This window comes from Prosopis cineraria, unplaced genomic scaffold (genome assembly GCF_029017545.1).
Source record: "Prosopis cineraria cultivar Desert tree isolate PC_DT_omini unplaced genomic scaffold, ASM2901754v1 PC1, whole genome shotgun sequence".
NCBI classification, from domain to species: domain Eukaryota; kingdom Viridiplantae; phylum Streptophyta; class Magnoliopsida; order Fabales; family Fabaceae; genus Prosopis; species Prosopis cineraria.
The window spans coordinates 55,518,205-55,584,079 of NW_026555332.1; the positions used below are offsets into that span (position 1 = coordinate 55,518,205).

At 34.7% G+C, this 65,875-nt stretch overlaps 8 protein-coding genes across 13 annotated transcripts; 3 read left to right on the forward strand and 5 right to left on the reverse strand.

Moving 5' to 3' along the window:
• The first annotated feature begins 1,949 nt into the window (after positions 1 to 1,949).
• On the forward strand, positions 1,950 to 15,219 carry LOC129316897 (uncharacterized). The gene is made up of 27 exons (XM_054961301.1): positions 1,950 to 2,411; positions 2,562 to 2,778; positions 2,892 to 3,028; positions 4,255 to 4,407; positions 4,688 to 4,834; positions 5,064 to 5,740; positions 5,842 to 5,963; positions 6,046 to 6,137; positions 6,337 to 6,556; positions 6,679 to 6,745; positions 7,014 to 7,162; positions 7,271 to 7,344; positions 7,438 to 7,602; positions 7,708 to 7,779; positions 9,643 to 9,744; positions 9,838 to 9,927; positions 10,337 to 10,412; positions 10,504 to 10,600; positions 10,714 to 10,783; positions 11,059 to 11,238; positions 11,330 to 11,452; positions 11,544 to 11,627; positions 11,752 to 11,936; positions 12,021 to 12,159; positions 12,247 to 12,306; positions 13,992 to 14,096; positions 14,722 to 15,219. Exons 1-27 carry the CDS (start codon positions 2,331 to 2,333, stop codon positions 14,833 to 14,835), a joined length of 3,798 nt encoding a protein of 1,265 aa, XP_054817276.1. The 5' UTR covers positions 1,950 to 2,330; the 3' UTR covers positions 14,836 to 15,219.
• A 911-nt stretch (positions 15,220 to 16,130) lies between these two features.
• LOC129316947 (uncharacterized protein OsI_027940) lies at positions 16,131 to 19,466 on the reverse strand. The gene is made up of 6 exons (XM_054961306.1): positions 19,308 to 19,466; positions 18,159 to 18,345; positions 17,695 to 17,848; positions 17,541 to 17,581; positions 17,402 to 17,459; positions 16,131 to 16,475 (listed from the first exon to the last, which is right to left on the reverse strand). The coding sequence occupies exons 1-6, from the start codon at positions 19,310 to 19,312 to the stop codon at positions 16,360 to 16,362; spliced, it is 561 nt and encodes a 186-aa protein (XP_054817281.1). The 5' UTR covers positions 19,313 to 19,466; the 3' UTR covers positions 16,131 to 16,359.
• Positions 19,467 to 20,659: 1,193 nt separating this feature from the next.
• On the reverse strand, positions 20,660 to 23,441 carry LOC129316910 (probable E3 ubiquitin-protein ligase BAH1-like 1). Of its 3 annotated transcripts, none has more exons than XM_054961305.1 (6): positions 23,015 to 23,441; positions 22,229 to 22,473; positions 21,847 to 22,101; positions 21,564 to 21,634; positions 21,182 to 21,240; positions 20,660 to 21,074 (listed from the first exon to the last, which is right to left on the reverse strand). In XM_054961305.1, exons 1-5 carry the CDS (start codon positions 23,199 to 23,201, stop codon positions 21,201 to 21,203), a joined length of 798 nt encoding a protein of 265 aa, XP_054817280.1. In that variant the 5' UTR covers positions 23,202 to 23,441; the 3' UTR covers positions 20,660 to 21,074; positions 21,182 to 21,200. The 3 variants fall into 3 exon arrangements, with proteins under 3 accessions (XP_054817280.1, XP_054817279.1, XP_054817278.1); XM_054961304.1 differs by having other exon boundaries at positions 21,903 to 22,101; positions 23,015 to 23,439; XM_054961303.1 differs by having other exon boundaries at positions 21,564 to 21,701; positions 23,015 to 23,436.
• Positions 23,442 to 26,531: 3,090 nt separating this feature from the next.
• LOC129306625 (universal stress protein PHOS34-like) lies at positions 26,532 to 28,235 on the forward strand. 2 transcript variants are annotated; one of them, XM_054947317.1, is made up of 4 exons: positions 26,532 to 26,759; positions 26,831 to 26,932; positions 27,479 to 27,600; positions 27,873 to 28,235. In XM_054947317.1, the coding sequence occupies exons 1-4, from the start codon at positions 26,622 to 26,624 to the stop codon at positions 27,958 to 27,960; spliced, it is 450 nt and encodes a 149-aa protein (XP_054803292.1). In that variant the 5' UTR covers positions 26,532 to 26,621; the 3' UTR covers positions 27,961 to 28,235. The 2 variants fall into 2 exon arrangements, with proteins under 2 accessions (XP_054803292.1, XP_054803283.1); XM_054947308.1 differs by having other exon boundaries at positions 26,535 to 26,759; positions 26,838 to 26,932.
• Positions 28,236 to 33,033: 4,798 nt separating this feature from the next.
• LOC129312731 (universal stress protein PHOS32-like) lies at positions 33,034 to 35,200 on the forward strand. The gene is made up of 4 exons (XM_054955416.1): positions 33,034 to 33,322; positions 33,410 to 33,504; positions 34,332 to 34,453; positions 34,892 to 35,200. Exons 1-4 carry the CDS (start codon positions 33,049 to 33,051, stop codon positions 34,977 to 34,979), a joined length of 579 nt encoding a protein of 192 aa, XP_054811391.1. The 5' UTR covers positions 33,034 to 33,048; the 3' UTR covers positions 34,980 to 35,200.
• Positions 35,201 to 35,235: 35 nt separating this feature from the next.
• On the reverse strand, positions 35,236 to 39,467 carry LOC129312721 (hydroxyisourate hydrolase). The gene is given in 14 exon segments (XM_054955406.1): positions 35,236 to 35,443; positions 35,445 to 35,637; positions 35,712 to 35,802; positions 35,879 to 35,966; positions 36,069 to 36,097; positions 36,561 to 36,781; positions 36,967 to 37,082; positions 37,268 to 37,526; positions 37,638 to 37,725; positions 37,819 to 37,890; positions 37,989 to 38,064; positions 38,284 to 38,339; positions 39,004 to 39,067; positions 39,190 to 39,467. Coding segments are annotated over 14 exon segments (1,641 nt in total). The 5' UTR covers positions 39,403 to 39,467; the 3' UTR covers positions 35,236 to 35,368.
• A 5,585-nt stretch (positions 39,468 to 45,052) lies between these two features.
• On the reverse strand, positions 45,053 to 46,618 carry LOC129322334 (phytochrome A-associated F-box protein-like). Its single transcript, XM_054968626.1, has one exon. It carries the CDS (start codon positions 46,397 to 46,399, stop codon positions 45,419 to 45,421), a length of 981 nt encoding a protein of 326 aa, XP_054824601.1. The 5' UTR covers positions 46,400 to 46,618; the 3' UTR covers positions 45,053 to 45,418.
• Positions 46,619 to 49,309: 2,691 nt separating this feature from the next.
• Positions 49,310 to 54,837, reverse strand: LOC129320461 (serine/arginine-rich-splicing factor SR34). Of its 3 annotated transcripts, none has more exons than XM_054965938.1 (15): positions 54,681 to 54,837; positions 54,286 to 54,377; positions 52,992 to 53,057; positions 52,843 to 52,917; positions 52,651 to 52,759; positions 52,515 to 52,561; positions 52,371 to 52,428; positions 52,058 to 52,107; positions 51,892 to 51,948; positions 51,702 to 51,823; positions 51,505 to 51,612; positions 50,675 to 50,762; positions 50,077 to 50,110; positions 49,706 to 49,770; positions 49,310 to 49,586 (listed from the first exon to the last, which is right to left on the reverse strand). In XM_054965938.1, exons 2-14 carry the CDS (start codon positions 54,370 to 54,372, stop codon positions 49,766 to 49,768), a joined length of 906 nt encoding a protein of 301 aa, XP_054821913.1. In that variant the 5' UTR covers positions 54,373 to 54,377; positions 54,681 to 54,837; the 3' UTR covers positions 49,310 to 49,586; positions 49,706 to 49,765. The 3 variants fall into 3 exon arrangements, with proteins under 3 accessions (XP_054821913.1, XP_054821905.1, XP_054821922.1); XM_054965930.1 differs by having other exon boundaries at positions 50,077 to 50,602; XM_054965947.1 differs by lacking the exon at positions 50,675 to 50,762.
• Between the last annotated feature and the right edge of the window lie 11,038 nt (positions 54,838 to 65,875).

Sequence of the window (65,875 nt, forward strand, 5' to 3'; positions counted from 1 at the left end):
ATGCAACACAAATTGTGGCCAAAACATGTAATACGAATTTTAAAACAAATTATGAATTATGAATATGAATACGAACCTGGAGGTGAAAACGGGTCCTCACTGAACAAGTGGTTAAAAGCTTATATTTCTCTGGCATGTAATTATTAATTATTAACTAATTAATTTACTGCAATAAGACAAGTTTGAATTAAATAATGAAAACTAACCACTCACCCTATAGTTTTGACTCTATTATCTCAATTTTTAAACTTTCACCTGATGCATCTTAATTTTTAGAGTTTGACTCAGTTGTAATTTAATTTATAAATTTTAATTTGTTATAATTTAATTTATATAGTTTTGATTATTTTAAACATTAGTCGTCAAGCTTCAATAAATAATTTTAATCTTGTAATTTTATTTTTTAAAATACAAGTACGAATATTTTAAATAGTTAAAATTATAGAAATTGAATTATATTGAACCAAAGTTTAAAGTTTAAATTATAATTGAGTTAAAATTACAAGAATAATTGCACCAAATTAGAGTTTAGATACTTCCTTACAAATGGATGAAAACTATATAAATTAAATGATTAATTTGTTTAACTAAAAAACACACGACTATATGCATCACATTTACTGGAACTGCATTTTAGATTGGGAAAATGACAATTGTGAATCCCATAAAATCATTGATTGGAATTAGAAACCTCGAATTATTAAAATTTTAATAATTGACCATGATATTTATTTAGAATTAAAAACATGTATGAGTTTACAAGATTACCCTCACCTAGAAAAAAAATACTACTAAAATTATTAAGATGGGTTGGGACTATTGTTAGTTTTAGTTGAAAAAACCAAGATAACTTGGGAATGGGTTATTTTTCAATATAAAATTAAAGTTTGCTTGTGAAATTTTCAAAAAATACTTATGAATACGCAATAGTTACTTAAGAATTTACCAAGATCACCATTAAATATGAAGCAAATTACTTCCTCAGGTCCCATTTATAAATCACATTTTAGAAGGTTCATTTAGTTTCATTTATAAGTCATAGTGTAACACTTTAGGTAATAATTGAAAAGTATTTTTAAAATTACCTTTCATGAAAGGTAATAAATAACATGAAATCACTTTTTGAATTTGTTATATCCAAGGCATATTTGAAATTCTACCCACCTTTGTTTTTTATACTTTTTTTGTATTGATATTCATGAGATTGATAGAAATGACTTATAACGAAAATTGAATGAGTATTTGTGAATTTTTATAAAAGCAATAAAGAACACCGCCAAAATTACTATCATAGGCTAAGATTATTGTTCATCTTAATTGAAAAAACCTCAATTCTAAATGTTATAAGTTAGGATTATTGTTAATTTCATTTTCAAGTATGGATTTGATTTTTCCAACTGAAATTAGTAATAGTCCCAAACTATAATAGTAATTTTAATTCTCAAGGCAATTCTGCAAACTCACACATGTTTTTAATTATAAATAAAAACTATAATTCATTATTGAGATTTTAATAATTTAAAATTCTTAATTATAATTAATGATTTTATGAAATCCTTAATTGTCATTTCTCTTTTAGATTTTGTATAAATCTTACAAAGACTTATCAGTTTGAATTAAAATGCTAGTCATATAATCAATAAAAGTTGGTTTAGTTAATAAAAATTTCGCCCATAATTCACACAGTTGTGTGATTAAATTTTATTATTAATATGATAATTTTATTAATAAATAATTTATAAATACTTCAATAAGCATTTTGAATTTAGAATCGTGCCATCTTGGTGAGTTTAAAAGTCAATTCACCTAAATTTTTGTTCACAAAAAAAAAAAAAAAACCGGTCGAATTAGCAAACCACAATCTTTGTTTAATGAAACGAAACGAGTTGACCGAACCTGGTAAAGACCATCTCTCAGGAAGGCTGGCTGGCTGGGTGCTCTCTCACTCACTCACGCTCGCTGGCTCGCTCGCTCTGCTTCGCGTGGTGTCTTACAGCTCGCGAAACAAATTGTGTCCGGCATTTCCCTATCTAATCGCAGGAGGCGTTAGCTGAAAATTCTTTCATTTTCTCACTCACCACCGCTTCACACCACACCCCCTCTGTCCTCACCTCCTTCCTTTTCTGCATCCTTTTTGTAAAAATATTTCCTTTCTCTATTTTGTATTCCTTCCCATATAAAAACCACCTACGCAAGAACCTTGACAACGGATCTTCCGCAACCATTCATCCTCGACTCTCTCCGCGGCTGTTTGATTCTCTGCCTCCGGCTTAGTCTTGTCGGATCAGATACCAGGTGGGACTGACAAAGACGAGAACTGGGCCGACATCATGGTTGAAACCAGGCGCAGCTCCTCTTCTGCCAAGCGCTCTCTCTCTTCAACCCCTCCTTCCAACGCCAAACGATCTAAGGTATTTTTGGGTTTTGTCTTTTGTGGTTCCTGTCTTCTGTGTTGATGTGGATTTCCTCATGGGTCGTCTGGGTTTGTGGTTCTCGTCCCAATTCGAGCTTTCCTTCATCGATTTCTGTTGGGTCTTGATTGATGGCTATTCAAAACCTAGGTGTCCGAGGATGCATCGTCAACCAGTCTCCCATCGGCTGAAATTTTTGGTCAGGTCAACGAATCTGGAAATGAATCTCGAGAACCGGAGCTGCGGCCATCCGATCTGCCAGATGCCGATTCGTTGAAGGCTGTGGACCTGAGTGATGCGAGGTTACCTGAGAAATCCCCTGCAGTGGCTGTCGAAGGCGAGGCTCTGGTGTCGCCGAGGTCTTCAGGTGCGAAAGTGGTTTCTTTTTTTTATGTTTTTTTCGTGATTTATAGTATTGATCTTTGTTTGGGTGCATGCATGCTGTTTTTGCTGATTAGTCCTATAATATGGCAAGCTCAGATGAAACTGCGGTGGAAGCGGAGAAATCAAAGTCTGTTGGTGTGGCGGCGCATGGGCGGTCAAAGAAACGCCCAGCAAAGTCCACAAAATCGAGCGCCAAGGCTGCATGGGGAAAGCTTCTTTCTCAGTGCTCTCAGGTGTGTTTTCCACTCCGTTCAAGATTTTTATGCCCTCCTTTGATTTTAGTCTTCCCCCGGGCCTTGAATCCCAGAGAAGGAGTACTTCCTTCTCACATATGCAAGAGCAATGCATGCTCAAGAGACATTCTCTTAATTTTAAGATTTCAAGGCTAATGAATTTGAGTTGGTCTCGACTCTTAAATGTCCAATGCTGTATGCTTCAGCGTAATCCTTTTTAGCTGTTATGAAGTTTGCCTATGAATATCCTGGGCATAAGTTGATGGTGATTTTGCAATGCCCAAAATTACTTGGTAGGTTTCAATCCGTCCTGGAGGAGTGAATCAGTGGTAAACAGAAACTAATGACTTAAAGACGCAGTTTTGGCAACATTGACACATTTGAAACTCTTATTGTGCTTCTCAAAACTGAAGTTTTTTTTTTTAGTTATATCTGATAATTAGCATTTCAGACATTAGGATACACTCAACTTCGTGTAATATTTTCATTTACTTGGTCTCAGTGTAAACAATTCGATCCCCAATGGGTCTTCTTTTAAATCATGAATTTAATTTGAGGACGAGAGTTTGTTTCTTGGGACTTGAATCTCTATCGACTCTGTTGCAGTCTTAGTTTGGATAAATTCTTCAACACTTTATGCAAGGGTTTAGATTTTGTGTAGTTTATATCAAATTGTCAGTTGTTATCTAGCGGTCATTGGGAAATCAAGTGTGAACGAGGATGGAAGGCAAAAAGGGCACAGAGACACTCATTTACACCTTATCATCCATTGGTCGGCCGTTCTGTCAAATTGAAAGCTCTTTTTGGTCAATGTGATCAGCGCGCACACACACACACACACACACAACACCCTTTGCATTCAATGTTCCTCTGTGCAAAAATCTTTTTTACTATGGTCTTTCTTATCAAGAGAATTGAAAATTTAATAGTTTATGCTTTTACCCTGTTAATGCTAGTTTTACTGTTATCTAAGTTGGAACTATATAAAAGATGCTCAATTAACAACTTTTGGTGTATAGATGCTTATTTCTTTTATTCCAATACTTCTATCATTTCTTGTGTTTGGTCATAAAATATATTGGAAGTAAAAGGTTAGGCATTTCAATTCCCCTTCTTGCACTAACTTTTAAGCGATGCACAAGAGAAATTCTTCTGGTTATATCACTTGCTTCTTGTGTCGGTTTGGGATTAATCTTTTGTATATTTTTCCTCTCATGCCTCTCCAGAATCCTCACTTGTCCATGTGCGGGCTCTTCAATGTTGGTGGACGTCATTGTGATTTATGTCTTAAAGATCCTGCTGCTGGTAGACGTCAATGTGATTTATGTCTTAAAGATCCTGCTGCTAGTAATATTTTGTGCAAATTGAGGCACATAGAGGTAGGGCTTCCTCCTTTATCTCTTGGAATGTGAGTTAGGCAGCTCAATGACTTAGGGTCTATCTACTGTCATGTTTATCATAAAAAAGTGATAAAAACAATTATATTTTTGATGTTTGCTGGAAGATCAAATGCTAATTTTTAAAAGTTACGAATAATCAATACTTGTTCAGCTTCAATGACTGGGTCCTAGCTTTGCGCCAACTAATGGATATTACTTTATATTATAATCATGTCTTTAATTTACTCCTGACCATGATTGTTATTTTAACTCTGCGTAGCGTGGAGGTGCATCTGTTGCATTACTGGAAGTTATAGGAGGTAAAGGTGTTGTCCAAGTCAATGGAAGGAACTACCATAAAAATTCCCGTGTGATCTTAAGTGGTGGTGATGAGGTGGTCTTTAGTTCTTCTGGCAAGCATGCTTATGTATCCTTTTACAGATGTTTCATGTGCCACCTGTATGAGAACTTGTCTGCTTCCATTTTGAAGTATTTATTTACTTCTTTGTTCATTCTTCTTTGCAAGCTTCTTTTTGTGCCTGAGGAGGAAAGGCACTAGTAATGCATTCTTTCTAGTTCTGTTTTTCATTTTAGTGCCTATATTGTTCTTATCTTTCTATTATTGAAAAATTTGGGGCTCCTTAACTTGGAAATAGATTTTTCAACAGCTCAGCAATAATAATATAACTGCAACAGGGGTATCCCCTTCTGTAAGTATATTAGAAGCCCGAAGTGCACAAATTAAGGGAATGCGAATTGAAGGATCTGGGGACTCTTCGGCTGTTGCAGGAGCATCAATATTAGCATCTTTGTCTAACCTTCATAAAGATTTATCTCTCCTTCCACCTCCTGCTAAAATTGGGGAGAATGCCACTCAGAATGCTGAGGTTTTGTCTGTGACTTCTGGCCATAGGGATGATAGCGTGGACAATGAAATGAAGGATGCCACCAAAAATGATGATTCAACTGGAGGTATTTTATCTGAGAAAACTGTTCTTGCATCCTCTGCTGCTGCCAAAGAAAATCCTCATCTTGATGGCATGGAAGTAGATGCTGGTGTGGATGCAGATGTCGGGAAGGTAAATGGGGCTGCCTATGAACTAAGGCCATTGTTGCGTATGCTTGCTAGTTCTAGTACTGAATTTGATTTGGGTGGAAGCATTTCCAAAATATTGGAAGAGCGGAAGGATTTAAGAGAACTCCTCAAGGATGTTGACCCCCCTACAATCTTGGCATCAACAAGGCGGCAAGCATTTAAGAAGAGTTTACAACAAGGAATTCTAAATCCTGATGATATTGATGTCTCATTTGAAAGTTTCCCATACTTTCTAAGGTGCGAACATATTTTCCATGCGGAAGTGCTGATAGTTAATGCTTATCAGATGTTTAATTATAATTATGACATTTGTAGCTTGGTGTCTTGTTTTGTTACAGTGATACAACAAAGAATGTTTTGATTGCTTCTACATACATTCATTTGAAGTGCAATGGTTTTACAAAGTATGCTTCAGACCTCCCTTCAGTGTGCCCAAGGATATTGTTATCTGGTCCTGCAGGTGGCGATGTCATTTTTGTTCATATTCTGTTTCTTTCTTTTTCAGTGGAGTCGCAATTTAATTCTATATTAATCTTTTGTAGGTTCGGAGATATATCAGGAAACTTTGTCTAAAGCCCTCGCAAAACATTTTGGTGCCAGGCTACTGATTGTGGATTCGCTTTCATTGCCTGGTGTATGTTTTCTCAGACATTAATTTGTTGATTTGCTGGAGATTTTGTAGATAGCTATATTACTGGATTAAAAATTTTATGCTCTAGTCCGCTTATTCTATGAGATTGCTTTCTTGCTTTTGTTGAGACGTGGCTTCATCTCAGTCTCTGCATTGAGATAATAGTTTAATGATTGTTTTTACTGTGCAACTAACTTTGCAGGGTACGCAGCCAAAGGAGTCTGATTCTGCTAAAGAAAGCTCTAGGCCTGAGAGAGCATCTATGTTTACAAAGCGTAGCGCACAGGCTGCCACATTACAGCATAAGAAGCCAACTTCCAGTGTGGATGCTGAGATTGTAGGAGGATCAACATTAAGCTCTCAGGCCATGCTGAAGCAAGAGGTATCTACTGCGTCATCTAAGGGCTCTCCCATAAAAACAGGTATGCTTTTTTGTCAGCATACTTATCTATAATCTTCATGTTAACCACCTATTATCATTTACAATTATGCTTTGGTGGCAGTTTGAACACATTAATGAGATTATACTTGACACAAATTGCAGGTGACAGGGTTAAATTTGTTGGTAATGTTCCTTCAACCAGTATGTCGTTAACAAATTATCCTTCTAGGTAATGTGTTATGGAAGAACCATAAGTATCAATGTTTTTCAGTCTGAGCCTTATCGGTTGATCAGATATTGTATAGGTGTGACATTTCTCTTTAGTCATTTTTAAGCTGGATATGTTTGGAAGCAATTTTAAATTCTAATATTGCATAACCTTGTTATTTGCTATGCTATCAATTGTTCGTGTCAGATGCTTGAGATCTTTGCTTTTTCGTATTTGTTCTTATGGGAAGTTAAATTTTATTGTCTTTATGCTTTTAATGATTGGGCAGGGGACCGAGTTATGGCTCCCGTGGAAAAGTTCTTCTTGCTTTTGAAGACAATGGGTCATCAAAAATTGGAGTCAGGTTTGATAAGTCAATTCAAGATGGCAATGATCTTGGAGGCCTTTGTGAAGAAGATCGGGGTTTCTTTTGTTCTGGTGATTCACTTTATATTTATTTTAGCACTCCTGTGTCTGCATCCACTCCCTCTGCAATTTGCTATTTTATGTCAAGAAGTTGAAACTGATTTATGCTCTACACTGTAGCTAATCATTTACTACGAGTTGATGGCTCTGGAGTGGATGACAATGACAAGCTTGCAATAAATGAAATTTTTGAGGTGGCTTACAATTTTTATATTTGTTATGAAGATCTGTCTTCATTCTTGCTGAAGTGTATTTATCATGCTCTTATGCTGTGTTAATGTACATAGGTTGCCTCGAATCAAAGCAGAATTGGTTCGCTAGTGTTGTTCATGAAAGATATAGAGAAAGCTATGGCTGGAAACACTGATATTTTGAAGAGTAAATTGGAAAGTTTGCACCAGAATGTTGTTGTAATTGGCTCGCATACCCAGCCAGACAATCGCAAAGAGAAGGTGGTGTTTCATTATTGTATTCTGTCAGCTTTTGATTGGTGGGACTTTACAATTTAAGAAAAGTTAGTGCTGCTAATTTAAATGGCTCCATCTTTATGCTTGCAGACCCACCCAGGTGGCCTTCTGTTTACCAAGTTTGGGAGCAATCAGACTGCACTGCTTGACCTTGCATTTCCGGTACAATCAACTACCTTTCTGGAAAACATGATATATTTCTCTGTCTATTTGTTTGCTGAACTATGTTACTAATTAGTCATTCTATTTTTCTTTGACATGACAAATACTCTGCATCTTTTGATATTTAATATTTTTCTTCGCCATTATTTTCTTATAATAAGTTGCATTACAGTGTGTTTGGATTGAAGGAATGATCAATTTTTTAAGTAAAATAATTGATTATTGAGAAAATTATCCAAACAGCCTTGTTTGTACTTAATTGATTATTTGGGCTGGAATCGATTTTTCATAAAGCTCCTCCTGGCTGCTTTTTGTTCATCAATTTTACCGGTACAGTGTATTAATTATTTGGGTGGCAGTTAAGTTTTTGTTTGTGTCAGCAGCAATGGATATTCCATTTCAATGACCCGCTATTCCTCTTTTTCCAACCATCTATAAAATACTGGCGGGAAAAAAAAAAAGCACACTTGGAGATTTTTTCGAGGATTTAAAATTATTCTGTATTTCATCAGAAAACACATATCTTTTAGCCAATAAAAAAATTAATATATGATAAAATGATACCTTTCAAACTTTTTTATTATATATAATCATATTTCTATTAGACAATTCTGTTTGAGATATCCTGGGACAATTTGTTCGAGACATGATAAGTATTAAATTTTGACACATCTCACACTGAAAATTTAAACATTGATTAGCGATTGCTTCCTTTCATTACTTTCAAAATCTTATAAAAATGGATGAGATTTTTTTAGTCTAAGTATATAAAACAACTATCTAAGGTTGTTAAACTCACAAGTTTAAATAAATTCGTGAGAAAAATGTAAACTTAGATTGCAAACTCGTGTAAACTCGTAAGAGTTTATTTTTATTAATAAATATCCATTAAAAGATAAAACTAATGTGTAGTATTTGAGAATTATATCTCTTTTATTAAAGTTATTTGAACATAGATATGTTGAGTTATTTATTTACATAAATTAAATTGTTAATATTAATATAATTTAATTTTCTATAATTAATCAGATATATAAGTTAAATGATATATTTTACTTCTTAAATAAAGTTTAACAAATTTAATAATATTATATACAACTTTATCAATAATTTAATTTTAAAAAGTAATGTCCTTCAAGGTAATTTGCGCAGCTAAAGTGATTCTGATTATATCATCCAAATATCTTCAATTCTGTTAAAATTAATTTTTAAAAAATAATATCTAAATAGATTGCGTTTTGACATGATCGATTATAGTCAAAATCAATCATGTTAATTAATTATTTTTGTAATCAATTATACCCAACTAAAATTTAAATGGGCTCTTAGTTTGTTTAGTGATGATTATGCGTTTTTCAAGTTGCCAAGTCGTTTGATTGTGGGAGATGCATCTGCTTACATTAGCTGGGTGTATTATTTTCATCTTTGGGTTCGGGCAGTGATAGTAATAGTCGGACAAGGAGAAAGGCAACCTATTTTTCAATTGCCTAATTACTTGCATGTGAAAACTCCAGGTGATTGGATGACTGCAGTGGTTGTGATGCTCATAGGTTTTTATTAATTTCCTAGAATGAATTTACTATGGTTCATCCATATGATGGACTAATGTAATCTGATTCGGAGATTGTTGGAAAGCTGAGATAGAACCTTAAAGGTCACAGACTAATGCTTACATTTTTGTGCTTTGCTTGATTCTTGCACCTTATCCTGCCCACAAGTACATTTCGCACATGGACTTGTCATTTTGAATGCAATATGGCTGATTTATTTCTGGAACATCAACAACTTTGTTCTAACACAATATTATAGTCTGTAGATTTTGTCCTGCGAGGAGTTAAGTAACAGCAAGTTTCCTTTACTCAGGATAATTTTAGTAGGCTTCATGATAGGAGCAAAGAAACCCCCAAAACAATGAAACAACTTAGCCGCCTTTTCCCCAACAAAGTGACAATACAGTTGCCTCAGGTATTGCGTTAGATGAAGTTTATTGTACATTCATTCTTTGGGTATCTGCATATCATGTACACAATATCAATTGCAACTTGTGCCATTGTGTAGGATGAGGCTTTGCTTTCTGATTGGAAACAACAGTTGGAACGTGATGTTGAAACCATGAAAGCTCAGTCAAATGTTGCCAGCATTCGTACAGTAAGTATAGCAATTTCTCCTGCTGATTTTCTCATTCCTCTACTTTACTTTGTTTCCTTCTGTTGCATTTTGTGCACGATGTGCTTGGTTTTGGATGAAACCAGTTATAGTGTGAGTTGGTTTGGATGAACAATTCTTCTGAGTATTTATAATGGAGATGCTCCTTGATACTCTTCCCCTTGCAAGTCCACCTGTTTTTATGTTGTTTTGGCTTTTGTTGTTTGGTGTGTATTGCCTTCATGCTAGGGCTGGGTTTTTCTTTGAAAATTGGGAAAGCTTACGTTTAAGTAATAAAATGACCTTGTCAAGTGGTGTTTCTGTAATTTTGTAGACTTCACTTGGATTTATAATTTATTAGATATTGAATATTACTTGTAAAGCATCTTATTAGATCATTCAATGATTTCAGGTTCTCAACAGGTTTGGATTGGATTGCCCTGACCTTGAGACTCTTTGCATTAAAGATCAAGCCCTAACAACTGAAAGTCAGTATCTCTAAATGTTGCACCTCCATTATATGTACAGTATCGAGATTAGCTGCAGTGCTTTTGTTGACATGTTATATTCTTTCACTAGGCGTGGAAAAAGTCATTGGCTGGGCTCTAAGTCATCATTTTATGCATCAATGTGAAGATTCAATCAAAGACTCTAAGCTTGTGATATCTACTGATAGGTTGTACTCATCATTTGTGGTCATCTTCATATTGTATATAAAAAATTGAGCAAAATATATGTTTTGGCCTTGAACATATTTTTAATACAGTGTTTTGTCTTTCATTGCTACAGCATTAAGTATGGGTTAAACATTCTACAGGGCATTCTAAGTGAAAGCAAGAACTTAAAGAAATCACTGAAGGTAATTTTATCTTTTACTGCTATATACTTGTGTAATTCTTACAATTGTATTAATTGCATAAAATTCTTAACTCAGGCCTTTTCCATCTAGTCTGTTTACACTGCACAGATCGAATCATATAATTAATTCCTTTCAATTTTGATAGTCAAATTTACCATTGATGATAGTATAATGAAATTCCGAGTCATTTACCTGGCAGGGTATTCATTTTCTCTTTCGTTCAAGTCTATGGGTACTTTATCGGGATCCATTTTGTTTATTTATTTTTGTTACAGGACGTGGTTACTGAGAATGAATTTGAGAAAAAACTTCTTGCCGATGTTATCCCACCCAGTGATATTGGGGTCACTTTTGATGATATTGGAGCCTTGGAAAATGTAAAGGATACCTTGAAGGAATTGGTCATGCTTCCTCTTCAGAGGCCTGAATTGTTCTGCAAGGGACAGTTGACTAAGGTGGGGACTTCTTCTTTTTGGCTATCTGAACCTGTTCTGAAGTTGTTCATGCTATATGTTTAGCTTCTCACTGCAATTTTAATGATTGCAGCCTTGCAAGGGAATATTGCTCTTTGGGCCCCCTGGTACTGGGAAAACAATGCTTGCAAAAGCTGTAGCAACTGAGGCTGGAGCAAATTTCATCAACATTTCAATGTCGAGTATCACTTCAAAGGTATTAATCTTACTAATGAATCATTCTTATGTTGTTGTCTTATTTTCTTTTACAATCTTAAGACACAGAGATCACCATGAGTTCATTGCAGTGGTTTGGTGAAGGAGAGAAGTATGTCAAAGCAGTCTTTTCTCTAGCAAGCAAAATCGCTCCAAGTGTTATTTTTGTTGATGAGGTCAGTGTTGTGCATCATATACATCTTGTGAAATCTTATGTTGCTTGCTTCTTGTGTGATTGGAGTTGTCATGCTTGTTCTAAGTTCTTGCTGATCATGTTTGGTTTGTTTTGAGGTCTGGAAGGTTGATAGCATGTTAGGAAGGCGTGAGAATCCTGGTGAGCATGAGGCTATGCGTAAGATGAAGAATGAGTTTATGGTGAACTGGGATGGTTTGCGCACAAAAGATAAAGAGCGTATACTTGTTCTCGCTGCAACAAATAGGCCTTTTGACCTTGACGAGGCTGTTATTAGGAGGCTTCCCCGACGGTAAAGATATATTTTATTTGATTCTTGATATATTTGTTATACAGATTGTAGACCCTTAACTTATGATCTTCATTCAATGTACAGATTGATGGTTAATTTGCCAGATGCACTGAACAGAGAGAAAATTCTCAGAGTCATCTTAGCGAAAGAAGACTTGGCACCTGATGTTCAGTTGGAAGCAATCGCAAATATGACTGATGGATATTCAGGAAGTGACTTAAAGGTTGTCTTTCTGTTCTTTGTTCTCTAATTCTTGGATCTTGAGTCTTTCTGCTTATATGTCCTCATTATGTTATGCTTTTGGCTGCAGAATCTGTGTGTTACAGCAGCTCACTGTCCAATTAGAGAAATCTTGGAGAAGGAAAAGAAGGTTAGTTCGTGATGGTTTTCTCTTTTTTGTTTAATTTGTAAGTTTCTTGCCTGAGGGTCTCATTGCTGTTTATCTTCTTGGTTATATGTTCATTGTTTTCATCAATTGCATCAAGTTTCATGAATCAGCAATTTTAAGACGAATGCCTCATAACTTTTGATCAAGCTCACGTGTTGCATTTCTGTGTTCTCTTACCTATATTCCCTGAGTATCAGAATATTTTGCATGGAATTCTAGTATTATAATTTTGTGCTGGCTTGACTCTTGTGATTTTTTGTTTATTAACGTATCTTCTGTTAAACTGGCAAACAACTGGTGTGATGCACATTAGGCTTTATTGAAATGACTTAAAATGATTAAAGCTTCTCCAGTGGATTAAAAATATCAGTTCAGGCACTTTACTCAGCAGTAAATAATAAGAATGACACAAGTTCAAAGCAAAGAATGAGATTTGATAAAAAAAGTGTATTTTGAATAATCTATTCTTGATTACATGAAAAATATGCCAAGAATAAAAATTTAAGTAATGAGTGAACAAAAGTTAAGGGTCAGTAATCAATAAATTTCATGTGGAGGCCTTTAAACTAATTACTATGAAATGAACATGCATTAGAAAAAAGTGGAGTGACATCTATTGAGAAGAAAATGGTAGAAAATTGTTTGAGATGACTTAGATATATATAGAGAATGTTGTGGGAGGCATCGGTGAGGAGGGTGGAATGGATAACCTTGAACACTGTTGATAGAGTACTGAGTAGCATGAGATAATGGGTGATGTGGGGGAATTAGAGAGATATTAGAAACAATTATTATTTTCAAGTTATTTTAGATGTTATCTGTTTAATGATATTTTTAGATCATTTATCTGTTTTATTGAGTGGTCCTTTAGTTTAGGAGTAGTGGATTATGGTACTTGGAGATTAAGTTAAAATTCTTATTTATTTATTTATTCTTCAGGTAGTTATTCCCCATTATCTTAATTATGAATTAATGGGAGTATTTTTATGAATTATTAGTTATTGTTCTGTCTATAATATTGTGGCACGTATCATGTAGAAAGATCTGGAAATACGATCATTATTTTGTTATATTTGTGGAAATTCTCCTTGAGCTTTATTAGTTGTACGAGTTTAAGATTTTTGCTCATCTTCTATTAAATATTTTCCTTCATCTTTATCAATTTATGAAGTTAGATTCTGTTTGCTCCAAAAAAAAAAAGAAGTTGGATTCTGATCTCATATTTTAATAAAGATTTATCTTTCTTATTTCTTTCTAGCTGTCTTGGATCCTATCACCTGTAAGGAAAATCAATGAGATTACTTATTGAAGTTGTTGAATGAGAACTCTTGGTTTATAATATTCTTAGAGGTTTGGTTGATGATAGAACACAATGGTGTCGTATAATCTATATAGTGGACTCCATCTAGTAAGATAAGGCTTGTTGTTTTCAATTAACATTTGTTTTGCATGCTTTTTTGCTGGAATTCAGCCTGTCTTTGTAGAATTGAAGAAAATGAGATCTTTTTGTTGCCTTTACGATGGAAATCAAGATTTTTTTCCCTTGATTTTTTGATTCTTCTGCATGAATTTTATAATTGGATGTTTGCGTTTCTTCATCTGGTGCATGCATTATAGTTCAGAGCCTTTTCATCTCTTCCTCACTTGGGCCGCAATTAATCTTTCAGGAGAGAAGTTTGGCGTTGTCTGAGAGCAGACCTTTGCCTGCATTACGCAGCAGTGCTGACATTCGATCCTTAAAGATGGAAGATTTCAAGTTTGCACATGAGCAAGTATATTCATTTTGTTGTCCAAGTTGTCTACATTTTCTCTTGTTTTTTATTGTGATGGAAATGTTTGGTTCCATTGGTCAAATGTTATTTCAAATAACAGACCTGAAAGGGAGGAAAAATTAGAGTTAAAGATCAATACCTGAGATAGTATTTGTTTCTTGTGTCCCTGCTTTTTAAGCTGTATAATCACAGACATGGCGATGTTGAACCAACACCAAGCATAAAAAAGGGGGGGGGGGGATTTGGGATTTGAAGTAGAGGGGACTACTGGCATGTCAACTAGTAGGAAAATCCTAAGAAAAGATCATAATCCCGCCAAAAGTAATAAAAAGTTATAAAATCCTAACAAAATAGTAAAAAAATAAGACATAATTTAAAGAAAATAAAGATATTGAGATATTAAATTGTAACCTTAGTTCTTAATTAAAAATTAAAATAATGATGATTGGTAATTATCAGCATATTTTGGAACTTTCATTTGTGGTAGACTGGTTATGATTGAGTTGCCCAATCTGCCAGGAAACTAGTCCTTGGTCACACGAATGTCATTTATGGTGGTGGTCATGTATTGCAGTAAATTGATTTTTATTATAGCCTGCAAGAGTGACGTGTATCTTTTGTGCAGGTGTGTGCAAGTGTGTCATCGGAGTCAACAAATATGAATGAGCTACTCCAATGGAATGACCTTTATGGAGAAGGCGGATCCAGAAAAATGAGATCTCTGAGCTATTTCATGTAAACCTCTGTATAGCATACCTTGCTTAGATTATTCTTTTCTTTCCTGTCACCCAAAATGCTGCAACGAGGTGAGCGACCAATAAATATGGTTAAGTTGCTGGGTTGGTCCTGCCTCCATTGTATCATATCTATAGTTTTTTCCCTTTTTCTCAGTTCTCCCTCTCATCCCCTGTAATTCTATGCCGTGCCCAAAAGTTTTCAACCTTCGCTGAGTAGATTATCGCAGTTCCTTCCCATAAAATATCTTATTTTTAGGTCTCTTCCTTTCCTTTGCCCTTCAACCCCTTCCCTTGAATGAGTGCTGATTGTGGGGTTGCTTTGTTCTGTGCTCTCTGTATGTATATCCCATATATTTAAAAGCAATTACAAATCGTATTTTTACAAATTTATCAGATGTGCTTTCTGTGGATTCCCTGTGGCATCGTTTGCTCGAGTCTGACTATTGTTGATACAGTTCAAGCAAACAGATTATGTATAACTAGTGTGATGATGTGATCCGTAGGGTGGATCGCTAATTAATGGACTGGCGAGAGCTTGTTAGAACACATTTCCAAGGAAGAATATGAATGTTACACTATGTGGTGTTTGTTTTTTTTAAAAGAAAAGAAATAGAAGTGCATTGCCTTACAACACAGAAGATAGTAACTTTTTTAAAGAAATGCTTTTCCGTGTCAACGTTGCTCCAGTTCAGTTGTTCATTATTTGATACCATACATATTTAAAATTATAATTCTTGCCTCAAGGTTCATTGCACGAATAAAACTTAAGAATAGTGCATGAGGCAAGTACTAATCTACGATTTCAGCCAATGAACGCATCATGCATTTGTCGTGTCACTTGAAGACTTTCACCATAACATACATGTATTCTATAATATTTATTAACATTTGTTGAAAATTTTAAATATAACAATATTTTTTGCTCTGTGGTCGGGGCTGACAGTAAGCACAGCTCTAAGGCAAATAATAATACACACCATGGGGTATGGACAGAAAATGACTGTTCAAACATGCCGCTAAAAAGCGAATGAAAATCATAAAATTACTAGGATCTGAAAATCTGAATCATTTAATAGTCATCAAAATGCTTAGAACACAGACATGTGTTATCACACATGGAAAAATATATTTAAAATTAAATTTCTTCTTTATCTCCTACCAAAAACTGACAAAATTTTCGTTAAGAGCAGGTGGTTTGTAAAATAGCAATCGGAGTTTAATCCAAACATAAGAGTTGGGAATGTGGCCCAACTTTTCTTGAACATGCTCAGAAACAAACAGAATGTACTGCCGAACATAGAAAGCCAGATACCGCCATTCATTCATCAAATTAAAATCCTCAAATGGACATCATCCTAATTCAACTAGAAGCTTTAGCTGGTGAACATGAGTCAATTTTTTGTTAACACGAGGAGAGACATGTATATGTCTCTTTAAATAAAAACCAACCAATAGTAATTAGCAGCTGAAACTCCCACTCCACATACTTTAAAAAGAGTTATCTGCATCTGCAGCAGCGAAAGTACTTATGTGCTTGAAGCAGCTTCATGTTTCTCCCCGGGGCCTCCTTCCTTACCCTTGGAGGCTTCCTCTCCCGCCTTGTCAGTCTCGTGTTCGCCAGCAGGCTTTGACACTTCTTGATCTATCATAACACGCAAAATAATTTATTTTGGTTAGCCTGGTAAAAGAACCCTGAATTTTGATTATAGCGGTACACAACACTACATTCGACCACCTAAAAATGCTTCACAATACAGATGAACCACCCACAAGTAATCATCAAAGAAAAGACAAAATATAGGCAAATCTATGGGGGTAAATGCACGTTGCAACTTAATTATGCAGACAAAGTCCCGTATACACAGTTTATCAACGAAAAAAAGTCCCATCCACACACGCCGCGCCCAACACCCACCCACAACACCGTCTGAAAGTAGAAATTTTCTTAAAGCAATGAGCGCTTAGAATTCTTTGAACTGCAAGTTTTAAGGGGTTTAAATGGAATTGCATCAGCCACCGCCACCACTGTGCCATCAACTGAGGGACAAGTGCCGATGCATAAAGAGAAAAGATCTCTTGTAGTATAGCGGTTGATTCAATAGTTAATAAGAAAATATGCTAATGTATAGCGGTTGAGTTACCATTCATGACTCCAAAACTGTACAGTTTTCTGAGATTTTACATTATATAGATATTTTCTTTTAATAAGAGAAAGGATGCCATCATCTCAAATGCATTTAGCTTTCCATGAAATCCTATTTTCTAAATAAAAACAAAGATACATTGTCCTACCAAGAATTATTTTAATACTCAACCACTCTTAGAACCACTGAACTATCTTTACCAAAAGCATTACTGCAGTGTTGACATGTTGCAACAGTAAACAAAGGATTAGCACAGACAGATTGATTTACAAACTGAAGTCAGAAATATCATTGACCAGGCTTAAAAGAAGCACAAGGAAAAAATTTCAACTAATGTCAATTTCCAATTTCCAAAAGTATCCTTTGTAGTCAATAACCTAGCAGCAGATGCAATGTCAGCCAGAAAATCATCAAAGACAGTTACCTTCATCATCACTGTCTTCAAAATCTTCACCCATAGCATCATCCATCCCGCCAAATTTCTGCAGCACACAAACAAAAGCAGCACAAGTAATATCAGTGAGAGTGGTTGAACCTATGAATCACAAAGGAACATTGCATACCGAGAAGTCCATCCCTCCCAAGTCCAAGTCACCAAGTGCTCCTGACCACAAAGTGACGACAAGTCATTAGATTGGTGCTTACAAATAAAGTATCTTTTCATGACTTATATTTCAGGAATTCAAGTGAAATAACAAGATATACAGTTGTGTATACCATTATCATCATCCTCATCTACCCATTTGTCCCAATCTACTTTGACGTAATGTGGAACCTTGCCTTCTCCACGCAGTAACTTTTTCCACCATCCATTCTCTGCCTTTTGCACAACACAGAATATGTTTCTGACTCCTATATTGATTTTGCTCTCCTAAAATAAAATCATAAATTAATCAAGAAAATGTACTAAATATAAATTAGAGTGCACCATTAAAGAGCAAGTGAATCATATTTAAAAATCATATCATGCAAAATGGTTTATTTTTTCTTTCCTAAAAAAATTGAAGCAGAAAGCACATTGTAATTGCATTGATAAGAAAATTCAATGCAAGGACATGTATCGAAGCTGGGAAAACAGAAGGCACACATCTTTACTTAGCTCGTCAGGGAAGAAAACAATAATTAATTAAAGACCATGACGAAGCTAGTGCTAACCAAACATTAGCCATAATTCTTCTCACCTCTACATCCACCTTGTCAAAAAGCTCTAATTTTGACTCATACAGTTGGTCTTTGGCGCCAGCACTAGCAGAGAAAGTAAAAATGCCATCAGGAGTTAGATCTACTTTTGCATTCTTGGAATCTGGCAATTGAACTGTTATATAGACTTTGTCAACCCTCTGAGCCCACTTAACCTCAGGATGACGACTGCATCACAGAGAGCAAAGATATGATCAAAGGGCTAGTAAAAGAAATTCGAGTACAATAAAAAAGCAGGAAAAAACACTCAACATAAAAACTATCAAGACATAAAAAATTCAAAATTCACTTTCACTTCCTCTGTTTTTTCCTTTTCATTAGTCTACATCACACGAGTCAAGAAATTATGGTAATGTCCACCTTCAAAAATTCCATCCTCTCATAAAGGGAGGAAGAAGCAACACAAAGGAAAATTGAACTAAATTTGTTTCACATGTCAAATTGGTCAACGGTCATTCACTAATGCAGCCTGCTTCCTGTCAGCCATCAGATATACCTAACTCAAAATCATTTCAGTGCCCAACATTTACCAGCACCAAAACCTTGAAAGTTAACTCCAACCACTGAAGTTATAATATTATCCACAGATTAACTCCATATGATGCATCTGTGGTAAAAAAAGAATAACGATTTCTTCATTGCTCGTAATCTAAAAAAAGATTAAGAATTATAGCAAGCCCAGCATGAATACACGCGTTCCCTGAGTTTTGACCATCCACACTGGCAGAGTCTGGAACAATCATGCCATGACACAATACAGAGAGTAGATACTATATAAGGAAAACAATAAGTTCGGTCGCCTATAGAGCATGAACAGAAATGAAGCTAAATTTCGAACACAGAAAAGCCATTATTAAAAATATCGTTTGGATTAGCTCAGAAAAATCAATACGTATCTAAAATCAGAACCTGTCTTTCCAGCCGTACAAAGGTAATAATAAGTAGAATCGTTTGTCTGACTCTTTAAAAATTTTCCTCATGGGTAAAATTGAAGTTTACCGTCTAGACTATACAGATGCAGAATCACAAATAATGCTTAAAGAAAGACAAACATTCGAATAGATTGTGACGAAAACAATAAATAAAGAATGAGTGATTCAAAAAAACAGAGCAAAAAATGCAGGTCTGACCTCATACTGGATACAGAGCGAAGGATTCTGCAAAGCTAAAACCCTAGTTAAGTTTGCACGGATTACACTTTCTCTTTTAGGATTTAGAAATAAAAAATGCCGGCCGACAATTAAATAGCACCCTCCACGAGCTCGAAGATCCAACTCTCAAGCGCGTCTGAAATCGTACGGCCCAAATGTTAGGGATGCAACTCTAAACCGGGTAGAAGCTCGAATCATTTAGGGCTCGGCTTCAGGGACTTTGTCTCTCGTCGATAATTGGACCCCATGGCTTCAATGTGTCTTGGTGTTCTGAGGCCCATAATCAATAGGCCTGACTAAAGAAGAGGCCCACCAATGATTCAATTGGCCCATTTCTATCAACATGGTGAGGCAAGATTGATCTTTGAACCTTGAAGAATGGAAATGAATGATAAATAAGGCCTCTTCATGATAGAATGCTCGTCTATTTGTTCCACGATGCACTTCGTTTTGCCTCTTTTTCTTTTCCGCCATCTTCGATTTTAGATAAACATTGTAGACTGTCTAAATATTTTTGTTTGGTTTTGAAATTTAATGTGATAAAAGATTGAATAATAAAAATAAGGTATTTCTAGCAACAAAAAATACAAGTTGTTTTTAAAAGAAATAAGTAATAATTCAGTTCCCCTGGCCCCTCTTTTTTTCTATCGTAAGCCTAATAATGAGTCTAGCAGATCCATTTGGCTGTTAATACAAAGCCTTGAACAATGTTAACTTAAAGTTAAAGATGCAGTTAACTGACTGGATATGGATTTCACTTTCAATGTCTGTTTCATGACTAATGGAAATGCTGTTAAACTCAATAACAGTAGTTGATAGTGGAGAGTATTGGAGTGTGAGGCAAAGGCAATTGGTGTTTTTGTGGAGGGTAATGCTAAAGAGAAGCAAAGTTGCCATTGATGGGTGGGGCAAGTTAATTCCCAAACTGATGGTGTAATTCAAAAATACTTTGTTAACTGATAAGGTTTTATCCATGGATGCTGCTATGGCATGGTATTATCTTCTCTCATAAAATTGATCGTCTTGGACCATGTAACTGTGTTTCCCCACCTTTGTAACAGACTTGGCAAGTACTCCATCTCTCTCCAGCACGTTAGTTCAAGAATATGCCAGTTGTAGCCAGCTCTTCTTACCAATATTTTTTAACTGGCCATGGGAAGGAAATGTCAATTTGTTTATTGGAACCAATTCATCTCTTGACGGTTTTCAAATAAGGCTATGCTAGTCTTTTTTAACTGAACTGTGGAGAAATGAACAGAAGTAAATCTTATTCTATTCATTTCTAATTGAAGTAATTAAGAAAAGATTCACACTTTGCCTAGTATGGAAAGTTAATAGCTAATAGAGGATGTTTTATTAGTTGATTACACGCAAAGTTGCAACGGGAGAGAGAACAGTTCAATATGCCAATAAGCAAGGAGTCAGGCTTTTCCTATTTGTGGGTTCTCCTGCAATGATTTCAACTATCAATGCCAAGGAACCCGCTTGCTCGGTACCTCATGGCCAAGGTAGAGAAGACAACAACAAACAAATTAGAAATCCATATTACATGCCATACACCAATTGATTAAATGGACATTCACAAATTTTTGCCTAAAACTATGATTGAGCTCAGCCAAGCTAGAAATTAGTGCTCTAATTCAGACGCCCAATACAGCCCTGCACTCTGATTCCCAATGCTCCTTTATTTGCTTAAGCCTCTCTGCTCTCTCCGTCTGGAGTCTTTCTTCCCAGTACTCTGGACACCTTTGAAAAAACATGCAAGTCAGAATAGGTTGTGAAGATTAATAAAAAGATGCATTGACAAAGTCACCAAGATGACTGGAAAATGTAATACATTGTTGCTACAATACCTTCGACCTAACAGAATGTTCAATTCTTCCAAGTGGACAGCACCTTCATAAACTCCACTCTGCAATCAACACAAATAAGAGTCCGTATATAAGTGATCAATGTTGCTAATTGGTTCAATGCCTGAGAAACACAAAACCCCTACTGAATTTCTCATGTCACCAACAGGTATGATTACATCAAATTTCTGCAGTTCGATTTAGCATCATCATAGCAATTTAGCCTACTGACTCTAAATCGTGAAATGGCTGAGTTATTAACAAGTCTGTTGTAGGTATGTTTGATGCATTGAAAATCAGAAGAATTGGAAATAACAAGAACAGAAGTCAGCCCTATTTGTGTTACACATACGATATGTGAAGGCATATGATATGGTACCCATACCTCTCGGCAGAGAGGACATTTTGCTTTAGGATTTGCTTCCTTGAGACCATCAACAATAGTGACTGATGCAGCTGAGCAAGCACACATATAGCAGAATAGATGGCCACAAGTAAGAGAAACAGGATCAAATACTGTGTCCTATTGCATAAGAGCCATTTAAGTTCATCAGTGATAAATAAAATTGAAGGACTACAGGGTATTACAGAAGAAAAATATGAAAAAAACATGCATGATGGGATTAATGCAGAGAATATGGGTAAGCAAGTTAAACCCAGTAACTTACCAAGCATATAGAACAAGTCAAGTCAATATCAAGTTTGATGGAATCAAAGAGCTCACAAGTAATTGATGGTTTTCCATCCTTGAATGCGAGAGAACATCCATTAAACAACACGGCTGCATGCCTGGACTTGGACTTGGTTTCCCTTAAATTGATGTGCAAGGCCATCAACTCACAAAACCAAGGACTCTGAAGAATTTCCATATGCATACTCTGGACTTGAGACTTGAACAGTTGCCCTTGCTTTGAATAATGAACCTGCGGTCACATTTGTAGTGTGTGTGAGCGCCGGTGCGTGTGTAAACAACGTTAGTCATTATTTCTTCTGGGTTTTCAAGACTAAGAAACGAGTAGAGATTTATATTGGGAAGCAGGAGTGACATACCTTGTCATATTTCTTGAGTATTTTTCGAATAGCAACAGCATTGATCAGTGCATAGGTAACCAGATCTCTGCCTTCTTGAATGAGAGTAGTGTGGTTTCCTCGCCGTTTTCCTTTGATCCAAAACAAGTACTTTCTAAAGCCAGAAGCGAGATGTAGCTCTAATAATTTCTGCGCTCGCTGATTAAAGCAGCCTACTATTTCCGACATTTCATTGAGAAGTGAAGGGAAGAATGTCCCATCGCACACTGCATAAATATATTGAATTAGCTAGGAGCTAGTTGATTAGACGTAAAACATTGAAGCATAATCCCTCACCGCACCCTTTAAAAATACGACTTCCCGTCGGGTAATACGTTGGGATCGGTTCAAAAAGTCCTCTGGAGTTCATATGCTGGGTATAGGAGAAATTATGCATTCCAGAGCAACGAACAGAGGAAAGGGTATTCATTAATAATAATTCATCTATCGATTTCAGTCACCAAACTGTTAGAGGAAAAAGGAAAGAAGGAATGTTGGAAAGGAGAAAGGCTTGACGAGGACAAATAGAGAGGAGAAAACCATTCGTCATTTTGGTTTATTCTAGAACACCCATTCGGAAAATCCTCGGCTGGTTTCCTTAGCAAGACGCAGTCCTTGACAAGTTAACATCTCCGAATGGTATGAATTCCCTCAGAGGAAATAGTAATGGAAAACAAATAAAAGGAAGAAAGACGCAATAGCAATGGAAACCAGGAGATCAAAGCCATGGTAATTCTAGGGAGAGAGAAGAGACAAGATTTTGATTACCAGGGCAATGATCAGGGCATGTCCGGACGGTGTGGGCGGTGGCTTCGTCAATGAAGGCAACCTGATCCTGGGGTTGATAGTCTACTCTGCATTTCTTCAAGATCTTCTTGAGCTTCTTGAAGCCAACCCCGGGATGTTTCTTCTCCTGCCCTTGCATGTACTCCTGGTACGTCTTGCAGAACTTCATCTTTTCTCAGAAGCATCAATTCCCTGGCACTTTGGGTCCCTTTGAAAACCTAGGATAGAAAACGAGATGCGGAAACACGCAAATCGGTCTGAACGAGAATGTGATTCGATCTTAAGATTTGTACTGAGGGCGGAAGCTCTTGGACACCTTTGTTTTTGAACGGAATCGAGTTTATACAATACAAGGCTTTGACGCGTACTACAAAACTGTAAAGGATAAACATGGGAGTGACGTATTCGGTGTTCCTCGAGCCTCTGTGAAAAGTGAAAACTGAAAAGGTCAAATAATCGTCCGCTTCCCATTAAAATTATTCAAAACAAGCAGCACCGCCGATTCGCAGACGTGAGGATAAAGAAATCTCAATATCAATATTTTACCACCTAATGTTCCCCGAAGATCGCTGTCATGCCAATTCCTGCGTCAATTTAGTTACACTATCCGCAAAAGTTGGTGCAGTGAATAAATCCTAGTAAATTCCAAATTAACCGTGGCAAACAAACATACCATGCTTTCCTTTTCAATCACCTCATTTTTTTATTTTATTTAATAAAAAATGTAATTAGCTATACTATATTCTAAAATGGTCAATAATAAAGAGTAAATGCAGTTTTCAGTTGGAAGTTTTCTTTTAAGGTAAGACCTACATACTTAACTTTATATATTTAATATATTTTTATTTAATTAAATTAAGACATGTGAATTTAAATATATTAATAATATTAATAATAAAAATTTATTATAAGATAAATTTTATAATAGATACATATGTCTTGATTTTATTGAAAACACAAAATTTAAATATACAAGTTTAAGTATATAAGTGTTTTCCTTCTCTTTATTATGCACGACCCTCTATCTCGTTCGAGATGCTACTAAATGTAAGTATGCCAAGCTCTAAATGAAATAGAATAGCGTGAGCAATATACTATGTTAATAGGTGTAAAGCAAAAGGTTGAATGTCCACATTTGATAACAACAAATCTTGGTGGCCCCAAATATTTATGAGAAGACTTCCAAGAACACAAACGCTGTTGCGTTTACGCAAGTACTGAAGAACCCTCCTTTCTTCGGCTTTTTTTTCCTTTCCCCACCTTCCCCGTCTACATGACTGCATAGCCGTATGTTCACATGCAGACATGCATTTTCATCTCTTCACGAGGGCTTCTCTTTAAATAATAATAATAATAATAATAATAATAACACTTTCCCTCCATTATTATTTCTCTGTCAACATCATTTTTCATGATTCGCGTGATGAATCAACTAATTCTCACCCAGAGCCAGAAAGGGAAAACCAAAAAAAAAAAAAGGGAGAGTTTTTTTCTATTGAAATAAGAAAAATGATATAATTTATAAATTTCGTAGTCGCCAAATTATCCATAATCTATCCGTTGAAAGAGTGAATGGTACTCGTTATTTAACTTTATCTCTTGAATTGATGGAGGCGGCTAAACAAATCGCTTCCTGGGACAGGTATTGGACTCGCCGAAGCACAATCACAAATCTTGATTGATGGGTTGAACTAAAATCCCATCACTGCTAGAGAAGATGATGACATAAATTTATATTTTATGATATACTTGCTCTTTTTCTCGGTCCCAAAATGATCATCCTCGAATAAAAAGAATGCTTTCTTACGTTACAAAGTACCCAACACTCCTTTAATTTATTCTTTTACATCGTGGCTAGTGGAAGGTCCACTGAGAATTGTCGACCAATCCTGCACAGACATTGCAAAAGGGACAATAATTTATGTTTTGTGCCGACGAATCTTTCGGTCGATCGAACGTCCCTGCTTTTAACCAGTGTTCGCTATTCTCTGTGCCCATTTCACCACACACACATATCTGGTAGTGCAACAACTCCCCACTTGAGAAGAGGGGCTATTCTTTCCTGTCAAAATGATCGTTCACTGCAACCTACGAAGACTGTCCCGGTTCTTCTTGTCTGTCCACTTAATCAAAACATGTATAGAACATTAGAACGTGTCAATCGTTGTTGAGACCACGGTCATCTTTCAAAAAAGGAGGATGCGCATACATGCCGTTGCGGCTTAACCTGGTTGACAATTTCGGTGTAGTGGGTCAAAATGATTAAGGAATCGGATCCTGTCTGTGTTTTTAAAGATAAGCACGATGAAGCCTGATAATGAAAGTGGGTATTCTGTAAATTCTTTTTTCTTTCCGGGTTATTTTCTGACCTCTAGCTTCATCTTATCTGTTCCTGAAAGGGGGGAAATCTTGCGTCTCGTGAATCTGTGATCATTCCTAGTCCTCGCAATAAATGGATAATTGCTCTCCTTCCGGCTTTTGAATTCAACTTGTAATTGCAATCCACTGGCTTGAAAGCATGATATGAGTGTAACGTGCATTATACACTACGGTCAAAACAATCACTCTTTGCGTTGGGCTCAGTAAATTTTGTCATCTTTTTATTTTAGTTTGCTAATTGTTAATATTTTTGTTTTTCGATTTTTTGAAAATTGGATTAGCCGTGCATTTGGGAGAGGGTTGAAGTAATGTGGTTAAGTATTTGGGCCATCTGTTTCCGAGTAAACGGGCTCAAGCTGGACAACATTTGGGCCACTTTTTTCCGAGTAAATGGGCCTAGCTTGTGCCAGGCGAAGGTGGGCATGGATGTCGAGCATAAAAAGCATGCACAAGGTCATGAAAACTTGTACCTTGTTGGTTAGTGTGCTGCACGCTTAACCTGCAAATTGCAAATTCAAATTGGCAGACCAAAAAAGGGGGGGGGGGGGGAGCATGCACAAAGAAACACCAATTGATCATCTTACTGGACCACAGGCCTTATCCACAAGTTGATCGCTGTATTTGCACCAAAAGGGACAAGACAAAAAAAGGTTCTTTTCTATGGCATTCCGATAAGACTCTTTTAAAAGATGCTCTAAGAAGATATTATAGGTTGGTACACATAATTCTGGTTCCTTTTTGTGCCAATTGCTTGAGGAATCAGCTAACTGTGTTCACTCGGCCATCGCGAATCGGTTCAATGGACACCTTTGCACCTCCACATTAGCCTTCCACCCAGTCATCGATATCAGCATTAAATAAAAAGGAAATCCATTTTTTCGAAGGAGCCTGAAACAAGCAGGGGTTTCGTATTCAAATAGGACACTCCAAAAAACAACAAAGCAATTAAAGAGACGCTGCTTTGTAAGTATATTAATATTGTCCACAACTTTGAGAAAATAAAGAGAAGGTCAGAAAGACGTGAACAAAGTTTTTTCAGCAGGGCCGCACATAATAGAATCCACGTCATCATGGACTGACCTTATGCGACGACATTCTACCTACATGGCATCAGATTTCCTATAAATTCGCAGCATCCAGTCCGTACTTCTTGGCCGAGTCCAATTTCCCATGGCGACGTCAGAGAAGCAAGTGATGGTTGTGGGGATCGATGAGTACGATCACAGCACCTACGCCCTCCAATGGACACTCGATCATCTCTTCGCGAACGGTCCTAATCCTTCCTTCAAACTCGTTCTCGTTCATGCCAAGCCTACAGCTGCTTCTGCTGTTGGCATTGCTGGACCTGGTACGCTCTTTCTCGGCCCCTAGACTCCGAAATGCGTTGCCTTCGTCTGTGGGATTTGACATAGTGCTTAGTTTGCAGGAGCTGCTGATGCTTTGCCCGTTGTCGATTCCGATTTGAGGAAGATTGCTGCCAGAGTTGTCGAAAAAGCTAAAGAAATCTGCACTAATAAATCGGTAATCCATCATCGTTTTCCAATTTATTCGATCTGTTTTTCAATGTCTGTGATTGTTTACGCCGTTTAAAACTGACGATCCTAGTCTCTTAATCCCAATGGCATGTCTTGTATGAACCAAAAAAGAATTTGAATGAACAGACCCGATCACACAGACTGAATTTGTTGCTTTTTTTTTTTTTACCACCGAATTTGTTACTTGACTGTATGTTGAGGATTTAGGTTTGGTTCGAATTCTCTGTTAGATATATACGTCCCTGCCGATTTTTTTGGCTTTTTATTGACTGTATATGGCCTGGTATATCACGGTCATCTGCCACGTGCCTGTTCTTCTTTGACAACCAACTTGTTGAATCTGTTTTACTGTATTTAGGATATGTGATTTTTCCCCATGTTTTTTACCAGAGAAATTAAATTATAATGCCATCAGGTTATATTTGTGCTAATTACATTCTCATGCATGTTGAGAAATCTGCAGTCTCAATGCTTTCTAGATGTATTGGAGCGTGCCATATAATTATCTGATTACCAATATATTTTCGCCCAGGTGAATGATGCTGCAGTGGAAGTAGTGGAAGGTGATCCAAGGAATGTTCTGTGCGATGCTGTAGAAAGACATCACGCCTCAATGTTGGTCGTGGGTAGTCATGGTTATGGAACTATAAAGAGGTAAAGTTATCCAGATTCCTTTGTTTACGTTCCTTCAGAGCTAGCTTAAACTGCAATATTAACGTGCTTTCAGTTCAGCGTTACATTGACAGCTTCAGGTGTTTATCATCACTCATGGCTAAATAATAACGGTTTTCTCCATTTTCATCTGGCTTTTCTTTAATTCATCATGAAATTACAAGTATTTATACATTCATACAGAGGCTAAAGCTAATGCCCACCAAAATTTTTCCCAGAACATTCAATATTTTGACGCCTTTTTTCATATGCAGGGCGGTTTTAGGTAGTGTAAGTGACTATTGTGCTCATCATGCTCACTGCACTGTGATGATAGTGAAGAAACCAAAAATCAAGCACTGATCTGCGTTATAGTAGCAGACAACAATAAAGTGCTTACATTAGCAGCGAACAGCGATGAAGTGTTTTCAGAAATTTCTAGAAAATATATTTGTTGTGGCATGTGTGATGTTTCCTTTCACGCCGTATTATTGTATTCTTAATCTTAATTTTAGTTTTAATTTTAACGATAAAGCTAGTAGTTATTACGTAAGTGCTGGATAGATTCCCTTACCAGATGCATAGCTTATTTGATTTTATCTTCTGATTTCGAATAAAATGAGATTTCAAGCTGTAAATGATGAAATGAAATAGAAGGATGAAATATTTTACTTTAGGCAACAGTAATGGTCGCCAAAAGACAGCGTTCAACAAAATGAATCTGATTGTTTTCCAGAAAAATCAAATAAGATTCAAACCATTGAACACAAAGACGTTTATATAATTGTGCTAATGAATTATTTTCCACTGCATACTTAATCTTTTATTAATCATTGTATTGCCTTGTAACACACATACATATGATTGATAAATAGTATTATAACATAGATTATACTATTTGTTTAATTTATGATTTATAAATAATATTATTACTAAATTGTAAGATGATGCATTATATGACATAACAAGATTTTGAAAAGAATAAGTTAAATTGTCTTTCAAATTGTAGGAGGTCAGAAATTTTGAAAAAATATTGGCATTTTTTTATATGCATAAGGATAACACATTATAAAATAGAGAAGCTGTTTCTTAAATTTTAATTCACAATAGAACAATATATTTTACTTTAAGTATATTAAAATAATTTTTTAATATTTATATTTATTTTTGTCTTTTAAATACTAAAACATTTATGGGCATTGGGTTATAAATCTAGTTGAATTTAAAATGGTTTAGGAATCAGGGAATCTGAACCATTTAACCAAGATCATATCAAATTAGAGTGGGTGTTTTGTAATTTTCTAGATTTTCTTGTTGGGTAAATGTAAATGGACAATTCATTTCTTTCCAAGTTCATTAGTCAATAGACTTAAGAGTAATTAATTGTCATGAATGATACCTTAAAATAATTCTCCTATCATAAAACCAAGAAACAGGTGGTGTAAGGTCACCTTACTTATCCACAATTAACTTCACAAAATCAAAGTAATCACGGAAATAACTCAAATGAATTATCAAGTTTGTAAAAATGAGGTCCTAAATGTTCAAAACTTAAAATGATATAAAATTATTTCATAAACTAAAATCAGAGAAAAACATGTATGCGTATCATATAAGGTAAAATAAGATCAAACTAAAGTCAAAATAGCAAAATATTTAATTCTGGCACAATTACGTGGCAACATAAAATTTTATGCTGCGGCGTAAACAGCAGAATCCATGACAGTAACAAGCTGTCATGGTAGATTTTCTGGTCGAACTTTCGACAAGCACTAAATCTCCGTCTGATATCTGATTGAAGTGATTTATATATCTATAGAAAGTTTTCTCCGAGCTCTAATTAATGATATTGGTTTCACATTCAAATCATTTTTCAATCAAAAGTTGGACAATAAAATGTAAACTCACTCATTTATGCTTTTAAAACACAACTAGGGTGTCCAAAACTCAATCTAAGTGCCAAAAGCCCACACTAATCTTTAAACCACACTCAATAAACTTGAAACAACCTATGTAATATACTACAATAACCAGATATCACATATTTTATAGTTTTAACCCTCAATCTCTTGATTTAAGAAATAACAAGGAGAGACATTTTAACTTTAAAACTCAATATAATCTAATACAATCATACATATAATTAAATTTATACTTGTACTAGTATTTTGACCTTATTCATATATCTCATACCACACACATTAGGCCCAAAATACACCTTTCAGTACTCAATATTCAATAGTCAAGTAATAACAAAATATGATTATTCTAGTTAACAATATCAATTAATTATACATATGCAACTAAAATTACGAGAGGCCTACATTAGGAAACCGAGTTTCCAAGCCTCTAGTGATTTTTCTTTGTTCTACTCGAAACTAGTGTTATTAAAATGTTAAATAAAGGGGTGAGTACAACCACTCAGTGACCAAGTTTCACCTAATCTATACAATTGCATATCAATCAAAAATGAATGCAATTGGCAATAAATACACATATAAAGTATGCATGACAACGTATAATCTCGACCACAACAATAACAACTATATGATCGGGCCTCAAACACATAATTATATATATATATATATATCAATAATGTACAACCTGGGATCATAATAACACCAACCATGCACCCCTAACCGCACCGAACCTCAATATCTAACACCATGTGGCCGGGATTAAATACATGATCATATGCCAATATTATACCCTCCTGATTACCTCTGATATGAAATTGGTGGCTATTCAGTGGTTCAATGGTACTAGGTTCAGCCTCAACTTTGTTATGTAGGAGAGGTTGGAGGATTGAACCTGGGGAGGCTCTCCGCAAGGAGAATAATCCTGCATACTACTGCGGGGAAGCCTTTGTCTCCTGATACTCACCGTAAGGGGTGGGGTCGCCCTGTTATGAGGCCTGGGAGGAGAGTGTCCGGTGCTGGGAAAAGACCTCGGAGAGGCGAGGTGACCCAGAAGGCTGTTACAAAACCAATTCACTTTTAAAATCTAAAAGCTAAAACCAAAGACAATAACCGTCTCTAACTATTTTCAAATTTATTTATATTTAAATTCATAAATTTACCTTTTATTAACTTAATTAATTAAGAGGATAATTTTTGATATGTTACAGGTGGCGAGCTCGAGTGGAAAATATTTGGGCTATTTGATTTGAGAAAATTAGGCCTAACTAGGACCACTCATCTTATGGGAACTCTAGCCCTGCCCACCAATTGATAGCTGCTTTAGCTACATAAGGGATAAAGTACCGAAGGGGAACATCGAACATCCAAAACAAGGTTCTTTGGCGTCTCACTAGTCATTTACAAAGATTATACAAGATGTACATACTTTTTTAAGAAAATCATAGTTAGGTCTTTAAAAAAATTATGGTTAGGTTTTTAATAATTTTTTTTACTGTCATATGACAGTTTGTTAAGGTGAACTTTTGGCATGCACTGTTTTCACATATGATATCCGACCAAAGTAATTCAAGCACCTACATAAAATTTACCTTATAAGCTAGCTAACAAGAAAAGTTTGGATGTGATCTAACGATCTGATCTAAATTTGAATACTCTGGTGTAAAAAATTACTTTTTCTAAAAATTTCATGCACCAAAGTATTCAGATCGCACACTTTATCTCATTAAGCCATTTTGGGCTTAGAATCAAGTCTAAAAAGACCTAACACACTTGATTAAATTATAATCACAATATACATATTCATAAATCAAGATTTGGCCATTCATTCGCCCCTTTTCACAATAAAAATTGTTTTCACAATTGAACACATTATTGTGTTCCTGGCCATTCTATTCACAATTTCAATATAAGTTTACCATTGTCAGCATATTCAAATATACACATAAGGCCATCTCAACTCATAATTACATTTCGCCACTTTTTAACATAATTAAGCTAAGATTCACAAAACTCACATATTTCACCACATAATTTCAATTAAATATTAGCCCATATCACATGATTTACTATATATATCATAGTTTCACTTACATTAGGATCTCAAAATTACTGTAAGTCACAATTCAAAACATGCAAATGTCATCTTATGACAACTTATTCATATACATGGGTATAACATAATAAGTTCATTACACAAACTTTGAGATCTCATGGTGATAACTTTACTATGCCGGTCCAATGTCCTTCCCCTTTTCTGACTCACTACTATAACCTGTAAAAATATAACCACAATATGAGATAATAATCTTAATAACAAAATAACTCACTTAGCTGCTTTTTTTTTATGCCTTTTTATATATACAAGATGAGAAAAGTAGCCTAGCTGCTTAAACTACTAGAGTGTTTATCCAACAAATGTTGAAATTTACTAGGGTCACTAATGTGATTGAATCCAGCTAGCCAAGCATAAAGAGCCTTACGAGCTAAAAAGTCAACTACTTGATTAGCTGAGCAAGCTGTATGAATCACCAAAGCACTCCATTCCCTCCGCATGACTGCTCTAATTTCCTCGATCAAAGAGTGATCTTAGTGTTTGATGATATCACCTCCTGTGATGAGGTTGATAGCCTCAATCAAATTTGACGCAATTATAAGCTGTCAAACTCCTATATCCTAAGTATGTTTTACTCTCATCAAAAAATATTTCAGGTCCATGGCAAAAAAGACATGTCGTTTGTCTTGTTTAACTATCGAGAGCCAGAGTTTATGAGTTTCGAGACAGTCTCAAAGGACATGCATCAGATCTTCATTATTGTTCAAGCACCAAGTGCAGTGCTTATCCGTAATCAATTTTCTTCGGCATCTTTCTGCATTGGTTAGTAGCCTATTATGAGCACAAGGTCAGAGGAAGGATTGGCATCTCTATGAAACTCTGAGCTTCCAATTTTTTCCCCAGTGAAAACATAATTTTATAATTTTGTTTATGACTGCTTTGGTCATTTTGATTGGTTGCTGTAACATATGAGAATAAAATAAATTAAAAAAATAAATGATGAAAATGTGAAAAGAAGACAACTCAACCATATTTATGAGGAGAGAAGAGTAATTTAATCTATAAAGTTGAGAATAGTGATTCATAAAATTTGTGGAGGATATAATAATTTTTACTTTTATAATTTTCAATATATTAAGTTTTATCAAACTTATTTTGAAAAAAGAATAATTTAATTATTTTTATTTTTTTTAATCTATTTCATTTCATTTCAATCTATTCAAGTCCTCTTTATCTACCATATGACCAAGATAACATTCACATTTGACTTCATTGATACAAAGTGCGATTTATGCAAATAAAAATATAATGCAAACGCGATTCCAGGCTTCAAGAAACGTAAATTTATTTATGCCTTTTTTGTGGAAACGTAATTTTATAATTTTGTTTATGGCTCACAATGGATACCTAGTAAAAGAGAGACAAGTAAACAAAGTTCCGTCAATCTAGCAAGAGCGGGTCGCGTCATGAAAATGACTAATGCAACGACGTTGTATATCCCCTGCCCAAGTCCCAACTTTCGGTTCATCTGGCTTTACCGTTGTTTCCAATCAGAGTCAAAGAGCAGAGGTTTCCATGGCCACCTTAGAGAAGCAAGTGATGGTGGTGGGAATCGATGACTACGAACACAGCACCTACGCCCTCCAATGGACTCTCGATCATTTCTTTGCATCCGGTCCTAATCCCCTTTTCAAGCTCCTCCTTGTTCATGCGAAGCCTTCTGCCACTTCCGTCGTTGGCCTTGCTGGCCCTGGTACGCTGTTACTCTACTCCTAGTTAGCTGATTCCAAATCGCCTTGCCTTTGCCTATACGGGATTTGATGCAACGATTAGTTTGCAGGAGCCGCTGATGTTTTGCCCATTGTTGACGCCGATCTGAGACAGATTGCTGCCAGAGTTGTTGGAAAAGCTAAAGAACTCTGCATCAGCAAATCGGTAATTCATCATTATTTTCCAAGTTATTGTGCCAGTTATTCTTCTACAATATATACGTGATTGTTTACGCCACTTAAAAACTAATGACCGTAATCTCTTAATTCTAATGAAATGTCCTGTTGGAAATAGGAAAGAAATCGAAGGAACAGATCCAATCACAGACTGATAACAGGGAGATAGATATTTAATTTATTACTATACTTTATGTTGATGATACCCAGTCAGTTATAAGCAAAAAGATGTTTCACAATATTAAGAGAAATAATTATTCTTTTAATTATGTTTGAAATTAATTTTTTTTTGGCAACTATACTTGTTAGTAATAATGGCCATCTATTGCAACAATTCCAACCACTCCTCTCGTCCAATTCTAAATGAAGGTACGACTGAAAACATTCATTAATTCTCACCTAAGTTTTTGCCTATGATCAAGACTAAAAGTAAAATGGGCAGTGGCCAGGGAGTATAGTTTTGGTTCCACTTCTCTTTGTTAAGCGGGGCAGTGACTTTTTATTGGCCGTATATGGCCTGGTATTTCATAGTCATGCTATGCTGCAGGCTGTTCTTCTTTTACAGCGAAATTACTGAAAACTGTCTTATATATGGTGCTTCTTGCGTTTCCATCTTTCTATTTTTTCTTAAAATAGGCTAGGAGAATGTAGTGTCTGTATGGTTGTGTTTTTCTTTATTCATATTTATGACCGGAGAAATTATACTGTCAGGCTATTGTGCTGGGTTCTGATGTTGAGAAGTCTCTAGTCTTAGTGCTTTCTAGATAGGCGTGCATGAACCGTGCCATGATTATCTGATTACCAATTTTCGTTTAGGGGAATGATGTTATGGTGGAAGTGGTGGAAGGTGATGCAAGAAATGTACTCTGCGATGCAGTTGAAAGGCATCATGCTTCAATGCTGGTCGTGGGGAGTCATGGTTATGGAGCTATAAAAAGGTAAGATACACCCTGCTGGTGATTATCATCCTACGTTCACATTGATGTCGGTATGATTGTGGAGTATACCACGAATATACTGAACTAATCGCAGCATTATGGAATTCTCTAAATCTATGCTTTGCCAAATAAAATTTGATGATAACATAAATAAGATAGATTTGCTGCTTTATTAAGTTCATGAGAAGCATCGGCAAAGCCCAAATCTGCTCCTTTGGTCCCCTCACAAGTTAGTGTTAGACTGCATTATTTAGCGCTTCCTTGTCCATCTTTGACAGTTTCACGTGCTTATTATCACTTTTAAATTATCAACTTTCTCTAGTTTTATTTGGCTTGCTTTGTTCAACGCATCATAGAGCTGCACGTGTTTAAATACAGAAGCCGGCACTTAAAAATCATCCAAAATACTGTATATTTTGACGATTTTTTTATATGCAGGGCGGTATTAGGTAGTGTAAGTGACTATTGTGCACATCATGCTCACTGCACTGTGATGATAGTGAAGAAGCCAAAAATAAAACATTAATCTACAGCTGCAGCGTACAGCAGTAAAGAAGTGTTTTTAGAAGTTTCAAAGCTATATTTGTTGTGGTGTGTCGAATGTATACTTTTGTGTTGTTGTATGTTTAATCTTACTGATAAAACTACCATTGCTAGATATTTCCCCTTACCAGGTACATATTTTTCTTTGATTCTATTGTCTACTGGGAAATTCTTGAATAAAATGTGATTTCAAGTTGCAAACAATTTAAGCGTGAATTCCCCGACCATGGAGGTGTGAATTTGGGTTCGTGAATATGATTTCTTCACTTATTAGTTAATTTTCCTTAAAATACAGTTTAAGCTAGAAAGTTGTACATTTTCTTTAGAAAGTTGTGTGTGTGTCAGTAACACTACTAACGAGAACAACCAAGCCTACTGAAATAAATGCGCGACAGAAAGAACAGATGGATCCACGTCAGGACGAAGATCGACGGGGTGCAACAATGAATGAGGATGAGGCCTTTTTACTTCGACCCATCAAAAACTGAGAGTACCACTTGGCAGAGAGCTTTGGGTATCTTTTCAAGTCTGGGTCATCAAGATCAACATAGTATAGGCCGAAGGTGGATTTGTATCCATCCAGCAACTCCAACAGGTCTAGGAAAGACCATGCAAAGTACCCTCTTATATTTGATCCGTCCCTGGTAACATTTCACAAATCTGAGCACTATAAATATAATCAAAAGTTGAAACGGACACTAGTGTGATAATTTACCTCCAGGCATCAAGCACGCCTCCAATGTGTGCATGCAAGTATTTCACCCTCGAAAGGTCTTGGAGTGATGTATTGCGAGCTGTCCTTTGACCTATCAACACGTGCCATAGATATAAAATACCCCATTTGAACTCACCATGTCCGCAGATTTCTTATATATGACTCACCGTTTTCATAAATGTATATAGGAGGATTCTCGTAGAGGAGCTTGAATGTTTCCAGCACTTGCTGTAGACCCCACGGGGTGATAGGATACTGGGTATAAATTAAGCCAATTACTTGTACATTGAGCTAATCCACATCATCGAATCAATGGGTTTTTTTTTTTTTTAAACTTTTTTATAATTCAACTCTTACCTCATCTGCTGTAAACAGATCCGCTCCCACTGTCAAAACCAAGAACGCAGTGAGTTATTACATTGCCCCGCCATTTCCAAGGCTTGCTGAGAAATCAGTGGGGGATATTGTTATGCACAATAATTTAAAGTACTCAATTGAGCAGTGAGTTGAATTAGATGCAAATCACATAATTTTTTTTTTTTTTTCCGTTGGCACAAATAACAGAATTTTTAGTGAAATTGATACTGAATGTTTTTTTTTTTTTAATATCCTAAATACCCCTTCCACATGGGGAGGGGGGCGCACACACCTAATAATATCTCCCAAGATCACTTGAAGATCGAACTTACAACCTCCCTTTTTAAAGGGGATGTGGGATGCCATTGAACCAAGTGGTTGTTGGTAGATACTGAATGTAATTAATATAGTAAGCTTACAGAGATGTGCTTCAGTGTTTTTTTAAGCAAATTCCACTATCTTTAGATAACTGAAAATAGCGAAAGAACGTACTGATTAGTTTTGCAGCCATATCTGCACCGATGTCTCTAAACTTCTGCTTCAACGAATCGTGATTGTCTGATACATTAGCAATGGTGTAGTAGATGAGGCCAATAAAATCATATGAACCCTTGACTTGCTTGGATTCACGATCTGTGAAGGCTGGAATTCTTGCTCCTGCGCTGGTTTTCATGGAAGCAGGATAATCTCCGGACACCAAGGGCTCTAGAACCCTGCAACAGAGTAGTAGATACATTTCACAGTGGCATCCTTCACGTGATCTCATGGCCCCAACTAGAAACTGGTAAGAAAAATCCTCAAATCTTTGCCCCAAACCAAAGCTCAAGGATGGTGTAAATAAAGATCTTAAGTGGAAGATAGAAGTTAAAAAACGCCAATGATAGGGTCAACAACTTACCAGCCAACAATAAAATCATTGACTCTATGAACTGCTAACATGTCCTTTTCTGTATTAGTTTGAGGAAGAAATGCAAATGTATAAACACTGATACCCACAAATCCTTGCTGCTTGTTCTGCAATGTAATAATATGTTGGCGGTCATGAACGTTATTTCTGCCAATACAGTTTCTCCTTATAACCAGAATACATGTCCAGATCCACAGAAAATGATTGGGAGCTAGAATAAGGGTTCTAAACAATCTATCTAATTCGTTTAGAAAATAAAAAGCATATCATGGAGGAAGACAAGGCGACTCACCCTATATTTTTTCGTATACAATCTGACGGCCGAAGAATGTGCTAGCAAGATATGATGAACTACCAAGTAGGGCTCAGTTGTTGAGTTGCCCCTAGTACAGTTCACAAAACCAAATGGCGGAGAACATCGTTGAGGGGGCAGGGCTCCTTGATCATAACCTCCTAAAGCGAAGACATTGGGTTCGTTTACAGTATTCCAGTACTTTACTCTGTCACCAAACTCTCTAAAGCACGCATCAGCATAGTATTTGAAGTCCTTTCTGCATTCACATTCACGTCGTTAATTCAATCCTAGTATCCTACCACGACAACGTATCAAAACCACAAGATAACACGCACAGAAAGGAAGTTACAAAAGCTCAGGGACGTACATGATGTCACGACTCATCCAACCTCCATATTCATCCTCAAGCGCCTGCGGAAGATCGAAGTTATGTAGTGTTACATGGGGTTGGATTCCTGTTCACGGGAATAAATACTATATCAGTTGAAGAAGCAAAAGACATTTCAACCCATGGTTTCTTTCTTTAAAAAGAAGGGTGAAAACTCAACCATTGCTGAGAAGTTCATCGATGAGACTGTTGTAGTACTGTAACCCCTTCGGGTTGATGGGTCCTCTGCCATCTGAGTAAAAAGTGATTTTGTTGCTATTATGAAGTTTGAACGTAAATATATGAGCAAATCAACCACTCATTGGCAGAAGTTCAGGATGGGAATCGTACTTGGTATCAGTCTCGACCAGGAAATGGAAAATCTATAGGCCTCAAGCCCCGTTTCAACCATGAGTTGTACATCTTCCTGCATTGCACAAGATATTCAAATATCACCAAAACAAAACATATCGTCCACGCCACCCTTTGGATACTTAAACAGGATCGTTCAGCCATAACCAAATTGGAATAGAGGCAAAAAATTCTTGCTTTAAAGGGGAAAAAAAAAAAAACACACACACACACACACACACACACACACAGAGACAGGGGGAGAGAAGGGAGAGCGTGAATATAAATTATGAACCTTGTATTTGTGATACTCGTCACAGGCTACATCTCCAGTGGCCCCATCCGCATGCCCTTATTATAAGAAATGTTATAAAATTATAATAATAAAATGAGAGTTCGTCTTCGCCTCTTTGGGTACATGAATGACTGGTGCATGATAACGACACGTGCAGGGACAGAGCCATGTGTGCATTTTGGGGTGCTTCACTTTGGAGAAAATTACAAGAGGGCGGGCAACCTCAGCCCAAAAACTTATTAGATATGCACTTTTAAGCCTCGTATATATATATATATATATATATTTAACATTATTAAATTTTAGATCAAGTAATCTCACACCGCTCTCCGAGTCCGGACTCAAGGAAATACAATCAGGACAAGGTTAATTTGTAATTCCTCTTTGTTCCGTGCAGTGTGATACCGCAAAATAACGTTTCTTTCTGAATTTAGAAAACGTAGTGCAAACCCAAAACGAAGTTGTGAACATATATACAAGTAGAAATCAACAGTGTCTAACTTCCGAGACCATAGATTAGCAAACCTTAGTCATACTATTGAGAATGCCTTTTGTATGTTAGATCATCCTCCCTCTTGTGTTGAGATGGAGAATGATGAAAGTTTAGTGTCTTTCTTGTACTGTAGATTGTTTTCTTAATGAAGAGCCACTTTTCATCAAAGAAAAGAAATCAACAGTTCATGTATACTACAGAAAAAGCAAGAGCAAGAAGAATTAAACCAGCGTGAGCGAATGTATCCCAGATGCTAGGAGTTCTTCCATCTTCATCAGCAGCTCCTTCCACCTTTTCGTTATCTCATACAGAAATATCAGTAACAAGTAACTTATAATCCATAATCAGAGTCATAAAGAAAGAAAGGAAGAAGAGAACGGAAATATAAAGCGAAGGAAAAGAAAGAAAAGGACCTGATAAGCAGAGGAGCCTGATCCAAAGATGAAGTCAGCTGGGAAGTCGTTTACGGTATAGTGATCAGCACTATGCACGACCACTCCTAAGCTCAGACGACTCAAGGTAAACAAGAAAGCAAGCGTCAGAGATGAGGCGACTGATTGCATCCTCCTCGCTGTTGTTCTCTTTCCTTCTCCAGAGTCAAGAGTCAAGACCTCCCCTCCCATCATTGCTTGATTTTAATTTCTATATTCGAGGTCCAGAAACCGGGGCCATCCAATTTGATTTCGTGGACATTTTTTGCTTCTCCATCCGGCCAAAAGGTGTTGTCATTTTCAACCGGGTTTCGTCGCTTGGATAGACTATAACAAGACGACGTGAATTGTATAACAAAATGACGATTAAAAAATCTTCTTTCAGTCGTTATATTATCTTAATATCTCAAAGTCACTACAATTAAACAGTACTCCCTGCGGGCCATGGCTATTTTAAACTGTGAACTTGTGGCTAAATGGCATAGTCGTTGGGTTTTGGTGTAATTAATGCTCTAATTTGCTTCCTTATCATTTGTATTAGTGTTAATTGCCGGTTTCCAGAGGTAGCCCCCTCAAATCTCTATTGGTTGTTGAATCCTTTTGATCGGTTTTAGAGCTGGAAATACACCCCACATTTGAAAGATACTCTCTCCATTTTTACATATAAAAGAAAAAATTGCATCACATGATTTAAGAAAATCAATTAATTATAATAATTATGTTTGAAAAATAAAAAAGTAAACTAAAATATCCTATATTAATTAATATAAGCATATATTAATTTTTTTATTAATATAAATTATGAAGAGTGATTTAAAAAATGTATAATAAATACTTATTGAAATGGATAATTTTACTTATAAAATATATAAGTAAAAAATGATAGTTTTTTTAATAATGAAAAACGGATGGAGTAGCTTGTTTATGCTCGTTTTTTTAAGAGCTCAGGTTTAAAAAGATGAAGATTTTTAATGTTATTAAACTTCTAAACCCGATAAAAACCAGATCAGGTGACCTACATGTTATTTTTTTTAATTAAATAAAGCGTACAGTCCCTAATGTATCCGCTCTGCACTCGGTTACTGGCCATCAGAGTGCCTTTCTTTGTGTTGTGTTTATTCTGCTCGATTCAGGTTGTGGGCTGGTTCCGCAATTTAATTGTGGGAAGTAATCTCTGGCTAATTATTCTGATTTCCAAGGCCTCTCCGTGGGTATTTACTTAATTGCCAAGATTCTATTGGGGAAAAAAAACCAACTCTGTTCTTGGAAGCATTTGAAATGGGATTAATAAAATAAGTTTCTAGATGATTACGAGAAGATATGCATTGATGAAAATTTTATCTTTGTTTTGTAACAAAAACAAATTATCTTTGTTTTAAACTTACACTTCAAAATCTGTTTTATTTATTTTTTCAAGATGATGATGAGAATTTGAATTTGTTTTATTTATTTTAGATTCAAAAAAATTAATTAATTTGTAATATTAAAAAGTTAAATTTTACTCCTATTTTATAAAAAAATTATCTTTGAAAATAACAGTATCCTAAGCACTTCGAATAAAAATGGAGCTTCAGAAAATGACGAGCTTATAAGTTAGAGTCCATTACCGGGCCTCTAAGAATCATGTCCGCGTGAATGCTTTTTAGACACTTGCTCCTTGTCTGTAGACAAACTGTCGCGGTCAGGTCCAGTTCCCGACCCTGACATAATAATTAATAATATTTACTTTTTCAGTTTTAATTATTAATTTAATCATCAGTCGGGTTTCTAGTATATTATATCCTCTTTTTCGTTTTTTAAATATAAATAAATTTTAACCAACTCAAAAAAAATTAAATATTTTTAATAATTATATTTAAATATGTTTCTGATTAATACTTCTTATCTAATAGATGAAAGGAAATTTTAAAAAATATAATAAATGCTTTTTAAATTTATAATTTTTTTATAAGAAATATTGAAGCATATGATAGTTTTTACTGTTCTAAATTTTTAACCGAATCTCACTCTCAATAAAATAATTATTTACTTTTAAATTAACATTATTCTTTTATATTTATCTCTATTAAACACCTTACAATAAATATAAAGCCATTCATTGATAGGAGTACATTTGAAAAAAAAGCAATAATTATATTTCAAAAGATTAAAAATACCTTACATTTTTTAACACTAAACTCCTCAAAAAATACTTTATATTTTTTAACGAAAGGATTATTTACAAGACACATTTTAAAAGTAATTCATAATCCAAAATGTAGGATAATTTGTAAATTTAAACTACTTTTTTAATTTTACCCTTCATTGATTATCATGAAAGTATTTAATATATTTGTATTATTATTAAAAGTTAAGGATAAAGAAAAAAGAAGTATATTTCATTTTTTATGATATAAACAAAAAAAAAACCAATCTTCCTTTAAAATATGTAAAACAATTAAAAATGTCTTATAACTTATAATAAGAATTGAAGAAGTATTATATTTCCCACTGTCATATTTAAGGTGGTTTTATTTAAATCTTGTATGTTAATGAAAAGAAGCTTTTACAAATATGACTTATATTATAGAACCAAACTAAATAAATATTTAAATATTTATTATATTTTATATTTGATCGGTTTATTATATTTTTTAATGGTATACCCTTATATATTAATAATAAATCTCTTGTAAATTTTTAAATTTTTAATAATAAATTTTTTATATATTAATGTAAATGGCCACACGTCAAAAGTTTAAAAAATTTGGACCATATTTTTTAGATACTATATATATATATATATATATATATATTGTCAGAAGCTAGTTTATTTTAATAAAATTTATTATTTAATTAAAAGCACATGCTATCAAAACACTGTTACTTTTGGATCCATGTGGAATGATTTGGCCTCCACTAACGCGGTAAAGCCTTGTTTGCTTGCCAGCACCATCATCCAACATGAAGTGGCAACCATTGCATCACTGGACCTCCATCTTCCTCGTCTTCATCTCTCCTCTCCTCAACTTTCAATCTTTCATGCGTATTCATCGCCATCATTCCTTGGATTTTTGATCATTTACTCTTCATTTCAAGACAATGGAGGCTAATTTTAATGATCATAAATCAGTCCCTCTACCGTTTTTAATAAATTGCGAGCATAGTTCATCGCCATCCCCTGATTCCTCTGTCTTATTCTTGGTTCTTTGATTTGAAGAGTAGCCTGTCCCAACAAAAGCTCCATTTTTGTTTCGGAAGAGAGTCCATACTAAAATGCAAATGAAAACAACTTTTATATACTAGCCACATAGCTTCCTTAGTAACTGAATTAAACCATTTGAGATCTTAATGAATTCGATTCAATGGAAATGGATAGAGGAGGTTATAAAATTTTAATAAAGGAGATTATATAAATTAAAAGAGTAAAAAATAATAATTTTAATCCAAGGACGGCAAGCACGATATAATTTTTTATATAAATTTTTTCTTTATAAAAAGTGTATATGTAACCCATGTGAAAATTAATTTTGACCTTCACTTTTTTGTAACCTTTCATTTTTGCCCCCATATGCTAATTTCCAGATCCATCCCTGTTTTAACCATTGTTTTTAAAACCGGATCGGACCGGCCGGTCCGACCGGTGAACCGGTGACCCGGTCATGTGTCCGGTCCGGTTTTTTTTTTTGTTTTCAGTTAACCCGGGTGACCCGGGATTAACCCGGATTAACCCGCCCAACCCCTCGGTTCAGGCAGGTTGGGCGGGTTGAAATTTAAAAAAAAATTAATAATAATTAATTAAGATATATATTTATTTTTAACATGATAATGATTAATGATAGGTCAATATGAGTCATAGGGTAAAAAAAATATACTTATGTCAGATAAGGGGATGAAAGAAGTAAAAAGAAATCAAAAAGTATAAATATATATTATATTATATTATTTTTTAATTTGAATTATTTAATTAAATAATTTTTAAAATATATCACTTTCATTTATTATCTTTTATTTTAAAATAAATTTTTATTTCTATTATTTTAACTCATTGAAATTTTTTTATCATTTAGTTAACCTTATTTTAAAAAAATATAGAAATGTTGTTATACTTTATTATTGTTAGAATTATTGTTATATGTTATATGAGATATTAAGACTTGGATATGTATGAACGTATTGAGAATTAATATATTTTTTATTTAAATTATATTATTTTATTATGACCGGTCTGACTCCGGTTTGACCCCTGGTTGAACCCATGACCCTTGATCCCTGAGTTTGGCCGGTTCAATGACCGGTCCGGTTTTCAATACCTTGATTTTAACCACACATTATTTTTTAAAAAATCCAGTCCACGAGGCACCTATGGAATTAGCTAAGGTGATAGAGGCAGAGAGGATGGACGCACGGATTGTAATGCCCACTGTTTAGTGGTGCTGACTTTATTTTATCTCTAAAAAATAAAAAGAAAAAAACAGAAATGTCTCATAGCATACCCTCAAGTGAGGCTGAGGAGAAGTCCTCTAATTCTATTCGATTCAATTTAATTCAAAAAGGCTCAGTGTTATCCAATTCTACTAAAAACCGATCCCTTGAGATTAAAGAAATTAAAAGGATAAAATTATTATTTCAAGTTAGATTGAATAGAAGATTGAGCTTCAGGATCACTTGATCCAATCTAGTTTTATTAAATTTATTTAATATGATTATAATTAATTTATTAATTATTTATAACAACACATTAAGACTATTAATAATTTAAAAAGTCTGTTCCTCACACGGTTGCATGCTCATACTGATAATTTAATAATATGGACCACTTAAATTGTAACTGAAATTTTTTCTTCTTGTTGGATATTATTATAGATATATTATGATTATAAGTGTTTTTATTATCTTAATTGAATTTATTAAGTTGGAATGAATTATTTCCTCTTATAAAGAAAAAAGAAAAAAAAAGCTAAATGAATACTGAATTAATAATATCAATTTTTTAATTTTATGAACTAAATCCGATCCTACTAATTTTTAAGTTATTATTAAACTAGACCAAATTATAGGTTATTTAATTTAGTTATTTTTATGAAAGAGATTAAATTTTGGTTAGTTCAATTTCATTCAATCTTTTGCACAATTAGTTTTAAAGAGGAATGTTTTTTTTTAAAAAAAAAATTAGAGATCTATCATTTATCAAGGACGCCGACCATTTATGGATGTTCAAATACAAGAGCCACAAATCCAAGCAAACGGGCTAGATTAAAGGAAAAAAAAAAAAAAAAAAAAGAGCTCATCCGATTGCACAAAGCAGGATTTGCAATCTTGAAGGGACCCAATTCCCTTCTCTTTTCGTATTACCACAGACCTCTTGAAATTGTCCAAACACTTCTGAACCGACAATAAAGATGGAGAACAAGCAACGGCAGTGGTTCAACCACATCAAGAAAGTGCAAAATAATTTAAGAAAAATCACTATAAATTGTCTCACATGAATTCTAATTACTACAACATCTATTTAAAAACATAAATTACTCCCAAGTTCCAAATATCTTGTTTGTAAATATGTTACATATATAATTACTAAAATACTCTCATTCTTTTTTTTTTAACTAAAAAAAAAAAAACTTAACACACAAGCACTGAGCTCCAGCCGGCCGCCATCGCCCGTGGACTTGTTGGGCACTTATTTCTATCAGTGCCTGTTCCTGGCATTCGGGACACAGAAGCATCAAAATATTTTGACACCAAGATCACTAAGCTGACAAAATATTCCAAGATGCTCGATGGCGGAAGGCAAAGCACACCCTGCAAGCACTACGATCTTCTTACATGCAGATATGCTACGAGACATTCTCACGGCAAACAGTAATTAAGTCGGAGAAAATGTATACTATTGGGTTCAGCGAACATACAATTGGGCTCATGCCACCAAGGAAAAGCAATTGGATTCAACCTTATATTAGGAAGGTCAATACAGTTTCAAGTACGATGTTTTCATGAAGCTAACGGGGTTAAACTCGGGCGTCTTCTCATGAAACTCAACATTTCTAGAATGCTTTGACAAAATATGACAAGCAACGCATCGGAGAGCCTGAGCTTCAAGAGAAGAAATAATGCATGATAAGTGTAAGAGTAGTAATACGCAGCCAAGTAGAACAGATTTTAATAATGGTCCCATATAATGATATAATCTAAGAGAAGTAACGAGTAGGTTGACATGAACCTAAGATTTGGATTAAGTGTACAGAGGTAAATCCGTCCATGCCCCAGAGACATGACCATTTTCACAAACATAAGCTCGAACAACTGGTTCGCCGTCGTCGTGGTACCCAAAAACTCGCCTTAAACAGAAAGCAGAGTGCAAATCCCAAGTTTCCTTACACAGGCAAAACGCGCAATTCAGATCAATCTTCCTCCGATTGCCATCGTTGATTGTTCTCCACACACGGGACCGCTTAAAGTCCTTGAAAATGCCTCTGAAGAGCATGTAGTTCCTCTTCTCCTCCACGTGCACACAGCCAGGCCAATCACAAATGTACAGACAGTCATCACGAAATTGTCTGGCGAGCAGCTTGTTCCCCTCCTCTCTACTCAGATTCCAAATGCGAGAAGCCAAATGCGACCTCGGTGATCCAGAAACCTTCCTCTTTTTGCACGAAGAGAATTCGCCGCCGACCTTGACAACGCCTTTCTCAACCTCTTCGCGGATTTGAGGCTCAGAATTGTGTTGGGACTCAGAAGTATCATAGACAGTATCAAAATACAGATCATCGAAAAGGGACCAATAACAATCAGACCCGGAAGCACCGACATTGGAGTTATCATCCAACCGACTCGAGCAAACCTCAGGGGGTGCTCCCGTCGTTTTTGGGCAAACCAATCTCTGATAATTCTCGTCCGGGCCGAGCTCAAGCTCAAGCCCGAAATCGGAGCTCTCTAAGAGGACCCCGGCGTGAAGGAGGCCAGGACAACACACGGCGAGCTTATGCAAGGAAGCCCAACCGCCGGGCGGAGAAGAGAAGTCGGAGAAGAGATCGGAGACAACGGAAGGGATGTTCTGGGAACACTGGTTTTTCCAGCAGAAATTGCGTATGAGAGATGAGAATTTGGTGCAGACGCAGGCGAGGCGAGCCCAGTGGTGGGGATCGTCGTCGAGCTTAAGAAAAATGCTGAGAATAACATCGTCCGTGAGCATGGAGAAGACGTTGCACGCCATGTTTGATCAAGAGTTTGTGATATGAAGGTGGAAGATGGAGCGGTGGAATTGGAGAAAAAGGAGAATAACCTCAGGAGCCAAATCGAATCTACAACTTGAGAGGCCTGTGGCTCTGTACTATATCATAAACACCACCACCAATTGTGACGAGAAGACTGTTTCCCACCAGACATTGCCAGTTGCAATAAATCACCTCACCCGTCACCACAAATCAATTCAATCTTTCTTCTTTTGTCTGTTAAATAATTTATCGCAATTTGACTGTAATCCACACGCCATGTGCATGCACTATAGACATTTTTTTTTTTTTAAAGAATAGATTTCATTTGACAACAATAAAAATAAGTCATGAAAAATTGTGAAAATAAACATCAGCTAAGTAAGAAGAGATACAATGGCTGTTGAAAATACCCCGGAAAAGGAGGCGCGGTGTGTCAAGTCCCATATTGAAAGGACTTGAAGAAAATCCTAACTGTATAAATAAATATATTATACTTTTTAATAGGTTAATTTTTTGTGAAGGAAATAATAACTTTATAATAAAATAATATTAAAATTAAACTCAAATTTGTTTAACTAATAAGCTACTCACGACGAGAGCGTCATCCTAATAGATAGTTGGGCATTGAAGGCTAAAGCCTAGGAGGGAAGAGGCAAACTTTTAAAATTAATATTTTTTTAAAATTAAGGTACATTTTTCTCTTTTAAACTATTCTATAAGCATCCAATAATCTAAATTGTTTGTCATGGAAATTTTACCAATAAAATAATTAAGATATAACAATTTTTTCTTGACGTTAAACACTCCAACATTAGCTATTAAAAATGCTAATTAAGATTTAAATTTAATTAAAAATGTTACTTATCTTACTGGGTGGGTTTGAATTAGGATGCATTTTTGCCCCTAACTATTCTTTAAAGATTACCTGTATCTTAAATTATTTGTTATAAAATAATTTTACCCTTAAAATAATTAAAATTTAGCATATTTTTAAACTTATTTGATATGATAGGTGGCATTTTTTGTCAAATTTAAATCTCAGTTATAATTTTTAACAGTCAATATTGGGAGTATCCAATGTTAAGAAAAATATGTTATGTTTTAATTACTTTAGGAAAGAAATTGTTATAATAAATAATTTTTATGATACTGTATACTTCTCAAGAAAAAATGTACCTTAACTTTTTTTTTTTTTACTATTTTTAAAAGTTTTTCCATTACCTCTAACTGGCCCAGAAAAAAATAGCTTGAAATGTCACAGCCGAAGATTCGCATCTCTCCGAGTGTGTTATTGAAAATCAGACTATTTACTGAACTATTCTAGATAATTGTTTAAAGAATAAGGGAAAATGATAGTTGGATCTCATAAAAATAAATTAATAATAGTTAAATTTTCGATAAAATTTTTTACAAAATAAATTATAAAAATCAATGCAAACAACTATAAACAAAAATTTTTATTATAACTTAAAAATTATATTTAATATTTAAATATTTATTTACAATTGAAATTTCAGGATTTGTAATAATTTATATGAATATTTTCAATTTATTTTTTTTAAAAAATTATCGAGAACTTAAATATTATTAATTCATTATTTTGAGATGTAACTATCATTTTTCCAAAAATTAATAGTTAAAATTGGGATAAAAAAATTATAAACAAAATATTTCATTAAATTAATTAACAATTCAACTAGTTAAGTTGGCTCTCTTCTTAATACCGTACTTACATGAGAATACCAATTTGAAAAGACTTGACGTTAAGCCCCAAAAGGGGATTCACCTTGACAATGAAATGTACAGGATTAGTGGAGAGAGGGAGGGAGGCTGTTTGGAGTATTGAAGAAGCTGAGTAGAGGTGGTGGAAGCGTCGCCATCGTGGGTGGGTGTAAAGGGAAAAGAACGCACAAGCAGACAGCACAGGAGACGCAAAGCCTGCGAGGCTGTGTGGCTGTTGTCGTTCAGTTGAGCCTTGAGATCACTAATTGGCGTATTGCTTCCTCACTTTGCAAGACACGTGCCAATCACTCGGCCCCTCCACGTTTTGTCTATCCTCATCCATTCGCCTCTTATCCCATCCCCGATGTCCCCTCCTTGACCCATCCACGAATAATTCCCATGTCAATCAATTATTCTCCATTGCAACTTTCCTTGTGCATTCACAATATCATCTAATCACTTTCGCTTATTATCTAACCTATTCCACTTACTTAATATAGCGTTCCCTATATTATATTATTACATTTCATCACTTGCACCTGTGTTCTTCCCTATTCTACTTTCTTAATATAGGGTTCAACGCTGATTGAGTGAGATATGACACATCCACGATGTTTCGGGAGTATAAATTATTTTATAAGTGGACTTGTGCTCTTGGCCCCCAAACAAAAGGCTATAACGCTTCACGGGGGCTCCCAAACTTTTGGATCTACATTTAAAAAAGACTTCAAAATATGATATTTACACTGGCCCCCCCCCCCAAAAAAAAACCTGTAAATTTACTGATAAAATACAATTTTCACCAAGGTATTTATCATGACACGTTTTCCCTAATTCCAAACGTCAGTTACTTGTTGTATTAAAACTTGGTTCCCACGCATCACACTGCTTAAGAAAATTAATCATGACAAACCTCATGCATGACTCGGTAGAATTTTTGTTATATATGGAGACTGAATAAGCATAATTGTACATATAACATGCTGTAAAATTTAAATTACTGAAACCCTTCACGTTCCACCATTCTCCTCGAGCATCCCAAGTCCTAGTCTCTTCTAATCGGAAATTGCAAATGATAGAAAAATACTCTTGGGTCTGACAAATAAAAGCGCAAGACCCAAGTCATAACCAAATTATTCCTAAGAGATAACGTCAAAAGGCATGCTTGAATTTCAGACTGAAAAGACTTCAGGCCAAACGATACTTGAATTGTCCCATTATATGACCGGATAGCATAAAACACTCCATAGTCCCAAAGCTAGAATCCACTAATTCTCATGGACTAAGATGGTAAAGACAAGATACAAGTCGAAGTGTGTTCAATTCAAAAAGTTTAATCAACAACAACTTTAAGCCAGTCAGCTGATTTACTTGGCCAATATCAGTTTACGGCGCTAACTTTATAGAACTCATCATCATTCACAACTTCATAAACTGAGAAGATCGACAACAATCAGAGCTCACCTGCCAGACCAACAGCCAATCAGCCAAGAAAAAAGAAGGTAGATTAGATGACGATATTGACACATTCAATGATGGAATGAAAGGCTATCATCAAGAGAAATGTGAAATATGAGAGAGACCGAGACAAACTCTTGCTCCGGCTCTGGCTCCTGCTGGCGCTGTTCTTCTTTGGGCTTTTATTACGCTGCCAAAGATACACAGCAATTCAGGAGTGGGGAAAAAGGGCCAGATCTACCAGAATTGGAGGTCAAATTGCAAATTTTCCCTCGAAACACACTCGATCATATGATTGACGAACACAAGTGCAAAAATAGTGGTTTAAACATCAAAGTACTCACGGAAATCAATAATGAAATTCTATATATACCTTGAAATCCCCATGGTTTGCCTTAATTCATGGGTTATATATCAAAAGGCCAAGAGCCCATTCAATGTTGCACTTAAAACAACAAACCAAATCCACATTTGATTAGAGTTACATTTCACTCACCATAGGTAATGGAGATCTGGATCTCGATCGTGATCTGCAAAAGTTCCAGAAACAACATAATTTAAAATCCGCAAGTTCCTTCAATCAAATTTGATCCAACTGGCCTTGATGCCTCTCCCAAGTCACTTATCATGATGAAGAGGTACACCCAGACATAATTAAATTATGAAAGCGTTAATTGGAGAAAAAAAGGAAGGAAAGAAAGAAAATTAAGGCAAACTTATAAGACATTCTACTCCATAAAACAGGATACGATGCCAGTAAAAATAGAGCATTATAAGGTAATATCAGGACACCAGGATTGGAGAGAAGAATTCTTCCCTACTGCACCATAACAATCCAGAGAATCCATATAGTGCATCCTATTAGCTTGGCAAATCTTGGAGCTGACAATTGTAATGAAATTCCCTTTATTACTCTCATTGAAGGTGATTTCCAAATCCCACTTGCTTTAGCACACAAGACATCCTTCTCTAAAATAGCAATCCATGATCTCCTTGATTCCCAATCTAGCACCCATGGACATCTACATGCTAAAAGCATTAGAACAAGTGTACTTTGTAGGTATCCAAAGTCGCCCATCTTAAAAATATCATACCTCCACAACAAATTGAGTTGCAGGCAATTGAACCAAATCCCACCAAGTTCCTAATTTCCAATTCCCAGTTTGCTCCAAGTATCCATATCTAAGGAAAAAAACAAAGGAATTTTTTCACAAAACAAAAGGGAAATAGAAACCGAGTACTCTGACAAGATGGCCTCGTTTGCCATAGATCCCATGAACATGTAAAGATAGGGGGAAATGATAGGAGGGGCAGGGAGAAAACAATAGTTGGGTGTCCAAAAATAACGATTATATCTCAATTAATAAAGAAAAGCTTATGGCAATATTGTAGCTTCAAACAATGGCCTTTTTCATCCACAGAAACTTACCACCAACTAAGCAAGAGTTCCTTTATCCATCTTAATTTTGGGAGGAAAGGGTGGTAAATGAAACAATTTACAGTCTTGTGGCCAAAAAAGAAAAAAGGAAAGGAAAGGAAACAGTTAACAGTCCTTAACACCTATCAAGATTACCAATTAAAGGTGCATAATTGACTTCACTTATATAACAAAGCAACCGAAATTTAGAGCTGTTTACATCTAAATAAATTATTGGTACAACATTGATTATTCACTACTTGTAAATTACTTAGATCCCATTCACCATCAACACTCATTCTCTAAATGTTTCTCCAATTCCATCTTTAACGTCCTTTCAGGGAGGGCTCTTTTGACCCCTCAGGGCACCTAAAAAAAGTCTAAATAAGACTGGTAAACCAGCCATTGAAATAGCAAATAACACAAAAACCAATATTTCAAAGAGTAAACTGTGGCAATAAGCAATAATAGACACATGGATAATGCACTGAAACTTAGATTGCATACCCTGACAAAGATCTGGACCTTGACTTTGAGTGAGAACGTGATCGCGAAACAGATCTTGAAGGAGATCTAGCAGGTGAACGCTGCGAAGATTTGCCCTTTGGAGATTTGCTGCATAATAAAATGACAAATACAAACTAAAGTTAACAAAAAAATCTCACTCAACGATCAACATTGATTTCAAGCCAAGGAGACAAGACCTCTGACTATGCCCTCGACTGTAACTGCGGCTACGACTGCGGCTATAACTTCGCCCCCTAGAATAAGATCGGCCACGACTAGGACTTCTAGAGGAGTCCCGCCTTGAATCATATTCCCTCACCTACAATAACAGAGAAAATTGATAAGTACAATCTGTTAAACCAAATACAACACAGATTTGGTTCTTACCCGGACAAAAGCTCTGGAAAATGCATTCCGAAACTCAGAGTCATCAAGCTTCTTGATCTGAAGAGGTATAAAATCTCATATTTCATAGTCACAACACAAGGTTATGCGTAAATGTGTAATGTTACTTAGAAATTAATAAAATTATACAACAATAGAAGCAACTTACAGCATATTTCATGTCATCATAGTTTGTGTAATCAACGATCCCAGTTGTTCCTATAGAATACCATAATGATACATAGAAGTTTGGCAGAAACAATATTAGAATTAGAATCAGAAGTAAATAAAAGTCGGGAAAATAACAGATCACCTCACCCTTTTCACAGGCTCAAACCCCTTCCCACCAAAAAAACAAAAAAAAAACCAAGATAAATGGAGCCAAGAAAGAATTAAAAAAAAAACAATGACAGAAAACTTAGCTGCTGACATCCACACAATTGTTCAAAATTAAAAAAAAAAAAAAGTTGAATGTATCTCACCTCTACCATCATGAAAAACTTGAGAAAAACAAACATCTCCTGCTTTCCGCATGTGATCCTGAAGTTAGAAAATAAATTTTTATGAAATTCATGTAACATCCCAGAAAAATTCTCCAAAATAATTAAATAATTACTGCATCTCACTTTGAGATCCTGCCAGGAAGCAGAAGAGGGCAACCCAGTGACTAGAACTGCACAAGGAAGAGTGAAAATTCAGGAAACAAATTGAAAACAGTTCCTTGCAAAAAGTTCCAAGTGTTTCAATGAAAAAATCACAAACCACGGTACTCAGAGCGCCTAGAAACACCACGTCCACTTCGACCATTACTGTGACTACTGTATCGGTCTCGGGACGATGAATGACCACGTCCACCATGTGCAGGTTCTACCTACAAAGATATAAACTTAACCTATTGGCAATACGCCACACCAATCATATAACCCATAGCAAGTAGGATGAGATATAACCAACCCGTAACCGATGTCCATCAAAATCATAGCCATCACGGCCACGAATAGCATCTTCAGCATCTTGAGCATCCTCAAACTGCAAAAATCAATCAATAATTAGGATAAAGTAAAATAAGAAAAAATAAGACCAACCTATCAAACCAAACTCACCTCTACAAATGCATATCCCGGGGGTCTGGGAGGAACCTTCAAGTCAATGTGAGTTATGTGTCCATACTGCAGAGAAAAAATTTGCAAGAAAAGAGATTTAATCAGTGAAAGCGCATTACCCAAGAAGAGAAATGAATGATTTTACTCTTTCAAATATATCAATAGATTAATTTCCACAATCCCCTGTACTGGTCTAGAACTTGGATGAAATCAAATCCACAAATAAATATCAATTTCTAGGTCATGGTATGTTCTAATGGTTTTAAATATCAAGTTTTTAATGGCTTTGATCCAAATAAGATCCAAAAATCATCGATCTGAAAAAAGGACACATCCAGGCTTGCCTAATTATGAAGGTGTTGCATGATTTGTAATAGGCAGGGTACAATCAGTAGACAAGCCAATCAGATCACAACACCTTGGAAAATAGTATTAGGGGCATGATTCAGAAGTATGATATTTTAACACATAGAAAGATTATCAGTTAAGCTTTTAACACTCAGCAAATATTAGGAGATAGTTCTTTACATATTTGTAATGTTCAAAATAATACTTGCTGAACTTTTGCCTGTATATTAATTATATATAAAGATTAACATAGATGAGAAATTTCAATATAAAACGCATTTCACAGACCCTTTTTATTTTTATGTCACAGTTATATTATTTCACTCATCCATGAAAGCCAGCCCTCTACCTCTTCTAAGCTCTATCTACCTTATATTTTGAAAAGAAAAGAAAAATACCATAGCATACATTAGTAATTATCTCCTACCTACTTCAACTTCCTAATCTATTCCTTTAGCCACTTCCAACCAACAGAATCTAGTCATTCCATCTTCCCCAACTCCCACTATATCCATCTCATTTCAGCAGGGTTGCAGTCTTGCAGACGTCAACGCTGTCTGATGGTGGCCAGCTGCCTCGCGCCCCAACAGACCAGTTATATGTCGGGTTCATATTTGCCAATCCAGTAGTAATCACTTCAATTGCAAGCCACCAAAAATTTGACCAGTCATCGTGAATAGGCTAGATAGTTTTCTAAAACAATATGCATCAAGATTCGCAGACTTGATCACATTTATTATGAAACATTTACGCAAGACAAGCCTCATAGAAGATTGCACAGCTTCCCAGCGACTTTGAAATCCGTACATTCAATCACGATAATTCAGAATAATAGCTCTAAATGATAAAACAATATGACCCAGAGGAAGATACAAAATCGCATAGCAGTAAACAGCAAGAGGATAGATCCAGAAGGCGTTGAAAAACAAGAGAAGTGCCAAACTACCTTGAGAAACAGATCTTCCACTTCTCTTTCACGAATATCGCCCGGCAAATTCCCAACGTAGACAGTTCTGCTTGCACGTCTACTCATTTTTCCTATGAAATGTAAAATAATTACAAAGTAATTAGCCCAAGAAATGAATAATACGCAAGAGAGACTAGAAACAAAAATCCCAATAATCATCTAGGTCGCTCACATGAATGATGGAAAATTAAAAGGGGATAACCCCATGGTGGCCAATACATCGACCGAGTTGAATTTTAAAACTCGCAGTCGAACTAATTCATTGTGTACAAACAAAATCAGTATAATGTAAGAAAAGCAAGAAACTGATTTTTCTCGACCTCGTCAAGAATACAACAAAACTCTAGAGATTCCATAGCCTAGCATCATCTTACCTTTGAAACGAACTGAGATACCTCGTATTGAAGTGAACGGGTGAAATTTAGGGTTTTAGTTTTAGAGGACGAGAGATAGGCTCCTTTCGGCACGAGGCGAAGGGATATGAATTAAAACTTAAGGACGCTTATCTGAAGATAGTAGATGCCGCACATGCACGGTCTAGTCACGTGCGTGTTTTATGCTAGCCAGGTTATTTTCTCTTTTTTTTCCCCTTCCAAATGTGACCATAGATTCCTGGCTCCCAGCTGATTTGGGATTTTTAAAAATGGGAAGAAAAGAGTATTGCAAATCATGCAAGCGATTTTATATAGGGAATCCATTAGATGATAGGTTAGTAGACAATTCCTCTGTTTTTTTTTTTTGGCCAAATCCCTCTTTACTTTTGTTAAATACACAAACTTTAAAAACACGTAAACTGATAATGTTTTATATAAATTTTTCACCACGCTCGAAGAAAATTACAAAAAGATATAATCAGAAAAAAGAAATTAATAATATATTTGTATATAAAATAGTTTATAAAAGAAGCCATTAATTAATTTTAAAATATGATTTATATGGAGCACTGAAAATAGTAAACTATAAACGAGTTTAGTATCTTATGTGGAATTTAAATAAGTAGTGATGTTCTCATGGATAATGCAAGTTTCTATAAATTATGCTACGTATAATAGAGATGAACTATGTTCATGTTCATATTAGTCTATTTTTTATAATTTTTATTATTATATTGGTAAATAATAATTTATTGTATTCACATGAATGAATCAGAAAAAATTGGCACAGTGGCCAAAACATATATAGGTCACAAAAATTCTTGTCAGAGTTTATAAAAATTTGGAGTTTGATCCTTCACAAATTTAGTTGGAATGTGATATTCCTTCTTTGCCTAACAAAAACTCCCCTCAACACATAAAATTTTTGGCACAATATCTCCAAAATAGAGTAAAAAATATCCCGCATAACTTGTCCATGATTCATAATTATGTATTATATCCACCTAACAATGTAAAATAAAATATAAGATTTTGTTAGGTGACAATGATGATTCACAGAAAATTTTTAGAAGTTCACATTGTCAAATATCATTATTTAGTATATGGTTGAAGTTGGCCTGGCTTCTCATTTCTGAAAGTGGAAGACTAGGTTATCTATTATTGAATTTTCACCATCTTCATATCTCTCAATAACATCAAATTTTTTATAGATTGTGTTTAATTTATTTTAGGCAAATGATTAAGTGTTTTTTATGTTACTAATATGCCATATTACATCAATGGTAAACAAGTTGGTAAATTTTCATTGATATAACTTATATATCACTGATATCTGATATGTGATAGTATATTATCAATATACTATCACATATAACATTACCAGACAATCAAACATGATCTTATTTATCATTTATATATAGTAGTACATCAATGATATAGTATCACATATAAGTAACATAAAAACACGTAATTATTTACTCAAAATTGATCAAACAAAGTCCACGAAAAAATTTCAACTCTTGACTTATCACATAGAATCAAATACATAAACTAGTAAAATAAAAAATTATGAATCTGGAGCTCTGTTTCCTATTGGCATGCTCTGCTCCATCAAGTATCGTTGATGTCTCTTATTATTGTGACTATGGCTCACTCACATTACTCTACTTTCTTCCGTCTTTGAGTTGTTTCTTCTATCATGATTGTAACTTGCATTTGTCTCTCTTGTTTGCTTGATTTCTTGCCTTTTTAGTTTCTTCTATTATTTGTAAAGAGCAGAGTGTTATGATTTTAAAATGGCAATTTTGTAAAATTAAAGATCAACTAAATATTGAAAAGGCCATTTTTTAAATTTAAGAAAGGATAGGCTATTTTTTTTATTCAGTATTATAATATGGGCTATATGTGTAAAAGCCCAAATAAATAAATCTTCTTGGGCTAAGTAGATTGGATTGGCCCATCGTGAACTTGTCATAGTCAGTTTTACATGAATGCATATGAATTAATATTCAGAAGACCTTGTTCATCACACATATTCTTTGCAGGTGACCTTGTTCTTTGTGATGAAGCTTTTCATAATCAGATTGAAGCTATCAATGATTGTTTATCTAAATTATATTCTGCCTCTAGTCAAAGGATAAATAAAGAGAAAACTAAGCTCTTTGTCTCCACCACTGTTCATGCCAATAGGCTTTATAGTTGAGTAGAGACCTAGGTGTGTGGTTGACGGGAGATTTAGGGAAATATTTAAGTATCCTTCTTATTCTTAAGAGAGTTACAAATAGATTATTCATGCTTATCCTTAAGAAAGCTAAGAAACGCTTATCAGGTTTGAAAGGGAAATTTGTAACCTCCTTAAGGTTAAAAGCAATTAACTCCAAATCATGGTAATCCTAGGTTTTACCCTCAAGGATTACCAAACTGTAAAACTTAATAAATGAATTTCTCAAAATCTATTTCAAAGAATCCCAATTTTCAGCCTTTCAAATCTCAAACATATTTTAAGGACTCCAAATCAGAGTTTTCAAAACAAAGTAGAAGCTTGGAAACTAATTGGGATCCAAATAATGAGTTTTAAAACTCAAAAATCAATTTTATACAGAAAATGACACATGCACTGTGACGTGTCTCCTCTATGCCATGTACTGCAGCACATTGTACGAAATTTGACAGATTAGTCATGTCATTTGACAACAAAGGGAGTGAATTTTTGACACATCCTAAATCTCCATCTGACATCTGATTGAGGTGGTTTTTGGTGTTTACATGGAGCTTTCTTCTAGCTCTAGCTAATGACACTAGTTTCATACTCAGATTCATTTTTTATCAAAAGTTGGACACCAAACCCCATTTTGACACATTTTCACAAAATTTTTCAAATGAGATGTCCCAACTCAACCACACGTGCCAATAACCTACACCAACCCTCCGACCACACTTAATAAACTATTGCGGACTCGTGCAACACATCACACACAATCAAATACATTTATTTCACAAAATCACCATTTAACACCAATTTTTACAAAACATAGAGGGGGAGAAAAATTTGCACAAATCTAACCATTTCATTCATATTTTTTCAAAAATACATATGTTCCTACTTGCACAAGCATTTTGGCCCTATCTATGGGTTCATAACAAAAAATCACTAACCCGGAGCACAAAATACACTAGTTAAATATAAAATCACGCAAGTAGTGCACCAATTATGACAATTAATCCTAATTAGCAAAGGCATTAACAAATACACATGTAAAGAGTAAAAGAGAGGCATATAGAGGATTTACTCCACCAATCCTAAGCCTTATTATGTTTTTCCCAACTCGGATATGATGAGCTAGGTCCTGAAAATATTGAGAATTGAGGGGTGAGTACAACTACTCAGTAACCAAGTTTTACTTAACCCTTACAGTTGCATATCAATCATAAATAGAAGCAATTTGACACGTAAACACATATATCACATAGCATTAGGCTACGGTTCACAAAACTAACAACCATGTGATTGGGCTTGCCATAAAATACTATATCATGATATTTTTAAAAACATAACTCAGGATCACAAAAACAACAACCATGCACCCTTAACATGTATCGGAGCACAAAACTAACAACCATGTGGCCGGACTTATGTGCATGATTAGATGCCAGCCTTATATCCTCCTATTACCTCTGACAAGAAACTAATGGCTATCACGTGGCTACATCCTTCATGGACTAACCCAGCCTTTTACTTGTAATGAGCTATCGGGACAGGGTTAACTCACTTACTTTATAATCCAGTTTCCCCCAATACTAATAACCATGGGGTGTTGTACCCTTAATTCAGCTTCCTCATAAATCGGTGGAGATTAGTTAGGTTCAAGTCCCTCATAGAACAAGTAAGACAGTCTTGAATTAACCTTGGGATAAGGGCTACCTCTCGATTCTAACAATCAGTGCCAAGGCTAATTCTCGGTTCCAACAGTTACTACTAATACCACATGAATTTCAACCAATCTACTCCTCTCCTTAGGTAAACTCCTACTAATGATCATACTATGCACATTTCACACATATTATGCATTTTCAACAATTATTTCTCAACACATAAACTCACATAACACAATTACTCCATAATTTAACACATAATTCATCACAATTCTTCACCCATAATAATAAATCACAAGTAATTTTATAAAACATCAAGGGTGGTAGAATTAAAGTTTTCTCTTCCCCAAAACCATTTCACAATCAAGTATTTATTAATATGTATCATCAATTTAACTCACAAATCACATTTTACAACACAATTAACATTCAACTATAAAAATTAAGTTTCTCCCGGTTACATCAAAGCTTTAAGAGGTTAAAGATTTACCCCTCACAACATCAACTTTTCAGAGCTTCAACAAGCTTGAAAAGTGCCAAAACAAACCTCTATTCATCCAAACCACAAGAACATCATCATTACTTAACTCTTGAATATAAAACTCCACAAACACTATTTTAACCGACTCATAATTACTACCCATTCATATCCAATGAGCTCATTAGATTTCATTAATTTACATTATCATTAATAACACCTTAAACCATCATTAATGTATATTAACCTCTTCTAACTGTCTCATAAATTTTAATTTTTGGACACTTAATGCTCCCATAGACTAACAACTTGCAAAATCATCAATGTAGTATTCCAATACATTAAATTATTCCTATTAATCTCATTTTAACCAATGGAATCGGACCCATACTCTTATAGACTAAAATTCCATCTCCCAACTTAAACTCTACCATAAATAATCATAAATGAGGAAGAAAAAGGAAGAAGAAGGCACCATGATCTTACCTTAGGTGTTTAGGAGCTCCAATCTATCAACAATGGGACCAAATGTTATACCCTAGCAAAGCCAAAACTAAGCTCTTTATTTTCCTCCTCTTTCTCTCTTTTGTTTTCATGCAAAATCATAACTCTTCACTTTTTCATCCTCTTTCCTTGCCCGAGTAGCCTGCCATTGATCCGGACCCACTTTTAGGGTTAAAATCATAACAATTTATATCAAGTTAAGCTCTTCTAGCCACATACCTCATTAACTCACTAATTACCCTAATTAGATTAATAAAATAGGGTTAAAATTTTTTGGATGTTATAAAATTTCTCACAGTTAATGTTTTCAGAACTGGACCGGATATTGAATCGAAAAAGTTAGTGGTTCACAATTCACATGGTTCAACTGGGTTGGACCAATGGTCCAGCCGGTGACGTAATAATTAAATTAAAAAAATTATATGTGTATGTAATAATGAAAATATAAGAAATACATATGAAATTGCTATTTAACTTAAAAAATTAAATATTTTAAGTTTATCATGACTTAATAAGTCACATGATATAACATAATATCAAATGATTAAAAAAATTAGTCTTTTTTTAAAAAAATTTGATAAAAAATAAAAAAATTTTAACAGTTCGATTTTTGAAAATCGAATTCAATTCTCGGCTTGATTCCAATTCCAAGTCCGACCGCTGGTTCGAAATGGCTCAACCCTTAAAATGGCTTTTTTTTATAAATCAGACCAATTGATGATTGGACTAGTCCAACCGTTCGGTCCGATCTAATTTTAAAAACACTGCTCACAATAGTAAGAAGAACCATATTGGCAAAGTCAATCATCTCAACTCTACTAAGGTATTACATGCAAATTATTCTTCTTCCCTTTGGGGTTTTAAATGATCTAGAGAAAGCTACTCGTGATTCCAGTTGGGGTGACAATGAAATCTCTAAAAAGCTATACATAGGGGTTTAGAAATAAGAAACCTTCAACTTCATAACAAGGCCTTCACCTGGAAGCTGTGTTGGGGATTAGTGACAAATCAGAAAGCCTTATGGGTCAAGGTCCTTAAATTAAAATATATATGTGGAAAAGGTAGAACACCTATTATAATGAAAAAAGTTGAAGCTTCTATTATTTAGCGCAATATATGCAAAGTCTAGAACTCATTCCAATATAGTTTAGAAAAATCTATTTTATCGAGCAAGCAAACATCTTTCTAGTTTGAGAGGTGGATACCTACTAAGGTTTTACTTATTGATATGTGGAACATGGTCATGAATTCATAAACATTATTGAAATTGTTAATGATTATGTCATCCAACCGGGAGTTTGGGACATTTATAAAATGAGTCCTTTTCTATCAGACATGTTGTGAGTCTCACTACCAGAATGCAAACCCCTTATGAAGGAAGTAGTGAGGATAAAAACTTTTAGCTCTATTTATCTGATGGAACATATTATGTGAAATCTGCATATTCTTTTCTTCTTACAAGTACACCGAAGCAGAGAGAACCAATATGGCTTAATATTTGGGGATGGAATATTCTAGAAAAGATAACAAATTTCTTTTGGCAGGTAGCACATGACTGAATTCACACAACAGCCCTAACAGTTTGAAAAGGCCTAGCAGTGAGGGGTCTTATCCTCACAGTTGTGATGCTCTAAAAGATACTATGCATTTACTTCATGATTGTCATCATGCTAGAAAATAGTAGGACGAGTATCTATGACCAAACTATATACAGACTTTTTTAAATTTGAAACGACGAGATTAGATCGCATGGAACATGCCAAGATTAATGGGATATTCTTCTATCAGGTGTGTTCCTTGGGACTTCCTCTTTTTGTATACCAATTAGAACATCTGGAGGAATATATGTAAAGCCTTATTCAAGGAGGGGGATGCTGAGGTTTTTGAGGACCCTCAATCCTTCATCTTTAAGGTTGTTACAAGTTTGAGGTTGATTAAGTATTTTAGCTCCCAGTTTACTTGAAAGCATGAAGTGAATCGAAACATTAGTAGGGAAGATAATATCATATTAGAGATTGATAAGTCTACCTTAGAGAATAGGAAAAGCACTCATGGCGGTGTACTAAGGGATGCTAACGAGGTTTGGTTACAGGGTTTTATTTGGAAATTAGAGGATGTTCTAATTGCCATTATAGAGATCTATGGGATTTTCAAAGGCTTAGAACTTTTTTGGAGAAAAAGTTTTATGATTGTTAAGGTCTTTTGTGATTATGTGTATGCTATCTTTGCAATCACAAGGGACAACCATAGTTATCATTTTTTTTAAATATCATAAATACTATGAGACATATTACAAACAGACCATAGGTTGTTAATTTTAATTTAGTGTATAAGGAAGATAACAATATAGCTGATTATCTTGCCAAGATAGCTCATAGTTTAAATTCCAAATTTCTGCTATTTAACCTGCCACCACAAAGGTAATTGTTTTTCTTGTACGACTTTTTGTTAGGTTTTGCGTCTCTTTGTTTCATTTTATTTATTTTTGCTAGTTTCTTGTTTCTCGTACTATTTGTATTCTCTTGAATGAAGATCTCCAATTTATTAAAAAAAAAAAGTATTCAAAATGACGCAGTGTTTAGCCAAAATAAAAAAAGTACTTTTTTAGTATTGATCATATGTGTACAGTTTTTTATATTCCAAGATTTAATGAAAACATTTAGTTTCTTACTAAGAATAATAATAAGGAAATAAAATAATATATTAAAAAATCATAAAAATGATTTTATGATAAGAAATAATATTTTTTAAAATTATGAATGTTCAATAATCATATATATTCTCTTTTACCTCAAATAATCATATACATTTTTTAAACAATATTAAGTCAATAAATTAATTTAATGTTTTAAATAAATTAAAAGAATTATATATATATTCCTTTGAAAAAACTCAATAATGATCATAAAAATTAATTATTATATAGAATATAGGGAACATAACCCCGCAACATCAACCAAGATTCATGAAAGGTAATAATATGATCATCTAATTGATAAAAAAGAAGTTGTGCTTCTTTTTGCCTTACTTTATAGTGAAAAAAATTTCTCTCCCATCTCTCTAAAACAAAGAAGAGGCTCACTTGCACTCTGTGCCTGGAACATTTCAATTTAAATTTTAATAATTAATTTGGGTTAATAAAAATTTTAAAAAAATATTTAGATGTAAGCAAATTAGTAGGAGATAATTATTAAATCTAACTTAGGATATAATTATAAATTAAAAATAAAAAAATAATAAATAAAAAAATAAAAAAATAATAATAAAATAAATATTATTAAATTATTATTATTATAATAAAAAAAGGTATTAAAAAAAAGGGAACGAAGAAGAAGAAGAAAGTTTGGCTTTCTCTTTCAGCGTCCGTGCAATCATTGTATATAATAATAATATAAAAAAAAGGGAGAGAAAGAAAAGAAGAAATAATAAAAAAAAGATGTGGGACCCACTGAAATTTTTTATAAAAACTCACCTGTTTTCTTCATTTCTTCATTCTTTCCTTTGTGTGTGAGCTGAGGCAGAGAGAGCGTCTGTGAGCCAAGTTCACTGGTGCTGGGTTTTAAGGTAAGAGTTTTTAATAAGATATTTAAGGTGTGATTTTAAGCTTTTCAAGACTAAGTAAGTGTTCTAAAATTTTTTCTTAGTCATCCTTCTTCTTTAGTTTCTGAGTTTGTAGTGGTAGAAAATTTAAAATCTGGAAGAGGGATGAATTTATGTTGAATAAATATGGTTTTTGAGGTTGTCAGTAGTATAATAAATGTTCTAGAGTATAAATTTATGGATGATCTTTAAATTTATGGCTTATGGATTAAATTCTAAACTAGATCTGAAAATATATGTTGATTTATTGAGGTTTAGATGATTATTTGGGATGAGAAATGAATTATTATGGCTATAGGATTATTATTCTAAGCTAGAGATTTAATTTTTAATTTTTGAATATTTTAGGTGCGAATTTATGAAATAGAAAGAAAATTTTGATAATAGAAATTAGTTTAGAAGCTGATTTTTAGATTATTAATGTTTATTGATAATTAAAAGAGGAGTTAAAAATTTTACTTAATAGTGTTGACTTTATATTTGTATTAAGATTGAGATTAAGAATTATGTTATATTTTTTAATTCTATTATTAGAATTATTTTATTAGTTTCAAAAAAATTGAAACTAATATTTATAAATAATATGTTATTTATAGATTGTATTATTGGTGAAGATTATGGTGGGAGAGAAATTGTAAGGAATAATTTATTGAAAAAGCCACGAGGTAACCATGCTTTTAATTTGTGATTTGTGTTACTTCATGTTAATTGGGTGATTATTGAGAAAATTATAAATTTTATAATATTATATAATTGTGCAATATTATTATGAATTTATTTGATTATTGTGGGAGGTGTTGGGAGACTTGCTATTGTTGTTGTATTTATGTGCCACGTGGTACGCCCCTATTGGAGCTCAATAGGTGGCTTGTAAGGGCTCGGGCTAATCTACCTTTGGCCGGGTAATTTAGCACCGAGTGAGGGCTACGGCTCGAGGTTAATGGAGGGATATAAAGATGGTTATTTGTGTGTATTGTAATATTTCTTATATTTGTTGGAATTATATTATTTTTAATTCTCACTTAGTAAGCACACACTTAACTGTTTGTATATACTATCATAAATTGGTTATGGTTACTGGGACTTTTGAGTCTCATTATGTGGTTAACAATTTTCAGGAGAAGAGCCACGAGTGACACGTGGAAGAGTCCCAGAGGCTTAGTGGCATAGATCCACTGTCTCTTTTGGGTATTTGATTTATGATTTATAATGTGTTATATTCCCAATATTAGGGCTTTTTGTTTATTGACAATTATATGAATATATAAATGTAATCATGCCTTTCAAACTATTTTTATTTTTGGTATACTTTGGATGATTGTAATTTTAATATTTGATTTACTTTGAATTGGTTAAAATGGCATGATTATGAGGCCAAATAACCGGCTTGTGTTGAAAATTGACTAAATTGTTTATTTTACTTATTGGGAGTATAAGGATGGACAAATATGATTTTGCCTAGTGGCATGTGGGAGGTAAAAATTTATCTGAAATATTATATTATGCGAGTTTAAGCCAATTATAAAATATTTTATATTAAAATTATTGATATAAAAAAATGTGCTGGGTGGCTGTAACCTAATTATGGTTGAGTTAAATTATTTAAAAAAAAAATTTGGTGTGTTATAGTGCCTGATTTCTTCATCTCCATCTTATAGCTAAACCTTTTTCCATCGCAATATTTTTCACCTCTGTTTTATGATTCTAGTAATCTAAAAAAAAAAATCTAATTTATTGCTGTCTTTACCCTCATTATGTAAGCATGCTTTTTTGTTGATTGGTTTTTACTCCCCAACAACCAACTAAACTCCTCTCATAAACATCATTGACTTTGATTACCTTTCCCTAAGCCTATTCTCCCTTTTCCTCTCCTTTACTCTCGCTATTCTTCTTCTTTCCCAAGAACCCCACTACTCTTAATTGGCCTCCTCTATCAATGATATGATTATATTCCATCTATTTGAATTTAAACTCCATGCCTTCCCTATACTCACCCTCTTAGAATCTATCTTAAATCCATTACTATTTATCCCTTATCACTATGCCCTCTCAATTGTGCCCTTTTCCAACTATTCATTTCCGGTATCTATCATATATTCTTAAGCTCAATTTATTTATTAGTTGTTACTTTTCATCTTAATTTGCTTTTTAGCTTTTCCTTGTCTATGAACCATCCAACTTACTCCATTATGAATTAACTTGTTCAACCTTGCCTTACTTTTAATCCGCATAGATTTAAAATTCTCTCTAACAAATTGTGTCATTTTCTGTTGTCTTGGATGCTCATTCTTTCACAACTAGAAGACTGACTCGCACTCAAACAAAGTCTAGAATCTCTTGGGTAACTTCAACGTGGTTAGAAAGATTGGATGTTTCTTCCTAATAAGCTTTAATAGCATTAAAGACCATGACTTTCTCACCTTTAATGGCCCTTGGTCCAATCATAACTCACTCCTCCTTGTGGATCATTGGATTCCAAATCTCTTGCAAGATCTTCATATTCTTAGCTTTCTTATTTAGGTTTAGTTTTGGGGTCTTCCACTAAAATATCACACAAGCACTAATACCGCCACTTTAGGTGACACCATCAGTTATTTTGTTTTTGATAATGGCCAAGTGATGTATTTGAGTTCTCTAAACTTCCTTTATGTTCAAGTTCTCATTGATTTAAGGATCCCTCTTCTTTAAAGAATTCGCATCCCTTTTAGCAATGCAGAGCCTGCATGGATTAAAATCATCT

Coding starts and splice junctions, on each gene's coding strand:
- LOC129312731 (XM_054955416.1), top strand. CDS start 33,049: ATGCAACGACGTTGTATATCCCCTGCCCAAGTCCCAACTTTCGGTTCA. Junction 33,505..34,331: donor AACTCTGCATCAGCAAATCG/GTAATTCATCAT, acceptor ATTTTCGTTTAG/GGGAATGATGTTATGGTGGA. Junction 34,454..34,891: donor GGTTATGGAGCTATAAAAAG/GTAAGATACACC, acceptor TTTTATATGCAG/GGCGGTATTAGGTAGTGTAA.
- LOC129316897 (XM_054961301.1), top strand. CDS start 2,331: ATGGTTGAAACCAGGCGCAGCTCCTCTTCTGCCAAGCGCTCTCTCTCT. Junction 3,029..4,254: donor TTCTTTCTCAGTGCTCTCAG/GTGTGTTTTCCA, acceptor ATGCCTCTCCAG/AATCCTCACTTGTCCATGTG. Junction 12,160..12,246: donor ATTCAGGAAGTGACTTAAAG/GTTGTCTTTCTG, acceptor TTTTGGCTGCAG/AATCTGTGTGTTACAGCAGC.
- LOC129322334 (XM_054968626.1), bottom strand. CDS start 46,399: ATGGCGTGCAACGTCTTCTCCATGCTCACGGACGATGTTATTCTCAGC.
- LOC129316910 (XM_054961303.1), bottom strand. CDS start 23,201: ATGAAGTTCTGCAAGACGTACCAGGAGTACATGCAAGGGCAGGAGAAG. Junction 22,474..23,014: donor ATGCCCTGATCATTGCCCTG/GTAATCAAAATC, acceptor ATATTTATGCAG/TGTGCGATGGGACATTCTTC. Junction 21,241..21,563: donor AATGTCCTCTCTGCCGAGAG/GTATGGGTACCA, acceptor TGTTGATTGCAG/AGTGGAGTTTATGAAGGTGC.
- LOC129306625 (XM_054947308.1), top strand. CDS start 26,582: ATGGCGACGTCAGAGAAGCAAGTGATGGTTGTGGGGATCGATGAGTAC. Junction 26,760..26,837: donor TGTTGGCATTGCTGGACCTG/GTACGCTCTTTC, acceptor CTTAGTTTGCAG/GAGCTGCTGATGCTTTGCCC. Junction 27,601..27,872: donor GGTTATGGAACTATAAAGAG/GTAAAGTTATCC, acceptor TTTCATATGCAG/GGCGGTTTTAGGTAGTGTAA.
- LOC129320461 (XM_054965930.1), bottom strand. CDS start 54,372: ATGAGTAGACGTGCAAGCAGAACTGTCTACGTTGGGAATTTGCCGGGC. Junction 52,562..52,650: donor TAGGCGCTCTGAGTACCGTG/GTTTGTGATTTT, acceptor TTCCTTGTGCAG/TTCTAGTCACTGGGTTGCCC. Junction 50,603..50,674: donor CAACTCAATTTGTTGTGGAG/GTATGATATTTT, acceptor TTTAGCATGTAG/ATGTCCATGGGTGCTAGATT.
- LOC129316947 (XM_054961306.1), bottom strand. Junction 17,849..18,158: donor TTGACAAGGTGGATGTAGAG/GTGAGAAGAATT, acceptor ATTTTATTTTAG/GAGAGCAAAATCAATATAGG. Junction 17,582..17,694: donor AGATGAGGATGATGATAATG/GTATACACAACT, acceptor CTTTGTGGTCAG/GAGCACTTGGTGACTTGGAC.